The sequence below is a fragment of the Dromiciops gliroides genome, chromosome 1 (assembly GCF_019393635.1).
Source record: "Dromiciops gliroides isolate mDroGli1 chromosome 1, mDroGli1.pri, whole genome shotgun sequence".
Classification (NCBI taxonomy): Eukaryota; Metazoa; Chordata; class Mammalia; order Microbiotheria; family Microbiotheriidae; genus Dromiciops; species Dromiciops gliroides.
Window position 1 is genome coordinate 569,520,628 of NC_057861.1, and position 72,089 is coordinate 569,592,716.

The window sequence follows — 72,089 nt, forward strand, 5'->3', positions numbered from 1 at the left end:
TGTTTTAATTTTGTTTTTTTCTTTCTTGTGTTTTTTCCTTTTTGTTCTGATTTTTCTTTTGCAACATGAAATGTAGAAATGTTTAACATGATTTTACTGTATAACCTATATCCTATAGCTTGCTGTCTTGGGGAAGGGGAAGGAAAGGAAAGGAGGGTGAAATTTTTGGAATTCAGCAAATGTTGAAAACTAGCTTCACATAAAATTGGAAAAAAATAAAATAGTATTTTTTAAAGATCCCATTATAAGCAACCTACAGCCATGCCCTCTGTATATGCATACTCCTAACTACCCTCATAATAATAAAGTTCTTTGAAATTACAAATTACTCCCAAGTTTTTTCTCTTTCATGAGGTGGTTGGTAGATTCTTTTAATTTCTATTTTATTTTCTGGTTCTATGATATCAGAGAATTTTTCCTTGGCAGATAATATCTGGGATCTTTTTAAAATCATGGTTCTCAGGTAGTCCAATAATTTTAAAATTATTTCTCCTCATTGTTTTCCTGGTTAGTTGTTTTTTCAGTGATATGCTTCACATTTTCTTCTATTTCTTTAATCTTTTGACTTTGTTTTGTTTTTTTTTAGTGTCTCAGGGAGTCATTAGATTCCACTTGCGCAATTCTAATTAACCCTTTCACCTCTAGGTCCATGCTTTTTCAAATCCAAGAATTTTTTTCCTGTGGGGCAATGAGGGTTAAGTGACTTGCCCAGGGTCACACAGCTAGTAAGTGTCAAGTGTCTGAGGTCAGATTTGAACTCAGGTCCTCCTGAATCCAGGGCCAGTGCTTTATCCACTGCACCACCTAGCTGCCTCCCAATTCTAATGTTTTTTGGGTTTTTTTGTGGGGCAACGGGGGTTAAGTGACTTGCCCAGGGTCACACAGCTAGTAAGTGTCAAGTGTCTGAGGCCAGATTTGAACTCAGGTACTCCTGAATCCAGGGCCGGTGCTTTATCCACTGCGCCATTGAGCTGCCCCCAATTCTAATTTTTAAGGAATTATTTTTGTAAGTGAGTTTTTGTACTGCCTTTTCCATTTAGCCAATTCTACTTTTTAAGGAGTTCTTCTCTTTAGTGAATTTTTGTGTATCATCTTTTTTCTATTTTACCAATTCTGCTTTTTAAAGGGTTCTTTTCTTCAATGGTTTTTTTGTATTTCTTTTACCATTTGACCTATTCTATTTTTAAGGTGTTATTTTCTTCACTTTTTGTGTCTCCTTCACCAAACTGTGGACTGTGTTTTCCAGGATTATTTTTGCATCATTTTCACTTAATTTTCCAATTTTGCCTCTTATTTGATTTTAAACATCCTTTTTGAGCTCTTCCAGGAATCCTTTTTTCATCCTTGGGACAATTTAATTTTTCTTTGAGGCTTTAGATATAACTGTTTTGATTTTGTTGTCTCTGTCTGACTTTGTGTTTTGATCTTCCCTGCAATCATTGTAATTTTCTATCATCTGGTTCTTTGTTTGTTTGCTCATTTTTTTTTCAGCCTATTTTTTGACTTCCAACTTTAAGCTAAGGTTGGGCTCTTGTCCCAGGGTGGAGGGAGCACTGTTCCAAATTTCAGGTGTTTCATGCCACTATTTTCAGAGTTATTTGTGGAAATCTATAAATTTTCAGTTCTTCCAAGGTAGTATGATCTAAAGAAAGGTGTAGTCACTGCTCCCCTTGCCCATGCTCTTGTCTGAGAAAATGAAAGCACTCTTTTCCACACTAGAACTGTGATGGGAGTTCCCCACTCCATTGCAGTACATGTTCTAGTGTGCTAGTGTTCCTCCTTGCTCTGGGACTGTAATCCAGAACTGGATATGGGCAATGCAAAAGTGAACTATACCATTTGCTAGAAAAGGGTCCCCTATAATCTCCTACTGACCAATTGTTTGGCCCCCTTGCCTGAGAGTGGGCTGAGAGCTCCAGAAGCCACTGCTGCCAACTCGGTCAACTTCAAAGCCTGCTGCTGGCTTGCTAGTCTGCACTCCACTCTCATCTCAGTGAGAGTATTACTAGAATTGACAGATCAAATGAAAAAGAGTATGATTGTTTCTCTCCATCCTCAAAAAGTGCTTGGGGTAGGGAAGGTGCCAAAATTGTATTCTAAGTTTGGGATGAGGTCACCCTAACTAAGCTGAGAGCAGGAGCTTGGTACCTTCCACTGAAAAAGATGATTGGAGTCTTACCTGAGCCATTCAGGGAAGACTTGTGAAGCTAATAGCTAAGAATATGTTGGCTAGCCTTAAGGCATATTAGAAAGGGGTATCAGTTGGGTGGAGGAGCTTTGAAAGAAGGTAGTTAAGAAGCCAAATAGCAGCAGAAAATCAGCAATGACAGCATTAGAGGTGGAGAGGAGAGGCAGAAGACAGCTTTATAGACAAGAATTATGGAGATGGAGTCTTGAAATCAAAGGACATAAGATAATTTTGCCTGTTGCTATTGAAATGGATAATGGAGGTTAAAAATTGGAGTGTGAACTGGCTTTCCTCCATGATGGTGTCTACAGGGCATTTGGATAGGCTCCCAACTTGCTGACCATTTTGTTTTTTAAATTGCATCTGCCAACATGAGCATTTCCTGTAATGATTGTTCTGCAGCAGCTTCCATAGTGCTCATACTTCCCACTTGGATCTCAAAATCCATAAAATTAAATATGACCAAGCAGTCAGACTTTGTTGCTCAGCAAATATATTTATCTCTGGACCATGTAAGGTACTAGTCATATTATCTGATTTCTGATAATTACATTAGGTAACTAGTACTGATTTTATTTAGCTTTATCACTTGTTAATTGTTAAGAGCCTTGAAAAATGTAGTAAAGATTAGAAAGTCAAAGAGCAAAGGTAGAAACTCTGTGGTATTATGAAATACAAACTATAAAGTTACATGATTATTTTTTAGTTTGTCTCAAGGGTTGACACCATGAAGAAAACAAATCACTGGAATTCTATCTGAAAACTCAGCCTAATGAGACCTAGAGTGCAAATGTATCATTAGATACAATTATTTCTCTATAGTTTCAATTTTAGCCTCTATATCTCAAACACTATTTACTTTGTGAGAGAAGAAGAGCTTAAGTCAGAACTAAGTTGAATAATCATACTTCTTCCCTTCTCAATGGGTGGAGGAGAAAGAGGAATTTGAAACTGAAAATAAAAAATTTAAATAACTTCTTTTAAAAAAAAAAGAAGAACTAAGCTGCTCAAACTCCAGATCCTGGTCTGTGCAGATCACCTCCAGCACCTGAAACCAAGGAGAACAAACAACACAGAAGAGAAGCAAAGACCCCCAGCCCCATTTCTTGGAGCTGAAGTAATAGTTGGAGAGCAAAGGAAGGGCAGGTCCCTTCCCTCTTACCCATTCAGCAGCTAGAAGCACAGCTGAAAAGATGGACGAAAAAGTGACTAGCTTGGGTACACTACTATTAAAGAAGCAGATTGCCATTCAAGGAGGCTACCCCTATACACATGGTAAGGCCAGATTACACTTGTCAAAATTCTGATTCTCTTTTCTCTTCCTATCCCCCTCCCTCTCTCTCTCTTCTTACCCTGCTTTTCATCTCAAGGTTCTGAATTCCTCTTCTCTTTCTAATCAAGGCACCAAATTCTCTCCTTTTACCCTTGTTATGGTTCTGTATCCTCTCCTCTTATTCTCATCATCCATCTTGTCTAAGACTCTCTGAACTGTCTTTAAGACTATCTAGTTCCTTTTCCTCTCCCTGAGGTCCACCTGTTATCATGAAGCAGTTCCCTATGAACCAAGAGGAAGGGCCTTAGTTGCATGTCACTTCTTAGTCGATGGTCTTTTCCAATATTACCTTCCTAGGGAGGCATGTTTGCTCTTCAAGGTCAGAAGGACATTACTCCATTAATGACCTTACCACCATCCTGGAAGAAATATGATAACCAACAGTATCTAGCCCATTATATTTACAAATATTGTCAGAACTTTAGTGTAGAAAGATTTCAATTTATTACTTTTTAAATGTTCATGTTTAGGTAGGTGGTAGAGGATAAAGTGTTGGACTACTTGATTACTTCTAAGTCTAAATACTACGATTCTTTAAAGTAAATCCCATTTTTTCCCCATAAGTATATATAACAAAAACCATCCTAAATCCTGACAATGAGGGACATGTCTGAATTCTAGGGTCTATTTTAATTACCTTTCTATCCCTTTTTTAAATGAGTATCATAGAGTATCTTCACTCTTTTCACTAGCCTTTTGCTTGGACAACATTTGTTATGTTGTTAATAGTATAATTTTATACCATTAACATGCCAGGATTTTGCCACGTAAGAATTTTCAGTGAGCACTTTTGTTCTGGCAACTGGAAAAATATTAGAAATAGAGGTTGTTGGCATTCTCTAAGATTTGATCTGATCTGAGGCACCTGAAAGATTATACTGTCAGAAAATAATCCTTATGCCACAATTTCTGAAAATTTTACCATCAGATATTCTTTTTTTTTTTTGGAACTTTAAGGCTTTTTTTTTCTTTCATAGTCTTCTATATTTCTCAATAAGGAATGCCCTTGGGAGAGGCAAATCCTAGGTAAATCAGCTAACACTTTATTATGGATTGGTTGATAGCTGAAAATGATAAGGGAGACAAGGTAAGAAGGGACTTTGCAAAGGTAGTAGAAATTCCTCCTTTTCCCATCCCCACTCCCAGGAAAACTTTAAGCCTAATTCAGGTTTCTCCAAGGTGAATCTTAATAGAAGACAAAGTTTTGTTTACCTTAATTTCAATTTGTGAACAAAAAACTGATTTATGGCCAATTTGTCTTGAGTTGTGCAAATTTTTCCCACATTTCAAAGAGATTAGTTTGTCTTTTTATCATTTGAGCTATGCAGATACCATATACTTGGAGGTAAAGACCTTCTGAAATGGCTGTCCAAGAAATACATCAAATCCAAAGAGACCCCTCTGACTTAGTCCTATGGCCATGGCCTTACCCAACAAAACCAAGTTGAAAGAACAACCATTTCTTCATTTTTCCTGCAGTTTTTAAATAACCTGTCTTTCAGCATTTGACTGATGAATATAGAAACCAATCAACAGTCATGTTCCTTCTATATACCACAGTCTCCTGCTCTGGAGAGGAGAAGGGGTAGGAGGATAATAGAGGTGGTATTGTCATCAGCTAGTCTGGGCAGAAAAAGACACTTGTCTTCTGATTTGTACTGTTCAGAGAGCATTACGTTACCTCAAGGAGCACATTGGTAAAATGATCTCCTTCGAAGAGATAAAAGACTCTTGTATCTGAACCACAGGAAAGGTAGAGAATGTTTGGTGCCCAAGAATTCTCTGAACCACTGCCAAACACAGATGCCAACTAGAACCTTTTCTTAATATTTATCAAGAAAGTTAGGTCAAGACCTCAGGAAGAGTACTAAGTGAAAGAGGGATTCTAATTTGCACAACTGAGATTAGCTCACAAAGATTAGTGGTGCCCTAGAGAGACTATGCTGAAATTGAGCTCAGATATCCAGAGTTTTGTGTTCAGGGCTCACCTGAAAAGAGGGATAAGTTTCTGTCTTCAAATTTCTGTTACAAAGAGTTTGCTAAAACCACTGCCTGAAATCGTTAGACTCATTCCCAAGGAATGCAGACCCTTAATTTATTATGTTGTTGTCTTTTAATTAACTGAGCAGCAACATTCAATATGTTTTGAAAGAAGTCAAGTTAAATGATATAACAGAAGAGAATGAAAAAAGTTTGAATGGAGTCGGCCCAAGTTGGAAAAGTTTTCAAATGAGTTCCAAACTTCCAAATCTAAAATCCTTGTATGGGAAGAAATATGTTCATTCATTGTCATTTGCATTCTAGTCAACTACACGTGGTAGTTCAGCCTATAAGTACTTCAGGAATGACAAAACCTTCAGTTGCTTTAAGTCATGTGTGACTTAGCTGAAGGATACAAGTGCTTCTTGGGGCAGGGATTGGAGGGACAGGGGGTGACCAAGCATTCCCCTTATTGGCCACCAAGCAGGATGAACCAAAAGCTCATGAACTTTATTTTTTTGGCTGGGCAATGAGGGTTAAGTGACTTGCCCAGGGTCACACAGCTAGTAAGTGTCAAGTGTCTGAGACTGGATTTGAACTCAGGTCTTGCTGAATCCAGGATTGGTACTTTATCCACTGAGCCACGTAGCTGCCCCAATGAACCTTTTTTTTTTTGTTTTTTTGTTTTTGGGGTTTTTTTGCAGGGCAATGAGGGTTAAGTGACTTGCCCAGGGTCACACAGCTAGTTAAGTGTCAAGTGTCTGAGGCTGGATTTGAACTCAGGTCCTCCTGAATCCAAGGCCAGTGCTTTATCCACTGCACCACCTAGCTGCCCCTCCCATGAACCTTTAAAAGGAGTGACCCGGTCACAGCTGCTGTCTTCTCATCTAGGCTATAGATCAGGTCATTTCTATTCTAATCTATTTCTGAAGTGGTAAAAAAAAGAAGGTAAACATCCATCCTCTCTCCCCTCTCCTAACATTGGCAGAAATGGTTAGTGTTCCACCTTCTAAGATGATTAAAGTTAGAGGCTTAAACCAGCTGAGCTGAGTTGAGGTTTTCTTAGACTTTCATTTTTCTTTTAAGGTTCTGATGCTGGTTTTGGAATAAGTTCTTTTTGCTTATCTACTAAAAAAGCTCCATGGTATTTGACTCCATGCTAATGGATTTTAGACAATACAGAGATAAATACAAAATGTAAATATAAACTCGGCTGTCCAGCCTATTTTTGCACACTTCTTTCCTCCACTTCACACACCATATTTCAGCTTACTATGGGCCTGCTTACTATTCTTCACACACCACATTCCAACACCCATTCCTGGAATGCACTACCTCCTCACCTCTGCTTCATAGAACCCCTAGCTTCCATTAAGGCTGAACTCAAGTGCCATTTTGTAGAGGAGTTCTACTCTGTTCTCTTAGTTGCTAATACCATTTCTCCAGAAATTCCTATGTATCTGCTTTTTATATCTAGAAGCCCCTCTGGGACTACCTCCCCAAATCAGCATTCACAGGTTGTAGTTTGGGTCACCAGGAAGATGTCTATTCTCTCCAATTCAAAGGGACTCTGTGGGTCAACAATCCTAAAACTATAGCTTTGTAGTCCCCACAAGTGCATTTATCTTTAGCTCAAAGTAAAGGCATTTTGCTAATTTGGAAAAGTAAGACTAGTAACTATAAAATGTTCCTTCTATAAATCCAGGGAACACTCTCACACAAACACACACTGCATCAATGAGAAGAATAATCACAGGGTATACTAGTAGTGAGACATACATGTAGGGAACACCTCGGCAAAAAAAGACACCTACCTTTGGCAGCACAGGGCCTCGATGTCCTTTCCTTTCTTGTGGTAACCTCGTAATTCTCCCCTTGTGCAATGCCTGCTAGTTTATTATTCAACTGGGTTCTATGGGTCTGCTACTCTCCTCAGCTCAACTTTCAACTCTCAACTATTCTCAACTAGCTCCTTTTCTCTGCTAACAAAGGTTATGCTCCTTGAAGATGATTACTATTCCCTAATTTCTAAGTCTCTTTGTCTATCTCTCTGTCTCTGTCTCTGCCTCTGTCTCTCCAGCAGCCCCCCCCCCTTTGTCTCTCCTCAAAGAGGGTGTGGAGTCACACTTCACAAAGTTTCGCCCTCTTCCACTGTGCCTCAGCTGCTTCCAGGGCTGGCAAGCCTATTTTTAATAGTTTACCGGGGGATGGCCAACCTTTTGGCTAGCTAACTTGCCCTTCTAATTCCATCAGGTAAACTTCACACTTTATAAATGGACAAGAAGTAATAAACTAATCTTTGCATTTAGTCTTAACAAATTAACACCACCTCTATTTTATCTTTTTACTTTCTGTCATAACATCAACTGTACTGAGGAGACTACTCACATAGCTACCACTCTCCTCATCTTTTAATCCAGTCCGTCTTTCACACAAATACTTAAGCGATATCCCCAAAATGCTGGTGTGACCACATCATTTCCCTGCTCAAAAAGCTTCACAGGCTTACTATTGCCTGTAGGATAAAATTCAAACTCTTCCTTTGGACAAGATCTTACTCCAATCAATTTTCTCCAGGCTTAGTATACATTACTCCCCTTCATATAATCTGCAGTCTAGACAAAGTAGTATATTTCAGTCAATCAATAACTCAACAAGATTTATTAAGTGTTTACTATGTGTGAGGCACTATGAAAAGTTCTGGAAATAAGAATAACAGAGTAACAATCTCTACTCACATGTTCTAAAAGAGGAGAAAAAGAATAAATACATCAATACCACACTGCACAAATATAAAGTAAATCAATGCACATTAATAAAATAATTTAATTAGAAGGTAGATTGGGAAGGAGAGCAAGAGCACCAAGTAAGGCAGAAAATGGTGCCTAAACTACACTTTAATGGAAGAGAGGGTGCTCCATGAGGCAGAAGTGAAAAGGAAATGTATTTCATAGATGTGGGGTGGCCATCATAAAGGCTCAAAGATGGGAAATGGAGTGTCTGAAGAAAAGAGTCAGTTTTGTTGGATCACAGCATATAGGAGGAGGTACAATATTCATTGAACCTGGAAAGATGGGAGTAAGGTTATAAAGGGCTTTATAAGATATGCATAGAATGAATATTTTATCCTCAAGGCAATAGGGAGAGTTGAATGAATAGAATAGTCAAATGGTCAGATTTACATTTAAAGAACATTATTTTGATAGTGCTATATAGGATGGTTTTGAGTGGTAAGAAATTTGAGATAGGGAGGCTATTGAAGTAATCATGGTGAGAGTTAATAAAGACCTGAGCCAGAGTGGTAGGTAGCTATGTGAATGAAAAGAGGGCCTGGATGCAAAAGATGTTTTGCTAGTAGAAAAAACAAGATTTGACAACTGATTGGGCATGATTATACCAAAGTTCCAAAACTAGGATACTGGAAGAATGATGGTGCTTTCAATTTAATTAGGAATTTTAGAAGAGGGGAAGGTTTGAGGGAGAAGAATGTCTCTCTCTCTCTCTCTCTCTCTCTCACATGCACACGCGTGCACACATGCGCACACACACACACACCCATATACAGTATATGTGTGTGTATATTTGTATATATATAAAATCTGTGAGTCATCTGCATAGAGATGATAGTTAAGTTGTCAAGCCCATGGGAGCTGATGAGGTTACCCAGAGGAAATAGAAGAGAGTATAGGGTTTAGGGCAGAACAAATATTCTATCTCCTAATCCTATTTTTTTTTTTTTGCACAGACTGCCCCCTTGTGTTGTATGTACTTTCTCCTTATTTCTTAGAATTCCTAGCATCTTTCAAAGCTCAAAATGCCTCCTTGGTCTGATCTGCCCAGCTACTAGTATTCTCAAAGAAATTGCTTTGTAATTTGTATATATTTTTCATTCATTTTATGTGTATATGTTGCTTCTCCCTATAGAATGTCAAGTTTTTAAGGGTAGGGGCTGTTGTATTTTTATTTTTGTAATCCCAGAAGTTAACATAGTGCCTGACGTGTAATAGGATTAATACATGCTTGTTGATTAATAGTACATGTTCAATAAATGCTTGTTGAATGAATACTGAATCTCAGTGGTGTTATGTCGCCATCTACTGATGAAATTATGTCTTGCTCAGAGATTTTTTTTTTAATTAGTTTTTGAAAAATCTAAAATCAGAAAATAGATTTAGTACCTCAGAGGTCATTTAGTTGAACCTTCTAATTTTATATAGGAGCAAACTGAGCCACAAATAGTTGTGTTCCATTAGGAATTTTGTCATGGTAGAAATTTTCATTTTACATCTGAAAGCACCAGCCACCTTCCAAAAATTGGTGGGAAGTGAAATTAAGAAAACTGAATATGAAGGACAAAAAAAAAAGTCAGTCAAAATGTGAATTTATTCACATTAATAGTCATAGAAGTTAGATAATATGAAAATTTTAAATTATAAGATCTTAATTATACAATCTAATGTCCTCAAATGTCCTATGTGATGAGGGGGTTGTTAAATAACAAGGGAGTTGGTAAGAGTAATTCAAGGCTGAAGATTAGTAGGGCAAGATTGGAGATAAAATAAGGGGGCAACAGATCAATGGTATGACCTTCTCTGTATATATCTGAGGTAGAGTAGAGGAATAGGTAATGGGAAATAAGTAATTTGCTTATTAATGAGAAACTGGAAGGTTGGGTGGCTTGAGGGAATATCAATATACTTGGTGAATTCCCCTAGTGTAAAGACAAGAGTTGGAGAACAGAAACTATGAGCCAGGCACTGAAGTAATTGAGGAAAGGAGAGTGTCCTGAAGGTTGGCAAACAATATTTACCAGAATTTTGATTGAGTGGTAGATATGGATTGATTTAACCTCAAGGAGAAAAAGTTACTGAGTGATGGTGGCCAAGGGAGACCATGGAAGTGGCAATGAGGAGCAACCCTGATCTTGTCCAGTGGGTCAGGGGGATTAAGTGAAAGTACCAGAAATGGTGGCCAGAGAAGCTAAGTCATCAAGAGGGATCCAGGTCTCAATAAGAACCCAAAGACAGTAGGAGTAAGGAAGAAAAAGATTTAGGATAAAAGCAAGTTCATTGTCAATGGATGAGGCTTTCCAGAGAGCACAAGAGTAGGGGTACATAACTTTAGAGTGGTACATTGGGCAGGTTGGGTTGAAGGAGGTGGAAATAAAGGAGTGGTCAGTGAGGGGTAGAGAATAGGGTTTGAATAATGATAGCTGGCAGGGTTCAGACTCCCTGGGATGGCTTTCATCAGCTCCCTTGGATTTAAATATCATTTCTGTGCCAATTTCCAGACCTATTTATCCGACACCTAACCTTCAGATTTGTATATCCAACTGCTTATTGGAAACCTCAATTTGAATTTCTCATAGACATCTTTTAAACGCCCCAAACTTAATTCATTATTTTTTCCTAAAAACAAAACAAAATAACAATTTTTCTTCTTCTAGACTTCCTTATTACTTTCCAGATTGCCAGCATCCTCCCAGTAACCCACACTAACAACCATCTTTAACTCCATCTTCTGTCATCTCCACTCCCCACCCCCATCATATCTAATCTATTGCCAAATTCAGTTGGTTTTACCTTAATAACATATTTCATACATGCTCCTTTCTTTCTCCTGATATTGTACCACCCTTAGCAAGCCCTCATCACCTTACACTGAACTATTGAAACAGCTTTCTGGTTAGTCCCTATGCCTCAAGTTTGTCCCTATTTAATCTACTCTCTACTCAGCCATTAAAGTGATCTTAAAATACAGGTCTGGTTATGTCACCCCTGTATTAAATAAACTCCAATGGATCTCTTGTGCAGCTAGGTGGCACAGTGGATAGAGTACTGGACCTGAAGTCAGAAAGATTCATTTTCCTGATTTCAAATCCAGCTTCAGATACTAGCTGTGTGATCGTGGGGAAGTCATTTAATCCTGTTTGCATTAGTTTCCTCACCTGTAAAATGAACTTGAGAAGGAAATGGCAAACAATTGCAGTATCTCTACCAAGAAAACTCCAAAGACTCCATAAAGAATCAGGCATGACTGAAGTGACTAAATCACAACAAATGGATCCCCATCATCTCCAGGATTAAACATAAAATGTTCTGTTTTGTATTTAAAGTCCTTCGTAATTTGGTCCCTTCCTATTTTCTAGTCATCTTACACCTTATTCCATTACACATATTTTATAATCCAATGACACTAGCCTCCTTGCTGTTCTCTGAGCAAGGTACTACAACTTTTTACTTCTGGCATTTTCACTAATTTGTCTCATCTCTGAGTTTCTCTCCCTCCTCATCCCTGCCCTCTTTCAAGCCTAACTAAAATCCCATATTCTACAAGAATTTTTCCTGGCCTTCTTAAATGCTGTCTTCCCTCTGATTATCTTGTCTATATTGTGTTTAGATATAGATGTTTCCACATTGTCTCCCCCATTAGATTGTGATGACCTTGAGGTAAGACCCTGTTTTTGCTGTTCTTTGCATTCTTGTGCTTAGCACAAGTAATTGGCACAAAGCTGATGCTTAAATGATAATATAACTACTGTGATGTAACATTTTAAGACTTACTGATATGAAAATTTATTCACTTAAGTAAACTTTAAACTTGAAAAATGTTACTCTAAGGATGTATAGGATCACTTTCAAAAGTTTAACCTAAAAAAACCCTTATAATTAAATTACTACATATAAGAATTGATATTAATTTCCAAAATACATTACATACACTATCATAACAATGGTATCATGTGCCAAAATTATTTTTTCTCATCTCAAAGGAAGAATGTTAGAAAACAAAGACTCAAACCCCAAATGTCTGGTTGAAAATAAATAAAATGCCCCTGATCAAGTGAGGGGGGAGAAAAGCATAAATAAATGATAATGGTTTTCTTTAAGGCTATTGAAGGAGTGGTCATATCTAAGCCAAACTCCCCATTAAAATCTCAAAATAGCAAAAAACAGAAAACAAAAAACCACCAAGGCAAATCCACAATTTTAAAAAAGAAAGGGGAAAAAAGAAATCCTTAAAATGAATTATTATTAATATTTGCTTAAGCTTCTTTAAAAGACAATATTGGGGGCAGCTAGGTGGTGCAGTTGATAAAGCACCAACCCTGGATTCAGGAGGAACTGAGTTCAAATCTGGCCTCAGACACTTGACACTTACTAGCTGTGTGACCATGGGAAAGTCACAACCCTCATTGCCCAGCAAAGAGAGAGAGAGAGAGAGAGAGAGAGAGAGAGAGAGAATATTGGTTACATCATGACTAAATGCCTACTCATTGTTTTGCTTTGTTTTGAGTTTGACATTAAAGAGCAGACACAGGTTCCAGGTACTCTGTCTTTTAGTAGTCACTTATAATTTGGAAATAAATATTGAGGTTTTATCTAAAGTATTCACCTGAAAAAATGTGATTTTAGGCTTTGTCTCTTCCCCCATATATTCTAGATGTTGCTTAAAGTTGAGCCAAAAGGACCCTGGTACTGATGACACTGAAGTCTGGCACATATTTTAGCTGGCCATTCTCTCAGCATTCTGAGAGAAATGTAACATTTTGATCATGATTTAGATAATGAATAAATGACATTCTCCATTTACCAAAAAAAGTTCCACTGCCCTGATTCCTTTTCCTTTATTGGAAATGGGTTTCAATCATAAAGAGATGGTAGTAAAAGCAAATGAAGTTGACAATGGTCTATGATGGGGAAAGCACAACTTCTGGTTATATCCACCATTTTTAGAACAAATTAGTCATCCTTATGTTTTAGACCATTGTGCCCATGGTTGTGGTTTTTTTTGGAGGGGGTTGGTTTTTTGTTTTGGGGCAGGACAATGAGGGTTAAGTAAGTGTCAAGTGTCTGAGACCAGATTTGAACTCTGGCCCTCCTGAATCTAGGGCTGGTGCTTTATCCACTTCGACACCTAGCTGCCACCTAGCTGCCTCCTGTGTGTGTGTGTGTGTGTGTGTGTGTGTGTGTGTGTGTGTGTGTGTGTGTGTGTGTGTGTGTGATTTGTTTCTTAATGCAAGCAAGAGCAAAGACATGATTAAGGTATTTTATTTCTCTTTAACTCGTAAGCTGTCCCAAAGACCTGATCATGTGTGAGGGAAAAATCCATCCTATTCTCAATAATTCTCAGGAACTCAGCAGCGAGGTGACAAAGGCTTTATTTTCTTCTCATGAGAAGGAGGCACCCTAGTGTGCAGCTAGTGAGTGCCCCGAAAGGGGGCTCACAGGCCCTGTTTTATACCCTAGTCCCTAACACGAATGGACCTTCCCCTTTTTCATCACTGGTCGGGGTTACAATCTACGTGCAAAAACTAGCTAATCAGAACGCAGTATTCCCACCCCTCTTCCTTGTATGGGCATAACTCAGGAGTGGACCTTATACTTCCTTATATGGACAGAACTCTGGAGAGGACCTAATTGAGACCAGGGCTCCTTGAACCATGTGACTTTGCTAACCTGAAGGGGAGGAGGGGATCTGAGACCTTTGTCCTACAAACAGGTCAGGGGAGTATGACTGACTGTTATATCCACATTGAGAGGAGACAACTACCCATTTCTCACATCATGTTTGTTATGTACCACAGCTCCACCTTTATCATCATTCTCATTGCCATCAAAATGCTGAAGGCCTTGATCCTTTGCCTGTTGATGTTATTTGTACTTAAAGTATATCAGCCAGTCCAAAGATGAAGAGAACATAGTGGGTGATAAAGAAACCAAAGAATCCTTCCAATCAATGTAGTATTCAGCTAACGGCCCTTTTATTGTGAGAATTTATTGTGATTTGGGGGACCCCATCTTTTGCTAAAATTAGAAAGCCTCAGGCACACCTTGGTTTCCTCCGCCCAGTGGGGGTATGCACAGAAAACCCTAGCCCTAGCTCCCTCTGCCCAACAGGGGTATACATGGAGCGGGGCTATGCAAGGAAACCCCATGCCCCAGCCGGGCTTCGGCGCCGCCCCTAGGGGTGCCAACAAATTAGCTTGGGGTGTGTGGGTGGTGAGCCGGGGTTTCCCGTGAGAGAAGGGGTTTTTTATTCTGGGGGGGTAGAGAAGAGGGAGGGAGGAGACGAGAAGAAGAAGGAGGAGGAGGAGGAATTGAGAGAGAGAGAGGGAGAAGAATTCATGGCAGCAGGCAAGAAAGTTAAACGCAGATGTACAGGGGATAGGGAAAGTTAAATGGGAAGCAGCTGAGTCTGGTGGGTTAGTTTACAGGTCGTATTTCCTGCTTGTCTTTGTCCTTATTTCTAAATTTGTTCCCATCAATAAACCCTGGTGGGTTTTTTTGGGTTTTTTGAAGAGGCTTTTTAATCTCATTCCTTATCAGTCTGGGAGAAACAATTGGGGAGGGGGCAGTGTGGAGGAGAGGAGACTCAGGATCTAGACATCCCCTGTTGTTTTCTGAGTCCCAATATTGCAGCTAGCCTCCCAATTAACTCTTCTCATATTAAATTTGGCCCTTACAGATTGGTGGCCCCTACAGGGATTAACGAACCTGAGGGATCTTTTTAAAAACCCCTAACATTATGGAGAGAAATTCATGGTAACTTGAATATAAGTAGAAACAATTATCTAAATGCTTCTTACAAAATATTCATATTTATTGGTCATAAATCATGATAATCTCCTAAAGTGATCGAATATGTATTTAGGACTAAATTATTAAATGTTATTGTTCTGGATATAGATGGCACTTGTTTTCCAAACGTGATTTGTATCAAACATGAGCATTGCCTTCAATTGGTGCTCTTTTTCAGTGGAAATTTTTTTTTCCTTCAAAAGTTTCTCATTTTAAAGGTGAGAACTATATGACTTGAGGACATGTAAATCAATATAGGATTCACTAAAACTCAGAATTAATATAACTTTATTAGTCAAATCATTTCCAGATTCTAGAGATATTGTTCTTTCTTGGCTCCTGAGTTTTCCTGTGAGCTTAATAATGAAAGGAAAGAATCTCTTGATTTCAACTCAGGCCACCTCCCAGTCATTGCTATATTGCTTGTTGTTCTGATAGATAATGATTCTTTGGCAGTAGCTCTTCAGGCTTTGCTGGCCTCCTCATTTATCCAGGAGGACTCTTCCCATTCTGTCTCCCACCCTAAAAACCTCTCTAGTTGTTTCGACTGTGGATGAAGTCTATTGAAGAATGTACTGCTCTAAGTCCCATTCCAGCTATGGAGTCGTTTCACAGAGAATGTTTGTGGAATGTTCTTTCCAGAGCTGGGGGGCCATTAACAACCCTCCATAGGATTTTAAAGGTGGATTTAAATATGGAACCAAGGAAGGTGTTCTTATTTGGCCCAGGAGTTCTAAAATTGTAAATAGACTAGAAGAGCAAAGGAACATGAAAAGTCCCATTTTCAAATGGCATTTGTTGGTTGTGGTGAAGGATGATAGCTCTACTGAGCTGCATAAGTACAAGGCTTTAAGGACATCTCTCACTTTGATAGTGCACATAATGAGGGGGTCATCAAACCACCAGTTCAAGATAGTCAACCAGACTGTTTGCAAATTAGGGGAGAATAATCCAGATTTTCAATTTCTGGATGTGATTTTTTTTCTATTAAGAAAATATAGTCAATTCCACTTTGTGTTGTTATTCAGCAATACCATGTCTGGCCCTCTTAAACAACATTCATGATGTATTTATTCAAGGCCTCTGTGTAGTTTACAAGTTTTTGGTTCCTTTTTTCTTGATCTGAGGGCATACTTTCCCCACATTTTCCAAATTCTCCTATCCCTATGAAGTCACTTATTATTAAAATATTTGTTGATTTATTTTAATAGTATTATTGAAATTTTGTTGAATTTCTCTACCTTTTGTAACGATTGGAATGGCGCCACCTGCTGGAGACTTACTGTAGAAGAGTTCCACCCATGAAGTGAAGGTCTTTGAGGGCAAGACCAGGAGTCTTTTCTTTGGCGTCAGGAAGTGATGCGGGCTAGTGGGAGGAGGAAGGAAGAGACTGGCGCTCAGTCTCGCTCTCTTTCCTGAGGACTCTGGTGGAGAGCGGAGCTAGAAATGTGCTCTCCCTTTAATAGATAGGAATCTAGGCCTTTCTCTCTCTCTTTACCAAATTCTTATTCTCCTTAATAAATGCTTAAAAGTCTAACTCTTGCTAAGGCTTGTAATTTATTGGCGACCACTCATTAGATATTTTAGACAGACTAGCTAGAATTTTAGCCCTTAACACTTTTCACCATCTGAAAAATAAGTAGCAATTATTTTCATGCTTATTCTTTTGCTCATGATCATCATAAGCATTGCAAAGAAAGATGAATGTTTCTTATGAAATTATATTTCTATTTGCATTTATTTGTTTTTTATTGCATTTGTTTCTTTTTTTACTTTTTTCTGGGGCAATGAGGGTTAAATGACTTGCCCAAGGTCACACAGCTAGTAAGTGTCAAGTGTCTGAGGTCACATTTGAACTCAGGTCCTCCTGAATCCAGGGCAGGTGCTTTATCTACTGTATCACTTAGCTGCCCCCTCTATTTGCCTTTAGACACAAATAAAATTATCTTCTTTGTTTGCCACTCTAAGGAGTACTTCTGGGTGGTGTGTGTGTGTGTGTCTGTGTGTGTGTGTGTGTGTGTTTGGCAGTTCTTTTCATGGTAGTCAAAAATGCAAACTACAAGAGTTTCCTCCTATTGGAAAATGCCTAAACAAATTGTGGTGTCTGTATATAATGGAATGCTATTTTGCCATAAGAAATAATAATATAGACAATTTCAAAGGAAACTGGGAAGAGGTTTATGAATGAATAAGAACAAAATGAACAGAACTAAGACAATGATTTATACGATTACAATATTTAATACAAAGCAGAGATTCTCAAAGTGTGGTCCATTGATACCTGAAGATCCCTGAAACCCATTCACAGGAACCGAGAAGTCAACATTATTTACACAATGCTAAGAAACTATTTGCCTTTTTCACTCTGCTTCTTTCATGAGTTGACAGTGGAGCTTTCCAGAGGCTACATCACCTGAGAATTAAAGCTTATCTGCAAACTTGAAGACTGAGTTAATGTCATCTACAGAATTTTACTTTTGCCTTAAAAGTGGACAAATCAAGAGATGTGGCTGGGCTTGCTTTCCTTGTATTTGTCTAGTATCAGCATCAACTAACCATCAAAGATACTTTATATGAAGTCTTGGAAACAAACCTAAGTGGTGCCAAAATATTCGAAGTGTTGAATAAATTTTGAATCTCAGATTATCCTGGAAAAACTTTGCTGACATTTTATACTAATGGTGCAAAAGCATTGGTGGATAAAATTGCTAGTAACAGTGTGAATCAAAGCATTTGCATGATACTGTATTAGTAGTCATTGTATTTTTTGCCACCACAGATTTACAATGTAAAAAAAGAAAATCTAGCTTTGCTTAAGAATATGCTTGATGAACTAATAACAATTATGACCCTTGAATATACTTTTTAATATTCTGTGACAAAATGGGAAGTACATAGTAAGCACTTCTGCATGCTAATGTATAATAGTTGTTTAGTATTTACGTGATCATTTGAGTTGTAAGATGAATGAGCAGCTCTTTTTCATGGAGCATCATATTTACTTGCAATGACAAACTATGGTTATCCAGACATGGTACATTGGCAAGTACCTTCTCAAAAATAAATTAAGTGAGCCTATCACTTCAAGGGAAACATCTGACAGAATTTGTTTCCAATGATAAAATTTGAGCTTTCAAGTGAAAATTAGAAGTTTAGAAAACTGGTATCTGCAACCATGAATTTGATAGCTTCCCAATTCCTAAATAATTTTCTTTTGAGATTGGTGGTCATATTAATAAATGTGAATTTTTGGTATGATGAAATGTATCAACATTTGAAAGATCTGCATAATTCAGTGAATCTTTTCCAGATTACTAATTCATGATGTTACCAAGTTATGTGTGCATAAAAGATCCATTTAATGTGCAACATACAGGTTTATATCCCAAAGACAGCCCAAAAAGATAAAAAGACCTATTTGTACAAATATATTTATAGCAGCTCTTTTTGTAGTGGCTAAGAATTAGAAATCAAAGGAATGTCCATCAATTGGGGAATGGCTAAACAAGCTGTGGTACATGATTGTGATGAAATATTTTTGTGCTATAAGAAATGACAAACAGGATAATTTCAGAAAAGTCTGGAAAGACTTATATGAACTGATGTATAGTGAAGTGAACAGAACCAGAAGAACGTTGTGCATAGTGATAGCAATATTGTTTGATGAAGAACTGTGAATGACAACTATTCTCAGCAATACAGTGATCCAAGGCAATCCAAAAGGACCAATGATAAAGCATACTGTCCACTGCCAAAGAACTGATATTGATTGAACACAGACTGAATCATGCTAGTTTTACTTTGTTTCATTTTTTTCTTTTATTCAAGTTTTCTTGTACAAAATGACTAATATGGTAATGTTATACATAATTGCACATGTATAGCCTATATCTCATTGCTTGCCACCTCAGGGAGGGGGAGGGAGAGGAGGGAGAGAAGGAAGGATAGAACTTGGAACTCAAAACTTTAAATAAAAATGTTTATTATTGTTGAAGTAAATAAATAAACAAATGAAAGTATAGGTATAAATGGAAAAAAATAAAGTGCAAGATAGATTTTAATGTGATAGATTCCAATTCTATCTTAAGTAATAGAATATCCACAATTATTTTTAAAAAGTTATTAAAATACTCCTCCCTTTTCTAACCACATATCTGTGAGGCCAAATTTTTTTCATATACTTCAACAAAAACAACATATCACAACAGATTGAGTGCAGAGACAGATATGAGAATCTAGTTGTCTTCTATGAAGTCAGAAATTTAAAAGATTTGCAAAAATGTTGTTATAAAATAATGGAATTTGGCAGACACCCAGGGGCCCCACCTGATTGATATAGTATTGTTTGAAGTGGGTGAGAATGAGAAACTAAGTACCTACTTAAAGATGATTACCGGGCTGGCCCTGAGTGACTTGGTGTACTATTGATGTCAGCAAGAGACCACTCTAGACCAACCAGCTTGAAGGACCTTCCCTTTGGGGGAGGGAGAGAGGAACTAGGAAGTGGATGCTCGCTCATGGAAGAACTCTCTTTTTTGTGAGGAGTGTGGCAGCCAATGGAGAAGCGGGGTGGGGGAAGGGGGGGAAGGGGGGAGGAGGCACCCTCTTAGTCATTCAGACCCTGGCTTGGTGGTGAGAGATTTCACATGGGCTGCTAGGAAAGGAAATTGCTTTCTTTCTCTCTGGCTATACTGAATTAGATCTGAGCTAGGATTTCCATGCTATAAGGAATCTGTTCTCAATCTCTCTCTCTTCACTAACTTATAATATATATTTTAATAAATCTTTAAAAGCCTAAACTCTTGCTGAATTTATCAGTGATTTTAGCCAGCTTCCCCCCAAGACTGGGGGGGGGGCAGGCAGATTAGAACCCACAATTTAGATTTTAAACAACACAATGTGAAATAATGCTCTTCTTATATTTGCAGGGGAGGGGAGCTATAATTATTTTTCTTTTAAAATATTTATATTAACTTGAAATGGGTTTCTTATTATTTTAATAAATATCCTTAAATTTAATTTTTAATTTTAATATGATAAATATAGATAGATATAACCCACATAATCAAAACCTTTCTTAGGTCCTCCATAATTTTAAAGGGAACCAAAAAGTTTAATAACCATTGATAAAGAGAAAAACAACTGTGAAAGACTTTTAAGAACTCTGAGCAATGCATTAATGTATCACAAGTCCAAAGGAATGAAGATGAAACTCAACACTCACTTTTTGACAGAAGTGAAGAAATTAATGTATCAAAAGAGACATGCATTTTCAAATATAGAAAATGTGGAATTTTTATGTCTATGTAGATATGTATTGGGTTAGTTTAAAATTTTTATTCAGAGAGAAAAGTAGTAGAAAAAATTTTTTAATTTTTATTTTAAAAAATTAAAACAAATACCAGACCTTCAAAAATATTATTAATGGCAATTTCTACAGTATTTTGTTGTCTCATTGGCTTTTGGATAAAGGTGTTAAATTCATGTTTGCAGAAAATCTAAAAACTGTATGATTCTTGACAATCTCTCCCTCCTTTAATACCATTTAATCATTCTCATGTAGAGGCAGAAACAAGTTGTGCATCACTGATGGCTGTTTTGTGTTTTTCTTCATGCCATTAAATGTCATGACCAAGGAATTCAATACCTAATGACCAGTTTACCAGTTTCTATGTACTTGGTAGTCTTCTGACATTATAGAACTTGCAAGACTTTGACTTCTATTCACATTGCTCTTGAAAAAACAATACCAACTGCATTCCTAGCTTATGCATGTGATAAAATAATGGAATTTGGCAGATGCCCAGGGGTCCCACCTGAATGATCTAGTACTGTTTGGGAAACTGGCTAGGTACCTACTTGGAATGATTGGATATGGGCCACACCTGGCCTGCTCTGAGTGACGTATGCTGCTGATGTCATCAGGGGAACCACTCTTTGACATCCATGTTGAAGGACCTCCCTTTTGAGGGAGGGAGAGCAAAAGTAGAAAAGGGAACCCTCACTGAGGGGATCTTGTCTTTCCTGTCGGTGAGCTTCCCAGAGCAGACTGCAGAGGGGCTACACAGCTATTTCCTATTGAAACTATGGACCCCAAGTGGTGAGTTAATAAAAACAAGTCCAGTTCTTTGAATTAGCTGAGCTGGAAGCAAGTTTGGGGATTGTGTCAGTCTTTGCTAGAGCCAGGGAGCTTATCCATTTTTCTCTTTCCCTATTCCCTTGTCATTGGCTTAATTAATTTCACCTTTGTTGTGTATTTTCTTCCCATTAATAAAACCTGATTTGTCTGTGGAAAAGAGGTTGTTAATTTCCTTTCTTATTGGCCTTGGAGAAATAACTAAAAAGGCAGTTTGGAAAGGAGGAGACTTTGGACCTAGAGGTCCCTCATTATTTTCTGAACCCCAATATTGTGGTAAGCCACCCAATTAACTCTCCCCATATTAAATTTGGCCCTTACATGCAGCAGAATAGGAGCTCTATAAAGGAATAACAACAACAACAACAACAACAACACAATCAAAATTCCATTGTATACTTATATTTTCCCTTAGAAAGACTGTAGTAAGATAGAGATAGGAAAAGTATTCAAGATGAGAAGAGTAGGCCCCAAAAGAAAAGGAGAAAAGGCAGTGAGCTATATGGGACAGGGAATAAATTACCTTAATGTAAGAAAACCTGTTTTCAAATCCTGGTTCTGCCTCTTATTCCCTTTTTGCCTTGTATAACAGAAAAATGTGGATGGGGTGGAGATGTGAGATATGAAAGGAGTGCATTCAGTAATATCTAATCCAGTTCTCCTATGAAGAAAAAGTCAGAATTCATTATTTTTTGTTGTTTATTTTTACCTTTGAGAATTAAGGGTCAGTGAGAGAAAAAACAATTAAGAAACATTGAAATAGATGATAGAACTACTCTGGGGAAAATCATGATATCCTTTCTTTCTTAAAAATTTAAATAATAAACATTTTTATTTAAAGTTTTGAGTTCCAAATTTTGTAGCTCCCTCCTCTACCCCCTCCTGCTAGTGGTAAGTAATCAGATATAGGTCATACACATGCAATTATGTAAAACATTACCATATTAGTCATTTTGTATAAGAAAACAACTAAAAGAAAAAAATGAAAGAAGGTGAAAAATATGCTTTACTCTGTGTTCAATCAAATCAGTTCTTTCTTTAGAATTGGATAGTATGCTTCATCATTTGGGATTGTCTTGGATCATTGAATTGCTAAGAATAGGTAAGTCATTCACAGTTCTTCATCAAACAATATTGTTGTCACTGAGCACAACATTCTCTTGGTTCTGCATGTGATATCCTTTCAAGTGACCACCTATGATAGCTCTATCATCCCTTTTCAATTTTGATGTGAATGTCCCAGATGGGAAGTTCACTTCACTGGTGAAAGGGAGGGAAGAGGAAGTTAACAGAAAACAGTGAATTCTGCAGTTCAATCCTTTAATTGAAACTTTAAAAAAGAATTTCAGTAGTATTGATCCTACTCCTTCATTTTCCCTCCAGAGCTAAATCAAGCTGTTACCATGACAAGAAGTGGTTTATGATACTTGAATATAACCACTTTTCTTTTTCAGTGGTTACTCACAAATTGCACAGCTATATGTTTAGCCCCTAAAAACACTTTTCAGAAAATACCATTAAATTCTCATAAGTTATACAACAAACTCAGTTCCAGTCATCCATGGTGCTAAAGATGCCTAGGCCCTATCCCTAGGAGTGAGGGAAGGAAGAGCCATCTCTCCTAGAGGCAGTTGGTGGCACAGTGATAGGGCAGTGGTCCTGGAGCCAGGAAGACCTGAGTTCAAAGTCAGACTCAGAAACTTAGTAGCCATGTGACCTCAAGCAAGTCACTTATCTGTCTCAGTTTCCTCAACTGTAAAATGGGGATAAGAATAGCATCTACTATCCAGGGTCATTGTGAAGAACAAATAAAATAATAATTATAAAGTACTTAGTACAGTGCCTCACACAGAGTAAGCACTATGTAAATATATTAATATATCATTAATTTTATATTTCAATGGTTATATACTATTAATATATAATAATATGTAAATGCTATATTAATGTTATATTTTATACATAATACATATATAAATGTTATATATTATACTAACATTTATTTGGAACTTACATATTTATTATACATGAATAATAATAACCATATAACACATTATATATAATTATTCAATTAGTTAGACTTTAATCCTAGCTTACTCTGTTTTGCCTTTTGGGGCCTCTCAGTCAGAGGCAGGGTTACTGATAGAAAGTCAGACTTGAAGCTAGAAAGATCTGGGTTCAAGCTCTACCTCTGATACATACAGCCAGTGTGACCAGCAAGTCACTTAACCTCTTGATGCTCCAAGAAACTTTCTAAGACTATGTACAGCCATAGCTACTAATGACCCAGAAAAAAATATCCCCATCACCAAAGTCCTTGACACTGTCAAATATGCATCAGAAATGCATATGGTTTTATCAGTGGGAATTTTTTTTAAATATGCATTACCATTTTGCTGTGCCCTTATGCCCAAAGGATCAAGGAGCCTTTCCATCTGACTCACAGATGCAACTCTTTATATGTTGCCTCTTCATATTAGAATGTGAACTTTGTGAGAGTAGGGATTGTTTTACTTCTAGTTTTTTGTTTGTTTGGGGGTTTTTTTGTTTGTTTTTGGTGAGGCAATTGGGGTTAAGTGACTTGCCCAGGGTCACACAGCTAGTAAGAGTTAAGTGTCTGAGGCCGGATTTTAACTCAGATCCTCCTGAATCCAGAGCCTGTGCTCTATCCACTGTACCATCTAGCTGCCCCTGCTTCTAGTTTTTAACGCAGCGTTTTGCATATAGTAAGCCCTTAATAAATATTTTTCTCATTAATTCATTCACAATTTTCAGAGCAGGTGCTAAGTTTATTTGTGGTAGGGATTTCCTCATTGGGAGTTCTCTAAGCCAGGGGTGTGAGATTCAAATAGAAATATGGACCATTAACTCATACATCAGGGTCCCTGTAGCCACATATTGACTTAGAAAACTACATAGCAACACTATCTATGTTTTATTGTATATTTATTTTTGTCAAATATTTCCCAATTATATTTTAATGTTTCCAGATGCACATATTTGACATCTCTGTTCTATACTAATGAAAATACAAGTCCAGGCCAAAAAAATTATAATAGCTCATATTTACATAGTACTTTAAGGATTGCAAAGTGTTTTACATATAGTTTTTAGTTTGATCAGGTTGATTTATATTTCTTGTATGCTTATACTGCATTCTCAGGAACTTCCCTTGATGAATAGTACCTTCTTAGTTTAAATTATGTGATCCTATAAACACAACACCATCTGCACAGATGACTAGCTGCCTACATTCTTGGCAAAAGAAATATTGGCAAGCAATTCCTTTTCTTCCTTTTGCCATTTTCTGATTACGTTTTTGGAAGCTGCCTCTCTACTTCTCATTTGCCTTTTAATTGTGCAAACATCAGCTGTTTGTCCCCAGGGTATTTTCCATCTTTTCTCAACAAGAAGTAGTCATCTAATATGTGCCTACTATGTGCCCAGCATCAGGCTAGGTGCTGGTAATAGAAATGCAACACAAATTTTAAAATCTTGAAGACTTTTCAAATAAGAAGAAGTGAAAGATTTGAGAATAAAAATATAATGATGTTTTCTTCTGGTGTTTATAATATATCCAATTTTTACCCCTCCAATAAACATTCATAAAAATATAACAAGAGTCACTAGTACAAGACAGTCACATACACACATATTTTTAAAAAGAAACTAGAACTAGACACAATGAAAATGCAAGATGAATGTGTCACCTCTCTGGTGACATAACAAAAAAATAAGTCTAACTTTGGAGGGTTGGCTAAATCTGAGTATCAAGTAACCAGATTTCAAATCATTTGGGTAAACAGTTCTCCAATTATGCACACAATTCAGTTAAAATTCCTCAGTTTCACATCTAAGATCCTCTAAAAGTTGAGCCCAATCTACCTTTCTAGCCTTTCCTAAAATTGCTTGCCTTCCCAAATCTTCAAGAGTCAAACTGGTTTATACTTTGATGAAGAAGAGTTGTTTTTCATTCTTCTGAGCTTTTCTTTTTATCATTCTGGAATGTTTTTTCCTTTCCACCTTTCTCCAAGAGTTAACTTCCTCCTTTAAGTCTTCCCTCATTTCCCCCAATCTGAGGGTTTGCTACTTCATCTGAGCTTGTCACATAACTTCCTGTGACAGTTACTGCATGTAACATTTAATGAGAAATTAATTAAGCATACTTGTGACAGTTCTTCTAGTATTAGTTAAATATTATTTCCATGTTTTCTTGTTAGTTCAATTTTCCCATCTTTTTTTCTATCTCTATAGTAGACTGTAGACTCCATGAGGACTAGAATTCATACAGCCAATTCTGTAAGTCAGTGAACACTCATCCTTTATGTTCTGCTCTCCCCACAATCACTACCTCTCAGTTTTTATTGAGCTGGACATTTTTGGAATGGTATTTCCTCTCCCTCCACCCAAAGGCAATTTAATAGAAGGGAAAAGAGCTGATCAGGTGAACATTGACCTAAGTGATAGTCACTTTTAGCAGTCAGTTAATAGTGGACAAGTATCTGTTGAGCATTTACTATGTGCCAGTCACTAAGCTAATTGCTGGGCACACAAAGTAATGCAAAAATATAGTCCCTGCCCTCAAGGAACTCATATTTTAATGGGAAATTGTCTTCTAATAAATGCTGTTCCAATGTTCTAAAAGGTTTGGAGTAATGGGTACTACAGAATTCCAATCTATAGTTTGGCAATGTTCTGGGATCATAAAACCCTTAAATTTACAGCTCAAAGGGGTCTCAGAGGTCATCTCTTATTTTACAGATAAGGAAACTGAGACTCAAAGAGGTTAAGCAACTTGCCTGAGTCATAAAAGTCACCACTGGGATAGGATTTGAACCCTTTGACTTAAATCCATAGTTCTTTCCCCTCTACCATGTCAGTGCCTATGACAAAAACTGTGAGGATCTTTTGTGGAAGAGCACTAAGGATCATATATTTAAGAAATGTTTAAGAAAGAACAAGTTTGAACATGGATAGCAGGAAGAAGAAATTGTTATCTGGACTGTATTCATGTATCCTATACAGAAAACGGGTTCAATCAGTAAACATTTACATAGCAAGTTAGAGGCAGCTGGTGGACAAGTAGATAGAGCTGTGAACCTGGAGTCAGGAAAACCTAAGTTTAAATCAGGCCTAGGACATTTCTAACTGTGTAACCCTGAACAAGTCAGTTTAAAAACTTTTTGCCTCAGTTTCCTCAATTGTAAAATGGGTATAATAATAGCTTCTGGCTTGCAGGGCTATTTTGAGGATCAAGTGAGATAATGTTTAGTAAAAGCGCTTAACAACCTATTTTTACAAAAATATAGCAGCTCTTTTTGTGGTGGCTAAGAATTGGAAATCAAAGGAATGCCCATCAATTGGGGGATGGCTAAACAAGCTGTGATATATGATAGTGATGGAATATTATTGTGCTATAAGAAATGATAAACAGGATGATTTCAGAAAGGCCTGGAAAGACTTGTCTGAACTGATGTATACTGAAGTGAGCAGAACCAAGAGAACATTGTGCACAGAGACAGCAATATTGTTTGATGAAGAACTGTGAATAACAACTATTCTCAGCAATACAGTGATCCAAGACAATTCCCAAAGGACTATTGATGAGACATACGACCCACCTCCAAAGAAAGAACTGATATTGATTGAACACAGACTAAAGCATGCTATTTTCCACTTTCATTTTTTTTCAAGTTTTTTTTTGGTACAAATTGACTAATATGGTAATGTTTTACATAATTACAGGATTTGCCATGATACTAAGCATATAGACTTCCATAAAAAAATGTAAAAGCCCAACATCTCTGTTTAAACCAAATGGAGAAATTCAAGTAAATAGCTATAAGAAAGTTGAGGAGGTAAAAGAAGGATTCATGGAGAAGATACATCTGAGCTGGACCTCAAAGGAAGGGAGCAGCTTCAACATGGAGATAAAAGAGGGATAGGATAAAAGAAAAAGTCATTGAAGATATTGGAGATGGCATAAGAAAAAAAATAGAAATAAGAGAGGGTAGAAGAAAAGGGGACAGAATTCCACTTTGGCTAGAACATAAAGTATATGGAAAGAACTAAGGTAAACCTGAATGAGCAAGATGAATATAGACTAAAGAGGGTCCTGTTGATGCCATGAATTTATACTTTATTTGGTAAATAATAATAAAGTTTGCAATTTTCTTCATAGCACCTTGAAAACGTTAAAGCACTATGTAAACATAATTATAATTATATTATTATTATTATTAACTTCATGAGGTACATAGCATAAATATTATTAGGTCCATTTTAATAGAGAAAGAAACCCCGAGGCTATGAGAGATTAAGCAACTTGCTTTGGTTATAACTAATAATTAATGTGGGATTTGGACTCAAACCTTCTGGGTCTAAATCTAACATTCTATATGATATGCCACAGTGTCTCATATAATAAAAGCTTACAGTAAGCATATGTGGGCTGGTAAATGTTAACAATTGATTCTCAAAACCCCCCACATTTTTTTAAACTTTTAAGTTTAATCTGCATTATCCACATATCTTCCATCACTTTCTTAAATCTAGGCAGTCAACAAAGCAATAAAACAAGCCCTAATCTGTAGTACTTGCCAATTTCTGAAGCATACATACCCATGCTGAAAATTTAACAATTGACTGGCATAAGCTGGAATGAGCAGGCTACAGAGTATCCCTGGTTTAAATCCTCTTTGAGGTTTAAATATTTATTTTATTTACATTATTTAATACAGTCTTCAATTATCTGACTCAGAATGAGAGAGATCACATAGTAAATGCAAAAGGTGGGACATAAATCCAGGTGTTTCCCATCTTGAAGTCTAGTATTCTTTCCTCTCTACCAAGCTATTTTCCCAAGGTTGGCAATGAGTAGCCACCTGGAGTGTTTGAGTAAGAATGATATGATTATAGCAATGTAAGATTACCCAGGGGGGCAGCTAGGTGGTACAGTGGATAAAGCACCGGCCCTGGATTCAGGAGGACCTGGGTTCGGGTTCAGCCTCAGACACTTGATACTTCCTGGCTGTGTGACCCTGGGCAAGTCACTTAACCCCAATTGCCTCACAAAAAATAAAAAATAAAATAAAAAAATAAAAATAAATTTAAAAAAAAAGATTATCCAGGAAGTTTTATAATGGAGGGATTGGACAGAGGATAATCTGGAGTCAAGAAGAACAGTTAGGAGGTGATTAAAACAGCCTTACTGGAAGAGATAAGGGCCTGAATAGAATGTTCGTTATGGAAGTTGAGATAGGCACATTGCAGAGACTGACACAACAGAACTGAAAGTTAACTGCATGTAGAAAATGAAAGACAGAGGAATCATAAATGATTCCATAATGAACCAATGATACCGGTTATACCATTAACAAAAACAGCAAAAATAGAGCAAAATTGCAAGAGAGTAACAGATTTAAATGTGGTATAGAATTTCTGTTTGAAGTTCTTAAAGCACCAGAATTCCACTTTTTCCACATCAAAATTCCTCAAAGGTAAAAGTGATATGAGAAACCAACAGGAAACTAAATTCACATTAAACATACTGAAAATAGCAGTAGATAAAGTAGTTTACATTCTGGTCAAGTGAAGTAAATTTAGCTGAGGAGGCAGCTAGGTGGTGCAATGGATAAAATACCAGCCCTGGATTCAGGAGGACCTGAGTTCAAATATGACCTTGGACACTTGACACTTACTAGCTGTGTGACCCTGGGCAAGTCACTTAACTTTCATTGCCCCACCCCCCCCAAAAAAAATTTGGCTGAGGTAAACTCAATAACTCAAGGTACCAAAATTACAGGGCCAGGATGCAATGCCTGGAGCCCAGGCAAGCAAAAGGGCTGTTTTAGGGGCTAAATCAGATAATAGGGAGATTCTGTTGAGTTTGAAGGGTACAAATAATTAACACATACCTGCACAATCACTAAATAAGAAAATATCAAGATGGGCTATTTGTGTGAGTACCCCATAATACCAATAGAACCCTAAGTATCCTACATTTTAGCAAGTGTCAAAGCAGAATTCATGGGACAGAAAGTCTTTCCCTTACTTACCATGATGAGAGTAAGAACTGATCTCAATCCCATATTATTAAAAATTGTTATTGACTCCCTAGAGATGAAGTCTCATCAATCTTCTTCATAGGAAACTTGTGTCTCATTTGGGACTAGGCATAAATTACAGAGTAATAGAATGTTGGGGCAAGTAATCATTCCTGTTGAATCATTGAATCCTCAAAAAAGAATATTGTGATGTGTTAATAAATTCACTTCAATAAGCTCATGTAAATATCTTTGTTTCTTTTCTTTTCTTTTTTTTTTTGTGAGGCAATTGGGGTTAAGTGACTTGCCCAGGGTCACACAGCTAGTAAGTGTCTGAGCCTGGATTTGAACTCAGGTCCTCCTGAATCCAGGGCTGGTGCTCTATCCACTGTGCCACCTAGCTGCCCCAAATAATCTGGTGGGTTTTTTTTTGGGGGGGGGGGGTTGAGGCAATTGGGGTTAAGTGACTTGCCCAGGGTCACAAAGCCAGGAAGTGTCAAGTGTCTGAGGCTGGATTTGAACTCAGGTCCTCCTGAATCCAGGGCCAGTGCTCTATCCACTGCGCCACCTAGCTGCCCCTAATATCTTCGGGTTTTTGCAATTCAGTTAAATTTTCTTTATGAATTTTGAGGCTCTGCCATATAGTGCGTGCATAGATTAATTGGTTAATTTTTATGCTTCTGTTAAATACGGTATCTTTGATTTTCTCTAATGAAAATGAGAATTTTTATTTTTGTTTTGTCTTCTAGATGATTTTGCTTCTTCCCAATGACTCTGCAATTACTATGAGTACATGCAATGTGAGCACACACATGCATATGCTCATACCATCCTAAAAGCCAGAAGTCCTCAGGAACTCACATAACCCTTCCCACTGTAATGATTGGAATGATGCCACCTACTGGAGACTTACTATAGGAAAGCTCCACCATGAGGAGAATGCCTCAGAGGGCAAGGCCATGTGGCTTTTCCTTGGCCTCAGGAAGTGACGTTTGCTCATGGGTGCTGTCTATCAAGGCTACCAGCCAATCAACTTGAGGAGCCTCCTATTTTCTGGGAGGAGACAGGAAGGAGGGAAGAGGGCCTGCACGGAGAGCTCTCTCTCTTTTGGGTTCCTGACTTGATGGTGGTGGTGGCAGCAGAGGACTTCACAGGAAATTTGAGGAAAGATAGGAATGCCAGGCTGTTGGAATTCTGTTCTCAATCTTTCTCTTTCTATTTTTCAATAAATCCTTAAAAACCTAAACTCATTTTATCAGTGATTTTAGTCAGTTTCCCCCAAAACTGGGGGAACAGATTAGAATCCACATTTAGAATCTTAAATTACACACCATTGATCAAGATGGTGTGTTGGGAAGCATAGCACTCTCACAGAGATTACCCATTTGCACCAACTATTCCCCATATATACTCATTTCAAAGTCATTATTTCCCATTGCGAGCTGCAATTCCCTATTAGAATGCACTTTAATCACTATATGAGCCAGGGATTCCAATATGATCTAAGGCACAAGCACCCAATTTAATTTGTACATACTAGGCAAGAGCATGCAGGGTGGTGGTGAAGCATGGGCACTAAGGATTAGCAGTCTCGGGGGTGAGTTCATAAGGGTTTTACCTCGTCAGATTATGCTCCTGTTTTTTTTTGTTTTTTTTTTTTTAATTTTGTTTTTTTTTTTTTTTTTAGTGAGGCAATTGGGGTTAAGTGACTTGCCCAGGGTCACACAGCTAGTAAGTGTTAAGTGTCTGAGGCCGGATTTGAACTCAGGTACTCCTGACTCCAGGGCCGGTGCTCTATCCACTGTGCCACCTAGCTGCCCCTATGCTCCTGTTTTGTCTTGTGAATTCAACTATAATTGCTCTGTATCTAGTATCTATTCTTCTTGGAGGAGTTCATTGGGCCTCTAGAAAGTATCTTGTCCACATTGCTAATTGATCCTTTGATACTAATTTAGGATCTTATGTTCTAATAGTTGGAGACAATACATCTAGGGAAGTGGTGGACAGGGAAGGGTATTTTGTTATGAAAGGTTACAAATATGCTCAGGGAAACCATAAGGGAATAGACTGGATTACCCTTTCCAAGAATAGGGACAAAGGTAGTTTGATTATGCTCTCAGATTTGGAAAGAGTGAGGTGAGGGAAGGCTGGGCATAAAGATTACACACACACACACACACACACACACACACACACACACGCACGCATGCACACATATGATTAATGAGAAGGTAGCAGGAAAGTAAAGTTATGTATGACTGGAGGAAAGCTCAGATCTAGTGGATGATGTGAGGCAATTACTAATCAGGAGAGCTAGTTCACATGGTGGGAATTCTGGGAGTAAAAGGGTTAAGTTCAGTAGAATATGGCTTTTGAACTAAGTAAGTAGAGAACTGCTAAGTAGGAAGCCAGAGAATGGAGAAAAGAAAGGAATATCATTGAGATCAAAGGAAGACAAGAGTTGATAAAGGCGTAAATGCAGATGGTGGTAATGGAGGTAGTAGGGAGAGGACAGAAACAAGAAATATTTGGGAGATAAAATTAATTGCACTCAGCAAATAACTATATGTGCCCTCAAGATAGGGAGACAAAAAATTAAGTAAAAAAGGAAGGCTCACCACAAAGAGCTTAATCTGTAAACCTTCTTTAAGGGTAAATTAGGTTGCAGTTCTACAAATGTTTCAAAGATGAGGTTGTAATGATAGACCAATATAGAAAGTAAACAAAAGAAAGTGGAAAGTGAAGGTAGATCTCATGCTGCATAATAAAAATGACACAGCACTATTTAAGAGAAATGTCCTAGAAGCCAGATAATTAACCTTACTGAGACAAAGTCCCACTGCTCTCAGCTCAGCCAGCCCCAAACTATTCTCAGTGTCACCATGATCTTCTGGACCTTGTTGCCAGTTGCCTTTGGGGGGCTGTGCTATAGCAACCTCTGCTCCCTGGGCTGTTACCTGACTCAGAGCCCAAAGGAATACTTCTCACTTCTGAAAAAAATGAACACATTTTCCCTGGTACCCCAACTTCAACTTCTCAAAGGAAGCCACAGAGGAAGATGCTCATGAGATGCTCCAGAAGATCTTCACTCTCATCAGCCAGAATGTTTCTGCCACTTGGAATCAGAACCAGATCACACAACTGCTCAGTGGACTAAATCAGCAGCTGGAACAACTGAAAAGATGCCTCGGGCAAGATGTGGAGTAGGAAGAGCCTTCTTGGGGAGCAAAATGCCCAATTTTTCCCTGAAGAGCTACTTCAGAGAGATAAGGAAGTACCTGCAGGGCAAAGAGTACAGCTTGTGCCTGGGAGATCCTACATGTAGAGATCAGGAGGGTCTTCCCGTTTATGAGTAAACTGACAAGAAAACTTAGGGATTGAGGAAGAAAAAACAGACTTTCAGTTCTTTAAATAATTGTCTGCTTCCTAAAAATAAGCAATCATTATAAAGAATTGCTTTCACATAAACTGAAAATCATCTGTGTTAACTGAATTATTTTAAAATAATATAAGCTGCCAGTCCTATATTGCAAGGGGCTTTGAACACAGAGAAACATCAACTGTGTTCAATAACTGAACATTTTATAATTCACAGGTTTCTATTCATTTATCTATTTATACTGTTTATTCTTTCAACATTTATATTTATTGTTCATAGAAGGAACATGGTTGTTTTTGTAACATTTATGTTGAGTCTATTAATTGCTATATTTCTCACATAAAATGTATAATTTTAAAGAACTCTATTTTACTAATAAAACTATTTTATCAAATTAAAAGGCTGATTTAATAATCTATAAGAATTCAGAGAAAAGCCATTGTAAGAATGCAGTTCAATAAACACTTAAAATATCTAAGTTGAAGGCCCTGAGCTACTCAATGGATATATAAAGGTGCAAAATGATGGTTTATAGGGCCCTCAGATGAGTTACAATCTATTTTTTTTTGGTGGGACAATGAGGGTTAAGTGACCTGCCCAGGGTCACACAGCTAGTGTCAAGTGTCTGAGGCTGGATTTGAACTCAGGTCCTCCTGAATCCAGGACCAGTGCTTTATCCACTGTGCCACCTAGCTGCCCCATGAGTTACAATCTAAAGAAAAGATATAAGCTGTCCTCAAAAATATGTGTGTCCAAAGGCTGAATATATTAGAGACAAGGCTGTGGAGCTGTGAAATACGACAATTCTGGAAAGGAATTTGTAATTACGCAAATAAAGCAACTAAAATTTCTAAAAAAAGATTACAGCCACAGTGCATGGGAAGTCATCCGAGTGGAAATCAGGAGAAACTTTTTGTTCATGGGCAAACTTTCAAGAATACCAGTTTGGGGTAAGCATATTAATTTATATTATTATACCAGTAAAGGATTGACCACATGTCTTCCTAATTTCTCATGGTCCCAGGCCGAATGGTAGAGAAAATAGAGAAGGCAGAGGGAGAGCTTGGGCATGCCAATTAGTGGGAGCAGGAGAAAAGTGCCAAAAGACCCAAAAGATGACCCAGAAATATCTTCCAAGGGTTTTTATCTTCTTTTGATACAGGTGCCTCATTGATCAAAGCTAATTGGGTTATAATACATCAAACAAATCCAATTGGTTAGCATTATTCAAATCTATTGGTTGAGAAGACTTGAAGGCAGTCTATATAGGGATAATGTGAGGTCATTCAACTCTTTTTTTTTCTTTTCTTTCTTTCTTTCTTTCTTTCTTTCTTTCTTTCTTTCTTTCTTTCTTTCTTTCTTTCTTTCTTTCTTTCTTTTTTTAGGTGAGGCAATTGGGATGTAACTTGCCCAAGATCACACAGCTAGTAAGTATCAAGTGTCTGAGGCTGGATTTGAACTCAGGTCCTCCTGACTCCAGGGCCGATGATCTATCCACTGTACCACCTAACTGTGCCCAGTCATTCAACCCTTGATAGGGAAAGGAATATTAAGTCCGTTATTTAAGTAAGGTTTAATCCCATCAGTTCTTCAACAATCTAGACAAAGGATCTGTTAGTTTTGTTCCCTCTGGTTTGTCCCAGATGATATTTGATGAAAAAATCTCAAGGAGAGTCCCTGGGTCCCCTGAGAAATTGATTATTAATCATTATTTTCTCATTGACTAAGAGAAGAAATAGAATCTCAGTTCCTCAAAAGATTAACTATTTCTTAAATTTAAGCATTCAGTCATTAGATGTTTCCACATCAATTGAAGATTCACTGAATTTATTTTAAAACAGCACAAACTACCATTCATATATTGAAAGGAAGTGTTGATAAAGAGAACCACTACTTGTACTCGGTGGCTGAATATTTTATAATTTTATGCTTTTATTTATTTATACTATCTATTCTTCCCACAATATTTATAATATGTATTGCTTGTAGAGAGAATATGATTATTTTTATAATATTTATATTGAGGCTATTATTAATTTTTATATTTCCTACATAATATAATTTAAGTTATATTTTATTTTGTTTTCTTTTCTTTTCTTTTTGCAGGGCAATGAGGGTTAAATGACTTGCCCAGGGTCACACAGCTAGTGTCAAGTGTCTGAGGCAGGATTTGAACTCAGGTCCTCCTGAATCCAAGGCCAGTGCTTTATCCACTGTGCCACCTAGCTGTCCCCTAAACTATATTTTATTAATAAAACTATCCTTGAACAAACTTCATGTGAAAAGGCTGGTTCAATATTCCATAAAGATAAAGGTAGCTGATATGTAAATTTGGTTGCAGTTCCATAAGAATACCCAGAATCATCCAAATAGTACAATTCAATAGACACTTATTAAATTTATTCTATGTTCAAGACACAGTGCTACTCATTGGATATATAGAGATGCAAAGGGACATAGTCACTGCCCCCAGAGGTAACCAAACTCAAACTAAAGGAAAAATACAACTAGTACCTAAATATGTGTCTTCAAATCCAAGAAATATTAGAGACCAAGTTGCATTCTTGATGGAGTTATGAATCTGTGCAACCATTTTGGAGAGAAATTTGGAATTATGCAAATAAAGTTATTGAAGTGTCCATAATCTTTGACTCAGAGATTCCATTATTGTGCTTTTATCCCAAGGTGGCCATTGGAATGAAAATAGTACCCAATGGTAAGAAAAAAATGACCAAAATACTCATGGCATCACTTTTTGTGATAGCAAAGAATTGAAAACAATTGATAAATGGCTAAACAAATTATGATACATGTATGTAATGGGATATTACTATTTTTTAAGTAATAGTGGAGAAGAACAGAGAAGTGCTGCATGCACAATGGGAAATGAAGAGATGCAAGACCAGGATGCCCTCTTTAAATGGAAGTTCTGGTAGAAGCCATCTAATCAGAGGGAGTGTGACAGAAGGTAATTCTGAGGTGTGAATTACCTAGACCATAACATATAATTGGAAAAACAGCCCATTGAGCTAGTCTAACAGAACATGTATCTTGGAAAATGTAGCTCCTGAATTCAGCATTAAAAGAATATGGGGCAGAAGTAGCTCTTCGACCTTTTCTCTTCCACGGTGGCTCTGAGGTCAAAATGAAGTTCAATCCTTTTGTGACATCTGAATGGAACAAGAACTGCAAGAGGCATTTCGATGCCCCTTCCCACATATGGAGGAAGATTATGTCTTCTCCTCTTTCGAAGGAGCTGAGGCAGAAGTACAATGTCCACTCCATACCCATTTGAAAAGATGATGAAGTCCAGGTAATTCGAGGATACTACAAAGGACAGCAGATTGGCAAGGTAGTCCAGGTTTACAGAAAGTAGTATGTGATCTACATTGAGCATGTGCAGCAGGAAGAGGGTAATGGCACAACTGTCCACGTGGGCATTCATCCCAGCAAGGTGGTTATCACAAGGCTAAAACTGGACAAAGATCGCAGAAAGATCCTTGAACGGAAAGCCAAATCTCGCCAAGTAGGAAAGGAAAAAGGCAAATATAAGGAAGAAACAATTGAGAAAATGCAAGAGTAAAAATTACATGACCATAATTAAATTGCTAGAATGGACAAAAAAAAGAATATGAAAGATTCAACATAGAAAGATAAAGAGGGATCTAAGTTTTAAAGGTCTTTAAATGTTAAATTACTTTATATTTTAACCTGGAGATAATTTTATAATTGATCTTGGAGGTGATAAGGAACAACTAGAGTTCATTGTATATGGGGTAGTGACATGGCCAGACCTGCAATTTAAGAAAATTACTTTTATAGCAGAGTGAAGGAGGGACTGGAATGGGGAGTGGGGGGAACCAACTAGAATGTTACTGAAAGAGAGGAATAGGGAGGTGGTGACAATGTAAGGGAAAAGAAAGGGACCCAAATGAGAGAGTTTCTGAACACAGAAATGACAAAATAACAACAGATTGGAAATGTGAGGTGAGTGAAAGTAAGGAGTCAAAGATGACATCTAAATTGCAAGTGTGGGTGACTCTGAGGATGGTGGTACCTTTGACAGTAATAGCAAAGTTCAGAAAGAGGGAGGGTTCTTTTTGGATATGTTGAGTTTGAGATATCTATAGGACATCCAGTTGGCAGCTGGTCATTTCAGATTCCTGTCAAATTAAATAAGTGGATGCTGAAGTAAACTGGGTCCAGTAGAAGACACAAGAAAAAATTATCAATCCATTCATTTCTTCCTCTGGATACAATGTACAATCCATTTCCACTGTTATCACATCTAACCCCTTGAATGAGGATTAGTACATACTTCTGCATCCATAAAATAACAATGCCTAGTCACAGTCTCAAGCTCAGTGACCCACAAGATTACCTGGTTCTGTGGCTTACTTTACATGAATAGAAAGAAGACAGAAAATCATCTTAAAGAATGAGATGTTTTTAGTGATGATAGGGGGTTGTCGCTATCAAATAAGGACAAAAAAGACTGTAAAAACTTTTCTCTTTAGACTTCCTTTGACTAACTTGGCATCTAGACAAACCCAGATCCTTTGGGAAAAGTATGAATAAGCCAAAGTACTCCCCTTGGATCCACCACATGCCAGTGACATAATTGGGACAGCTGGCTATAAAGATTTCAAGCCAGAAAAACCTTCATAAGACTTAAGCTGCAAATTTTGGACATTTATAGGCCAGTGGTAGAAGGAAAGAATTCAGGTCCCCTCCAAGCAGCTATGCCATCAAGATTGATCTAATAGTCTCAACTTTCCCTGTGTTTGTTATGTGTAGCCCCATCTACTGGTCCTCTGGTCTGGACAGTATGAAGCTTATATGAAGTAACTCTATTTAATCTTTTGGGGAGGAGAGTTCAATGCAGTTCCTGAATTCAATGAATAAGCAACGGTGAAGGACCTTTATGGGTAGAGTTACCTGAACCCCCTTGACTGAGTTCAGTCACTACATCCCAGTGAAAAGGTACCTGCAATAGCTATCAGGACATGGTAAAGGTAGCTTTTTGAGGATTTTTTTTTCTTCTGTGGGAGTCAAGCCAGAAAGGAAAAGATTGTTTAGGTAATAGGCACTGGAACTAGGGAAAATAATTTCAAAATGGCAGAACTAGGAGGAGCTTATGTCAGCATGGCCATGTGGTTGTGCTCCTTCTAAGTCCCCTCAAGATCTGTGAGGCAGTAAACTCTTAAGAGGGATTAATAAGGATCTTGTATTCTGTCTTATTTTTCTAAGAATCCATTTATTTATAAGGGAAGGCCAAAGGTTCTGCTAAGCTGGAAAAAACAAACAAACAACAACACCAAAAAAAAAACCTTGTACCTCCAGCCTAGCTCTTAACTAGTCAGTAAGTGATGGGTTTTATCTGGCATAACAACTTACAAAGATTATTTATTATACAACAGAAGGTTTGTGGTCTGAGATGACCATGCCAACAAAATCATGAATCCTTAATATTCAAATACATGTCCAGAAAAAAGCAACCATGATGGTGAGGAGACTCAAAACCATGTCGTATGAAGATCAAGAAGGAATGAGCAATGTTCAGTTATTAAAAGAGAAGGGGAAAAGAACAAGTTTGCTAGAGAGATTAGACATGTTCTGCTATTTCATTGGCCCTAATAGGTCCCTTCCTTTCCCTTCCCTTCCCTTCTCTTTCTTTGAATACTGCTAGACCATGATAGTTAAGTTCTTGGGCATTTCCCCAAACTCACACACCAGATACCTCAGGGACAGCTATACAAGATTCAAGATATTCTATGAATCTCAAACCATAGCTAATCAATTCCCATCAATACATTCACCTTTAATTGTTGGTTGGATTTATACCAGGGATGCATGAATTTTTTAACATTGGGGAAATTATTAGGATAATTAATCACATTAAAAACATATAAACCCCATGGTTATAATAATAGATTCAGGAAAGATCCTTTTCAAAGTATAATACTCAGACTTTAAAAATAGACTACAAAGGGGGCAGCTAGGTGGCACAGTGGATAAAGCACCGGCCCTGGAGTCAGGAGCACCTGACTTCAAATCCAGCCTCAGACACTTGACACTTACTAGCTGTGTGACCCTGGGCAAGTCACTTAACCCCCATTGCCCCACAAAAAAAAAAATACACTGCAAAACATGGAAATAAAAGGTCCTTTAAAATATGACAAAAAGCTTCTATCTAAGTCAAATGTTAGTATTATATGCAACTGGGGAAGTGCTAGAAAATTTTACCAAAAATAGAGGAGTAAAGCAAGGATGCTCTCTTTCCTTGATATTACTCAATATAGTTCTAGAAATGCTAGCTATAAGACCAAAGGAAGAAAGTGAAGAAAAAAGAAAAAATTTACAAGATAATTTTACTGTATTTTTGTTTTTGTTTTTTGTGAGGCAATTGGGGTTAAGTGACTTGCCCAGGGTCACACAGCTAGTAAGTGTTAAGTATCTGAGACTGGATTTGAACTCAGGTGCTCCCGACTCCAGGGCCGGTGCTCTATCCAGTGCACCACCTAGCTGTCCCATTTTTGCTGTATTTTTTAAAGGAATACCAAGTTGTGCATAGTAGAGTTGTAGTTTCATGTACAATCATCTTTTTGCTGTACTATGTTATGGAAATGCTGGTTTTATTCCATAAATTAAAAATAATTTTTAAATTTAAAAAATTGAAGGCATAAAAAGCAAATAAAACACAAAAAACCTATTTGCTCATGACATGATGGTTTACGCTTCTTGTCTTTCTCCGTCTCTCTTCCTCCTTATCCTCACCTATTATTTCATTGTTGTTGCTCAATCATTTCATTCATAGCTGATTCTTCATGACCCCATTTTTGAGGTTTTCTTGGCAAAGATACTGGAGTGGTTTGCTGGTTCCTTCTCCAGCTCATTTTCCATATGAGGAATTGAAGCAAACAGAGTTGATTAACTTGCCCACAGCTAGTAAATGTCTGAGGCCCGATCTGAACTCATGAAAATTGGTATTCCTGACTCTAGGTTTGGCAGTCTATCTGTTGCACCACCTAGTTTCCTTTATGTATTACATTTTGAAGTGATTTTTTTTTGAGGGGGGTGAGGCAATTGGGGTTAAGTGACTTGCCTAGGGTCACACAGCTAGTAAGTGTGTAAAGTGTCTGAGGCCAGATTTGAACTCAGGTCCTCCTGAATCCAGGGCCGGTGCTCTATACACTGTGCCACCTAGCTGCCCCACCTTTATGTATTACAATGCCCTCCTGGATAATCCTTTACTTTGAGACCTTGCCTTCCTGATTAGTGGTCACCCTCCTGGTGACCATTATTTTAGGAAAAACCTCAGTTATGCTTTACCTCACTCATGTCTGGCCTCTTCTTTCTCCTTCTCTTCACTTACTATCCTTCCTCCTATCCCTCTCTGACTCACCTACCTCAATTTTTTTGTTTTACTTTCTGTCAGTCATGCGGGCTTGTGGAAAATTATGTCAAAATTTGGTTGTCCAGAGAAGTTCATCAGTATTGTATATCAGTTTCAAGATGACATGATTACTTGGTTTTTGGATAATGGGTTATGCTCTCACATTTTTCCAGGCACCAATGGACTGAACCAGGGCTTTGTGCTTGCTCCCATACTTTTTAGCATGTTGTTTTTAGCAATACCATCAGAAGCCTTCAAAAAGGATGAAAATAGCAGCAAGGTCAGTTACCAGACTGATACTAAATCATTTAACTTGAAAAGGCTACAAGCCAAGACTAAAATGGAAGGACAGTTGGTGCATGATTTTTTTGTTCACAAATGATAGTGCACTCAATGTAGCCTCTGAAGCAGAGATGCAACAAAGTATGTATTGATTCACTGCTGCTTGTGCTAATTTTGGCCTAACAATTAAAACCAAGAAAACACAGGTTCTCCACCAACCAGCACCACACCATCCATATATGGAACCATTGGTTACAGCAAATGCAGAAATTTTGAATACTATGAATAACTTCACTTACCTTGGCAGTATACTTTCCAGGGATATCCATGCAAATGAATACATATTGCCAAAGCAAACTCAGTGCTTGAGAGATTCCAAAGGAAAATGTTGGAGAGAAGAGGTATTAGACTGCCTACAGAACTGTTGTGCTGACCTCATATGAAACCTGGACAGTCTACCAGTGCCATGCCAGGAAACTGAATTGCTTCCATTTGAATTGTCTTAGGAATATTTTGAAGATCACCTGACAAGATAAGGTACTGGACACTGAAGTCCTTTCCTAAGCTAAACTGCCAAGCATTAAAACTCTACACAAAGAATACAACTCTGATGGACTGACTACATTTGAATGCCAAATGTACATTTACTTAAAAGACTGTTTTATGGAGAATTCACATAAATCAAGTGCTCACATTGTGGTCATAAGTGATACAAGGACACTCTCAAAGTCTCTCTGGAAGACCTTTGGAATCAATAGTGAGACATGGGAGATGCTGGCACAGCACTGTCCAGCATGGATGCCTGCATCAAAGAAGGTGCTGTGCTCAAGCACAAAGCAGAATTGCAATAATTCAGAACTGGGAGATGTGCAAATTTAGCGAATCCCTATTCCAAATGTTAATATAAACTCTTTGTACCCTGCCTGTGGTAGAACCTTTTGAGCTCAAATTTGTCTGATCAGCCACAGTTGGACACACTATGACTTGACTCCATCAGAGTGTTATCATTTTGGTCTTCTTGCAGAACGAAGGACAACAACCAATCTCCACTGGAATGTAAGCTCCTTGAGGTTAGAGAGAGTCTTGCTTGATTTTATTTGTATCCCCAACACTTAACAGTGCCTGACACATACTATATGCTAAGTACATTCCCTTTTTTTCTCTCACTCTTGCTCTCTCAATCCCTGTCACTATCACCCATGACTATGACCTTCAAGGGCAAAGAAAAATAATTCTAATCTATCTTCCACATGACAATCTCTCAAATACAGGGAGACAGGTACCAGGTCACCTCCTAAATCATTTTTTAAAATTTATTTTTATTTATTTAGAATTTTCCCCCAAGTTGCATGTAAAAACAAATTTTAACATTGATTTTGAAAACTTTGTGTTCCAGGAGGCAGTTAGGTGGTACAGTGGATACTTGGATTCAGGAGGACCTGAGTTCAAATCCAGACTCAGACACCTGACACTTAACTAGCTGTGTGACCCTAGGCAAGTCACTTAACCCTCATTGCCTTGAAAAAAAAAACAACTTTGTGTTCCAAATTCTCTTCCTCCCTCCCTTCCTCCCTCTTAAGAACTCAAGAAATTCAATATACATGTGCAGCCATGTAAAACATTTCCACATTAGTCAATTTGTGAAAGAAAGCAGGCAAAAAAAATCAGAAAAAGTAACTAACAAAAAAATTATACTTCAATCTGCATTCAGATACCATCAGTTCTTTCTCTGTAGATGGATTGCATTTTTCATAAATCCTTCAGAGTTGCCTTGGATCATTGCATTGTTGAAAATAACTAAGTCATTCACAGCAGATCATCTTACAATATTGCTGTTATTTTGTATACAGTACATTTCACTTTGCATCAGCTCATGTATGTCTCTCCAGGCTTTTCTGATAGCATCCTGCTTATCATTTCTTACAGCACAATAGTGTTCCATCCTAATCTCATCCCACAATTTGTTCAGCCATTCCCCAATTGATGAGCATCACTCCAATTTCAAATTCAACTTTTTGTTTGTTGTCTGTTTTTGGATAGTAATGGTATTACTAGGTCAGAGAGTATGCATGGTTTTATAGCCCTTTGGCCATAGTTCCAAATTGCTCTACAGAATGTTTGAATCAGTTTACAACTTTACCAAGAGTGTATTAATGTCTCATTTTCCCCATATCCCCACAACATTTGTCATTTTCCTCTGCTGTCCTATTATCCAATCCAATAGATAAGAAGTAGTACCCAGAATTATTTTGACCTGAATCTCTCCAATAAATATTGAGTTAGAGCGATTTTTTCATATAGGCTTTGATTATTTCTTCTGAAAATTTCATGTCTTTTGATCATCTATTAATTGGAGAATGGCTCTCATTTTAATAAATTTGACTTAGTTCTCTATGTGTTTGAGAACTGAGGCCTATCAGACAAACTTGCTTCAAATTTTTTTCACAGTTACTATTTCTAACTGTATTACCCTCCATCCTATCCCCCTTGATATTTACTCTATTTTCTATCTTCTTTCACCCTATCCTTCCTCAAAAGTGTTTTGCCTTTGACTGTCCCCTCCCCCAATCTGCCCTCCTTTCCTTCATCCCTTCCCCCTTATCCCCTTCCCCTCCCACTTTCCTACAGGGTAAGATATATTACTATACCCAATTGAGTGTGTATGTTATTCCCTCTTTGAGCCAATTCTGATGAGAATAAGGCCCACTCACTCCCCCACACCTCCCCCATCTTCCCCTCCACTCCATAAGCATTTTCTTGCTTCTTTTATGTGAGATACTTTATCCCATTCCACCTCTCCCTTTCCCTTTCTCCCAGTTCATTTCTCTCACCCCTTAATTTTTTTAAAGATATCATCCCTTCATATTCAATTCACACCTGTACCCTCTGTCTAAATATACTCCATTCAGCTGCCCTAATAATGAGAAAGTTCTTATGAGTTACAAGTATCATCTTACCATGTAGAAATGTAAACAGTTTAACCTTTTAATATCCTTCATGATTTCTTTTTCCTATTTTACCTGTTTATGCTTCTCTAGGGTCTTGTATTTGAAAGTCAAATTTTCTATTCAGTTCAGGTCTTTTCATTACAAATGCCTGAAAGTCCTCTCTTTCATTGAATTCCTATTTTCCCCCTGAAAGATTATACTCAGTTTTGCTGGGTAGGTGATTCTTGGTTGTAATCCCAGTTCCTTTGCTCTTTGGAAGATCATATTACATGCTCTCCAATCCTTTGATGTAGAAGCTGTTAGATCTTGTGTTATCCTGACTCTGTCTCCACAGTACTTGAATTGTTTCTTTCTGGTTTCTTACACTATTTTCTCCTTGACCTGGGAACTCTGGAATTTGACTGTAATATTCCCAGATGTTTTCATTTTGGGATCTCTTTCAGAAGGTTGTCAGAGGATTCTTTCAATTTCTATTTTACCTTCTGCTTCTAGAATATCAGGGAAATTTCCCCTGACTATTTCTTGGAAGATGATGTCTAATCTCTTTTTTTGATCATGGCTTTCAGGTAATCTAATAATTTTCAAATTATCCCTCCTGGATCTATTTTCTAGGTCAGTTGTTTTTCCAAGTTGATATTTCACATTGTCTCCTATTTTAAACATTCTTTTGGTTGTGTTTTATTGTGTCTTGATTTCTCATAAAATCATTAGCTTCCATTTGCAATTATTTTCTCCAGAAAGCTTCTGTATCTCCTTTTCCATTTGACCAATTTGGCTTTTTAAGCTGTTGACTTTTTTTTTCATGTCTTTCCTGCATTTCTCTCATTTCTCTTTCCATTTTTCCCTCTACCTCTCTTACTTTATTTTCAAAGTCCTTTTTAAGTGCTTCTACGGCCTGAGAGCAATTCATATTTTTCTTAGAAGCTTTAGATGCAGGAGCTTTGACCTTGCCATCCTCCTTTGAGGGTATATTTTGATCTTCCTTGTTACCATAGAAACTTTCCAGGGACAGCATTCTCCTCTGTTTGCTCATTTTCCTAGCCTATTCCTTGAGTTTTATTTCCTTCTTAAAGTGGGGCACTGGTTCCAGTTTGCACTTCAGGGGGTCCCAGGCATTATGATTCAAGGAGAGTCATGTTCACCACTTTCATGGCCTGTGCTCTGGTCTGCAAGAAACCACAGGCCTGCTTGCCCTTTAACTCAAAACAGAATTCTGTTTCACTGTGGCTGAAAGCTCTGGTGTGCCTGTGCCCCTCCCCAGCCTAGTCTGCCACCCAAGACTGCTTCCCAGACCTGAGCATGGGCAAAACAACAGTCCCACCTTAGCACCAGCATAGATCCCTGTAATCTCCTCCTGGCCAACTGCTCAACCCCCTCACTGACCATGAGCCGAGTTCCAGAAGCAGACTACCACTGCTGATTCAGAGGCTCCTGTCTGGGGCTGGATCTGTGTTGGCCCAGTCTGTACAGGTCTGGGCTGTATGACAGACCTTTCCTGCTGACTTTCTGAGCCATTTTTGGCTAGAAAATGATCTCACTCCATCCTTTTGTGAGTTTTGCTGCTCCAGGAATTGTCTTATGACATTATTTGAAGGTATTTGGAGGGGTCTTAGGGAGAGCTCAGGGAAGTCACTGACTTTCCTCTGCCATCTTAACTTCACCCCTAAATCTTTTTTTCTTAAGATTAGGTAACCTTTGTTTCTTCACCTGATCCTCATATGGCATCATCTCATGGTCCTTTAAGATCACTAAGTTCAGTTTCTAATTCATCCATGTCCTTCCTAAAATGTAAAGCCCCAAGTAAAATACAATATTCCAGATGTGGCCTAATTAGGGATGTAGTATTGTAAAAACATTAGTGTTTAATATTTTCTAAAATATAATTTTGGGCCATTTTGACAAAGTATTTGCATTGAAAAACAGAGCTATTTCACGTCCAAGCCATCTGTACAGGTTGGTCTGCCTATACCTAAAACAAAGTCCCTCAAGATTTTTAACTTTTGAAATCCTGAACTTTCTTAGAGAATTATGGCATGTCAAAAAAAATCCATCCATATTAAGCACCTACTTAGTGCCAGGCACCTTGGTAAGCACTGGGGATTCAAGGAGAGGAAAAAGACAGTCCCTGCGCTCAAGAAACTTACAATCTAATCGGGGAGATAACGTGCAAATAGATACAAAACAAGCTATATGCAATACAAAAAGGAATAATCAACACTTCCTTCATGCAGCCTTCTCTAATCATCTTAACTAGAAACTTGTCCTTACATCCCTGAGTATCAGATATGTCTCTATGTGTCATATGCACTTGCTGTATTCCACTGTCAGAATTTTTTATACATATGTATTATCTCACAGTTCTAGATTATAAACTCTTTTTTTTTTTAGTGAGGCAATTGGGGTTAAGTGACTTGCCCAGGGTCACACAGCTAGTAAGTGTTAAGTGTCTGAGGCCAGATTTGAACTCAGGTCCTCCTGACTCCAGGGCCAGTGCTCTATCCACTGCACCACCTAGCTGCCCCTGGATTATAAACTCTTAGAGGGCAGAGACCATAATGCTTTTCTTCTTGGTATGCCTAGCATAGTGTACTACCTTTAAATTTAATTATTGTTGTTGTTTGTCCTTCTGTCTTGAAGACTGTGACATCAGGAAGTGATGTCATGATTTGCTGTGAATTGGATTTAAGTGAGGGAGGGCTGTACAAAGTCACCAGCCTCACTCTCTCCTCCACAGCCATTTGGCTCCAGTGGCAAAATATTCCTCAGGATGACTGGAGATGAACTGAGATTCAGTGGGAGACCTTGGCTTTTTTAAGCTAAGGTCTTTTACGGGTCTCAACAATAAATAAATAAACAAATGAAAAGCCATATTTCTGTAGCTCATTAAAGCATTTTCCTCACAATGACCCTGTGAGATAAATCACATTGCTATTATGCCCATTTTACTGAGGAAGAAATTAGTTCAGGAAAGTGAAGCAAGGAATTCCAAGAAATTTCATTGTTGTTCAGTCTTTTCGGTTGGGCCTGAGTCTTCATGACCTCATTTGGGATTTTCTTGGCAAAGATCCTGGAGTGGTTTGCCATTTCCTTCTCCAGCTCACTTTACAGATGAGGAAACTGAGACAAACAGGGTTAAGCTAGTGAGAGTCTGAGGTCAGATTTGAACTTATGAAGATAAGTCTTCCTGACTTCAGAACTAGCACTAGATCCATTGTGTCACCTAGCTACCCATGCCCATTTTCAGAGAAAATGGTTAGACTTATATTAGCAAGCAGAGTGAAGAAAACAGAACCAGTCAGAACAATGTACACGATGGCTTCAATAACATAAATTTTTAAATGACACTAACAGGCAGCAAAAATCCAATTGTAAGCACCAAAAAATTTAAGAGGGATATGAGTTCTTAGCCACCAATTATGTTTTAAGTTTCTAAAAGGTAAAGCCTGTATTACCCTTTAGCATAGGGTAAAGCAGATATTAAGTGCTTAATGAATGTGTGTTTTAAATCTTTTGGATTTGAACTGTAGTTTCATACACACTTAACTTCATGTCTTTAAGACCAAAAGTGAATTAGATTGGTGATCTTTTACCCCATCTAGTGGCAGTACACTCATGATGATGATGATGATATACTTACAAGCAGGGGGTATCATAAAGCTTAAATGAGATAATGGATGTAAACCACTGTGCAAATTTTAAAGGGCTACATAAATTTGAGTTATTATTATTGTTAGCCTAAAGTCATGAGGCATCCAGTTTGGTGATGACTTCATTTGTTGAGTATTCTACTATACTCTTGCTGAGCTCAAGCAAGGTTTATAGAACCATACAGGTGGTATGGTAATAATGTTTTACAACCACACTCTGGGGGGAGTGCAGGGAGGGGAAATGAAAGTACATAGACTTTTAAGTTTAATCTGCATTATTGGCACTTTCTTAAGTATAGGACAATCAACAAAAAACAGTGTATCATGCAATGATTTGTAACAATTACTGATTTCTGAGGTATAAATGCTCACACTGAAAATTTAACAATAGGCTCTCAATGGCAGGGTTTGAGGTGGCTCTAACATAACCCTGCTCCAAACTTTATACAATAACAAGTGATTTTTAAAGATATTTCAAATTTATTTTTAACATTTAAAAAAGAATTGAGTTCTAAATTTTTCTCCCTCCTCATCCTCCTTCACCCACTGAGAAGGCAAGCAATATGATATCAATTTTGCATGTGAAATCATGTAAAATATATTTCAATATTAGTCATATCACAAAAAAAGCAAGAAAAATGAAGTAGCTTGGAAGGGAAAACCAGAAGGTGATACCCTGTCCACATAGCTGCTCATCATTTCTTATAGCACCATGATACTCCATCACAATCATATATTGCAACTTGTTCATCCATTCCCCAATTGATGGACAACCCCTCAATTTCCAAATCTTTGTCACCACACCAAAAAAAAAAAAGAGTTACTATAAATATTTTTGTTTATATAGGTACCATTCCTTTTTCTTGATCTCTCTGGGACACAGAGCTACTAGTGGCATTGCTGGATCAAAAGGTATGTACAGTTTATAGCCCTTTGAGCATAGTTTAAAATCATTTTCCAGAATGGACCAGATCACAACATTGCATTAGTGTACCTATTTTCCATTTTACCTTGAAGGATTCCACTCAGTTTTGCTGGGTAGGTTATTTTGGATGTAATTCTAGCTTCTTTACCTTCTAGCAGTGGTTATTTCTCATATGTGTGAGGTACTACCTCAGAAGTGTTTTGATTTTTATTTCTCCAATAAATAGTAATTTAGAGCATTTTTCCCATTGGACCATAAATAACTTTCATTTCTTCTTCTGAAAACTGCCTGTTCATATCCCTGAACTATTTAACAATTGTGGAATGGTTTTTATTTTTATATATTTGACTCAGTTTCCTATATATTTGAAAAATGAGACCTTTATTAGAGAAATTTGTAAAATTTTTTGATATTTCATTACTTATGGTACCTTTTATCAAAAGGTAATTTCCATGATTATCTCTTTTAATTACATCTATTTTGCTTTTGCTTTGTCTGAGATCATGATTGGTACCCCTGCCCTTTTTACTTCAACTGAAGCATAACAGATTATGCTCTATGTGTTGGGGCAGCTAGGTGGCACAGTGGATAAAGCACTGGATTCAGGAGGACCTGAGTTCAAATCCAGCCTCAGACACTTGACATTTACTAGCTGTGTGACCCTGGGCAAGTCACTTAACCCTAATTGTCTCACCAAAAACAAAACAACTCTGTGTGTTTTTTTGTTTCAAGTGTATCTTTTGTAAGCAACATGCTGTTGAGTTCTAGTTTCTAATTCATTCTGCTATTTGCTTCTGTTTTATGGGTGGTTTATCCTATTCACATTCACACTTATGATTAATGTGTGCTTCACTCCATCCTATTGTCTTCTGTTTATCCTTCTCTCCCTTTACCCTGTTCATCCTCACCATTGCAACTCTTTAATCACTCTGCCTTCTATCAGCCCCCACTTTCGCTTATCCCTTTCCCCTCCTACTACCCTGTTGGATAAAATAGATGTGTAGACCCAACTGAATGTGTGTGTTATTCCCTTTTTGAAACAGTCTTGATGAGAGTGATGTTCAAGCGTTGCTTGTCACCATGCCCATTTCCTCCTATACTGTAGAAGGTCTGCCTTACATACATCCTTTATGTGATATATTTTTCCTCATTCTTCCTCTCCCTTCCCCCTTCTCCCAGTACACCTTCTCTCTCACCACTTCATTTTTTTTAGATCTTTTCATAATAGTCACCTCACAACCATGCTCTTGTCTCTGTGTACTCCAATAGCCCTAATAATGATCATTTTTAGGAGTTACAAGTATCATCTTCCCATGTAAGAATGTAAACAGTTTGACCTTATTTAGTTCCTTATAATTTCTCCTTCATGTTTACTTTTTTATTCTTTTCTAGAGTCTTGTATTTAAAAGTTAAATTTTATTATCAAGCCTATTTTTTTTATTAGGAATGCTTGAAAGTCCTGTATTTCATTAAATATCCATTTTCCTTTGAAGGATTCCACTCAGTTTTGCTGGGTAGGTTATTTTGGATGTAATTCTAGCTCCTTTACCTTTCAGAAAATCATATTCCACTTTTTAATGTGGAAGCTGCTAAATCTTGTTGGTTCACAATATTTGAATTGCTTCTCTGGTTGCTTGCAATATTTTCTCTTTGACTTGGGGCCTTTGGAATTTGACTATATTTGGAATTTTCATTTTGGGATATCCTTCGAAATTGATCAGTGAATTATTTCAACTTCTATTTTACCCTCTGGATCTAAGATATCAGGACAGTTTTCCTTGACAATTTCTTGAAATGATGTCAGTTATTTCTTTATGATTTTCAGGATGTCTAATAATTCTTAAACTATTTCTCTTCAATCTGTTTTTATGTCAGTTGTTTTTCTGATGAGATATTTTACATTTTCTTCTACTTCTTCTTTCATTTGGCCTTTTTTATTTGTTTGCTTCTTACTATCTGATTGAGTCATTGTTTTCCACTCAACCAATTCTAAGTTTTAAGGAATTGTTTTCTTTAGTGAGCTTTTGTACCTCTTTTTACATTTGGTCCAATTCTGCTTAGGAGTTCTTTTCTTCAGTGAATTTTTAGACCTCCTTTTCCATTTGGCCTATTCTGTTTGTTAAGTTCTTTGCTTCAGTGCATTTTTGTGCCTTTTTTTAACCATTAGGGCAATTTTGTATTTTAAGGTATCATTTTCTTTAGTATTTTTGTGCTTTTTACCAAGCCATTAATTTTTTTCATATTTTTTTGCAACACTCTCGTTTCTTTTCTCAATTTTTCCTCTACCACTCTTATCTCTTTCTTTAACTTCCAGGAATTCTTATTCATCTTGTGTTTAATTGACATTTTTCTTTCTTTCTTTTTTTTTTATATATATAGTGAGATTTAAAATTGGATATAAGAGCATTAAACTCCCCTTTAAACTTTCCCTTATATATCTCCCAGACCAGTAAGAGAAAGAAACCTCTGAGCTTTAGTTAGAAATGGATTACTTAGCTTTTATTGTTTGGGAATTAATTAGCCAACAAATGAGGTGATGCTGATTAGATAAATAGGAAAGTAGAAATACAAATAGAAATACAAATAAATAGTCTTAGATCTAAGCTTAGTCTATATTTTGTATAGAACTCACCAAATCCCAAAGCCACCTCTGAGGCTGAGAACCGTGTCAAACATGTGCTATTATGGAGGACCAGGCCGATCATCAAGGACCACGCGTCAAACCTGAGTCAGCGTATGTGTGCAGAGCGAATGAGGAGAGAAAAGGGAAAAAAGGCACCACTTCCGTTCTCTCCTTGCCTTTAAGCTCGCACCCCAAAAGTGGAGTGCTTAGCAGACGCACAGCTGTTCGTCACGGTCTCCTCCCCAAAAGGGCGGTCCTTCAAAAACTGGCGTCCTTCAGTTATGGCTAACCTACTCTAAAACCTTTCACTTTTTACCAATACATATATATATATATATATATATATATATATATATATATATATACACACACACAAATATATACATATATATATATATACACATAATAACATTAAACATATATCTGCATTAGTCATGCCATAAGAGAAAAATCAGAGCAATGACAAAAAACCTCATAATAGAAAAATATCAGCACCAAAAACAAAAGAAATAGTATGGTTCATTCAGCATCTATACTCCACAGTTCTTTTTTTTTTTTTGGCCAGATTTGAACTCAGGTACTCCTGACTCCAGGGCCGGTGCTCTATCCACTGCACCACCTAGCTGCCCCTCTTTTTTTTTTTTTTCCTGGATTTGGAGATCCTCTTCTATCATGACTTCCCTGGAACTCTTCTGTACCATTGCATTGGTGAGAAGAATACAGTCCATCACAGTAGATCAACACACAATGTCGATGATACTGTGTACAATGTTCCTCTGGTTCTGCTCATTTCACTCACCATCAGCTTACTCAAGATCCTCCAGGTTTCTCTGATCTCCTGCCCATCGTTTCTTACAGCACAATAGCATTCCATTGTATTCATATACCACAACTTGTCCAGCCATTCCCCAATTGATGGGCATCCCTTCAACTTCCAATTCCTTGCCACCACATAAAGAGCAGCTATAAATATTTTTATACATGTGGGTCCCTTTCCCTGTTCCATGATTCCTCTGGAAAAAAGACCCAAAAGTGGTATTGCTGGATCAAAGGGCACGCACAGCTTTATCGCCCTTTGGGCATAATTCCAAATTGCTCTCCAGAATGGTTGGATCACTTCACAGCTCCACCAACAATGCATTAGTGTTCCAATTTTTCCACAGTTTCTCCAACATTTATTGTTTTCCTTTTTTTGTAATTTTAGCCAATCTGATAGGTGTCAGGTGGTACCTCAGAGTTGTTTTAATTTGCATCTCTCTAATTATTAGAGATTTAGAGCATTTTTTCATATGGGAATAGATAGCTTTGGTTTCTTCATCAGAAAACTGCCTCTTCATATCCTTTGACCATTTCTCAATTGGGGAATGACTTGGATTCTTATCAATTTGATTTAGTTCCCTCTATATTTTAGAAATGAGGCATTTATCAGAAGTACTGGCCATAAAAATTGTTTCCTAGCTTTCTGCCTCCCTTCTAATTTTGGATGCATTGCTTCTGTTTGTACAAAATTTTTTTTATTTTAATGTAATCAAAATCATCTATTTTGCACTTTATAATATACTCTATCTCTTGTTTGGTCATAAACTGTTTTCCTTTTCAAAGATCTGATAGGTAAACTATTCCTTTCTCTCCTACTTTACCTATGGTATCACCTCTTAGGTCTAAATCATGTACCCATTTTGAACTTATTTTAGTATAAGGTGTAAGATGTTGGTCTATGCCTAATTTCTGTCATACTATCTTCCAGTTTTCCCAGCAGTTTTTGTCAAATACTGAGTTCCTATCCCAGAAGCTGAAGTCTTTGGGTTTATCAAACACTACATTACTAGAGTCATTTACTACTGCATTTCCTGTGCCTAGCCTATTCCATTGATCCTCCACTCTATTTCTTAGCCAGTACCAGATAGTTTTGATGACTGCCACTTTATAGTAAAGCTCCAGGTTTGGTACCACTAACCCACCTTCCTGTGAATTTTTTTTTTTCATTATTTCCCTGGATATTCTTGATTTTTTGTTTTTCCAGATGAATTTTGTTATTATTTTTTCTAGCTGTATAAAATAATTTTTAGGTAGTCTGATTGGTATGGCACTGAATAAGTAAATTAATTCAGGCAGTATTGTCATTTTTACTATATTAGCTCTGCCTATCCATGAGCAATTGATATCTTTCCAATTATTTAGATCTGATTTGATTTGTGTGAAGAGTGTTTGGTAGTTGTGTTCATAGAGTTCCTGGGTTTGTCTTGGCAAGTAGACTCCCAAGTATTTTATATTATCTACCATTACTTTAAATGGAATTTCTCTTTCTATTTCTTGCTGCTGGACTTTGTTGGTCATGTATAGAAATGCTGATGATTTATGTGGATTTATTTTATATCCTGCTACTTTGCTAAAGTTGTTAATTGTTTCAAGTAATTTTTGAGTTGATTCTCTAGGATTCTTTAAGTATACCATCATATCATCTGCAAAGAGTGATAGTTTTGTTTCCTCCTTGCCTATTCTAATTCCTTTAATTCCTTTCTCTTCTCTGATTGTTAAAGCTAACATTTCTAGTACAATATTAAATAATAGGGGTGATAATGGACATCCCTGTTTCACCCCTGATCTTATTGGGAAGGCCTCTAATTTATCTCCATTGCATATAATACTTGCTGATGGCTTTAGGTAGATACTGTTTATTATTTTAAGGAAAGCTCCACCTATTCCTAAACTCTCTAGTGTTTTGTTTTTTTGTTTTGTTTTGTTTTGTTTTAGTGAGACAATTGGGGTTAAGTGACTTGCCCAGGGTCACACAGCTAGTAAGTGTTAAGTGTCTGAGGCCGGATCCGAACCCAGGTACTCCTGACTCCAGGGCTGGTGCTCTATCCACTGTGCCACCTAGCTGCCCCTCTAGTGTTTTTATAAAGAATGGGTGCTGTATTTTGTCAAAAGCTTTCTCTGCATCTATTGAGATAATCATATGATTTTGGTTGGTTTTCTTATTGATGTGGTTCATTATGTTAATGGTTTTCCTAATGTTAAACCAGCTCTGCATTCCTGGTATAAATCCCACCTGGTCATAGTGTATTATCCTGGTGATCACATGCTGTAGTCTCCTTTCTAATATCTTATTTAAGATTTTAGCATCAATATTCATTATGGAAATTGGTCTATAATTTTCTTTCTCTGTTTTTGCTTTGCCTGGTTTTCTTATCACCACCATATTTGTGTCATAAAACAAATTTGGTAGAACTCCTTCTTTACCTATTTTTCCAAATAATTTGTATAATATTGGAATTAATTGTTCTTTAAATGTTTGGTAAAATTCACCTGTGAACCCATTTGGCCCTGGGGATTTTTTCTTAGGGAGTTCATTAATAGCTTGTTCAATTTCTTTTTCTAATATGGGTTTATTTAAGGATTTTATTTCCTCTTCAGTTAACCTGGGCAGTTTGTATTTTTGTAAATATTCATCCATTTCATTTAGGTTGTCAAATTTATTGGCATACAGTTGGGCAAAATAATTCCTAATTATTGATTTAATTTCCACTTCATTGGTGGTAACATCACCCTTTTCATTTTTGATACTGGTAATTTGGTTTTCTTCTTTCTTTTTTTTAATCAATTTAAACAATATTTTATCTATTTTATTGGGTTTTTCATAAAACCAGCTCTTAGTTTTATTGATTAATTCTATAGGGTTTTTTTGCTTTCAATCTTATTAATTTCTCTTTTAATTTTCAGGATCTCTACTTTAGTATCTAATTGGGGATTTCTAATTTTTTTTTCTAGCTTTTTAAGTTGCATGCCCAATTCATTAATCTCCTCTTTCTATTTTTTATTCATGTAAGCATTTAGAGCTATAAATTTTCCCCTAAGCACTGCTTTGGCTGCATCCCATAGATTTTGGTATGTTGTCTCATTATTGTCATTCTCTTAGATATAGTTATTGATTGTTTCTATGATTTGTTGTTTGGCCCATTCTTTCTTTTCTCTTTTTTTTGTTTTGTTTTGTGGTACAATGAGGGTTAAGTGACTTGCCCAGGGTCACAAAGGTAGTGAGTGTCAAGTGTCTGAGGTCAGATTTGAACTCAGGTCCCCCTCAATCCAGGGCTGGTGCTTTATCCACTGCACCACCTAGCTGCCCCCTCCCTCCATTCATTCTTTAGAATGAAATTATTTAGTTTCCTATTGATTTTCATTCTACTTCTCCCTGGCTCTTTCTTACATGTAATTTTTATTGCATCATGATCTGAGAAGGATGCATTTACTATTTCTGCCTTTCTACATTTGACTATGATGTTTTTGTGCCCTAATACATGGTCAATTTTTGAAAATGTGCCATGTACTGCTGAGAAAAAGGTATATTCCTTTCTATCCCCATTCAATATTCTCCAGACATCTATCATGTCTAACTTTTCCAGTAATCTATTCACCTCTTTCACTTCTTTCTTATTTATTTTTCAGCTAGATTTATCTAATTCAGATCCCCCACTAGTATAGTATTACTGTCTAATTCCTCTTGTAACTCATTTAACTTCTCTAAGAATTTGGATGTTATACCACTTGGCACATACATATTTAATATTGATATTACTTCATTATCTATAGTACCTTTTAGCAAGATGTAATTTCCTTCCTGAGATAAGGATTGCTACCCCTGTTTTTTTTTACTTTAGCTGAAGCATTATATATTCTGCTCCAGCCTTTTACCTTTACTCCATGCGTATCTCTCTGCTTCAAATGTGTTTCTTGTAAACAGCATATTGTAGGATTCTGGTTTTTAATCCACTCTGCAATTTGCTTCTGTTTTATAGCAGAGTTCATCCCATTCACATTCACAGTTATTATTACTGACTGTCTATTCCCCTCCATTCTGTTTACCCCCTTTGTACTTTTACCCCCTTCTTTCACCCTATTCCTCCTCACCAACGTTTTACTTCTTACCCCTGTCTCCCCCAATCTGCCCTCCCTTTTATCACCCCCCCTCTCTTTTCTTTATCCTTTTCTCCCTTGCTTTTGTCCTCCCTTCTATCAGTCCCCCCCTTTCCCTTCCCCTTTTGCTTCCCTAAAGAATGAACTAAGTTTCTTTATCCCAATGAATGTATATGTTATTCCCTCTTTGAATCAAATCCAATGAGAGTAGGGTTGAAACAATGTTCACCCCTCCTTTCTTTCCCTCTATTGTAATAGGTTTTTTTTCACCTCTTCATATGATATAATTCACCCCATTCCACCTCCTCTTTCCTCTCCTCCCCATGGACTCCCTTTTTAACCCCTTAATTTTCTTTGTATCATCACATCAAAGACAATTTATATTTATACCCTCTGTGTAAAGTCCTTCTCTCTGCCCAAATACATTTACAGTTCTTAAGAGTTATGAGTATTATCTTCCCGTGTAGGGATATAAGCAGTTTAACCTAATTGAGTAACCTTTTTTTTTCCCCTCTGTTTACCTTTTTAAACTTCTCTTGAGTCTTATATGTTAAGATCGAATTTTCTATTCAGTTCTGGTCTTTTCACCAGGAAAGATTGAAAGTCTCCAATGTCATTAAATGTCCATCTTTTCCCCTGAAAGAGAATGCTCAGTTTTGCTGGTTAATAGATTCTTGGCTGCAATCCAAGCTCCTTTGCCTTCTGGAATATCATATTCCAAGCCTTGCAGTCCTTTAATGTTGAAGCTGCCAGGTCCTGAGAAATCCTGACTGTGGCTCCATGGTATTTAAATTGCTTCTTTCTGGCTGCTTGGAGTATTTTCTCCTTCACCTGATAATTCTGGAATTTGGCTACAATATTCCTTGGAGTTTTCCTTTTGGGGTGGATTCTTTCAATGATGATTTTATCCTCTGATTCTATGATATCAGGGCAGTTCTCCTTAATAATTTCCTGGAATATGGTGTCTAGATTCTTTTTCTGGTCATGGCTTTCAGGCAGTCCAGTGATTCTTAAATTGTCTCTCCTGGATGGATCTGTTTTCCAGATCAGTTGTCTTTCCAATGAGGTATTTCGCATTTTCTTCTATTTTTTCATTCTTTTGATTCTGCTTGACTGATTCCCGGTGTCTCATGGATTCCTTATCTTCCAACTGTCCAATTTTAATTTTTAAGGCATTGTTTTCTTCAGTGAGATTATGCACCTTTTTTTCCATTTGGCCAAATGAATTTTTTAAGGCATTGTTTTCTTCAGTGAGATTATGCACTTTTTTTCCCTTTTGGCGAAATAAATTTTTTAAGGTATTGTTTTCTTCAGTGAAATTGTGCACTTTTTTTTCCATTTGGCCAGTTGAATTTTTTAAGGAATTGTTTTCTGCAGTCAATCTTTGCTTCCTTTTCCAAGCTACTGATTCTTTTTTCATAGTTTTCTTGTTTTACTTTCATTTCTCTTCCCATTTTTTCTTCTACCTCTCTCAATTGATTTTTAAAACCCTTTTTGAGCTCTTCCAGGAAGGCTTTTTGTTCTTGAGACCAATTCACCTTCCCTCATGAGGCTTCACATGTAGGCAATTTGAGGGTATTGTCCTCATCTGAGTTTGTGTTGGCTTCTTCCCCATTGATACAGAAGCTCTCAATGGAGAGGGCTCTTTTTTGCTTCTTACTCATTATTGCAGCTTATTTATTTATTTTTTAAGTTGAGCTCTGCTCTGGGGGCACCAGGGTCCTTGTTTTGGGCTTGTTATGTAAGGATATAGGTGTTGTGTGACCAGCTTTTTACTCTGAGGCCTTTATAGTGTGTGCAGTTCACCGCCCCCTGCACTTCCTGTCTGAGCACACTCGGTCAGGCGCCTGATCCCGTTTGTCCTGTTCGTGGCCCTACAGCTGGCAACTTGCCCTCTCGGCTGGTGCACGTAGGTTTTTCCACTGTCCTTCTTGGCCACCAGATTTTTGAGCCAGGTTCCAGGGGCCTCAGTTGTTCGACTGTGGCCCGCAGCTCCTACTGACTTGCCCCGACCCTCTCGGCGCTGGGCTGCTGCCCTGCACTGGGCCTCCCTTTTGCCTGAGTCAGACTAACATTTTCCTGAAGTCTTCTAAATTATCTCTGGTAGGAAGACTGTGTCTCTCTGTCTCTTTGCAGGTTCCATAGTTTCAGAATCCATCCAGAGGCTTGATTTAATGTTCTTTTTGAGGGAACAGAAGGAGAGCTCAGGCAGCTTGCTGATTCCTCTCCGCCATCTTCTAGCTAGTAAGTATTAAGTGTCTGAGGCCGGATTTGAACTCAGGTACTCTTGAATCCAGGGCCGGTGCTCTATCCACTGTGCCATCTAGCTGCCCTGACATTTTTCTTTAAGGCTTTGGTTGTAGGTGTTTTCACATTTGTTTTCCCTGCCAACATAGTAGCTTTTTATGATAAAGGGTTTTTTGTTTGTTTTCTCATTTTGCCAGCCTATTTCTTGACTTTGACTTGAATTTTATATTAAAATTGGGATCTGCTCTCCTAGGGTTGGAGAGACACTGTCCCAAGCTTCAGGTTTTTTTTAGAGTTAGTTTTAGGGGTCTGCAAGAGGTGTGGTGACTACTCTCCTAATCTGCACTCTGGAATGGCCTCAGCTTCTCTGTAGTTACAATTTCTGGTGCTCTTTTCTCCCCCAGAATTGTGACCCAGAACTATGTATGGGCAGTTGTTGTTGTTTTTTTCATTCTGTTTTGTCTTTTTTGTTGTTGTTGTTTTGTGGGGCAATGAGGGTTAAGTGACTTGCCCAGGGTCACACAGCTAGTAAATATTAAGTGTCTGAGGCTAGGTTTGAACTCAGGTTCTCCTGAATCCAAGGCCAATGCTTTATTCACTGCACCACCTCACTGCCCCCTTTTTGTTTTTTGTTTTGTGGGGCAATTCGAATTAAATGACTTGCCCAGAGTCACACAGTGTCTGAGGTTAGGTTTGAACTCAGGTCTCCTTGACTACAGGGCCAGTGCTCTAATCCAATGTGCCACCTAGCTGCCCCTGTATAGGTAGTAGAGTTGCCAGTTAGCACCAGCTGCACCCAGTGCTAATAATGGGTTCCCTGTAATCTCTTTCTGAACATAAGTCTAACTCTTTTACCATCTCTTGGCTGAGAACTCCTGAGCTCCAGAAGGTCCTGCTGCCACTGTCACAACTACCTCCACAGCCTTCTGCTGGTGTTGTCACTACCTTTGTTCTGGGTCACTCTAGGCTGTCCCCAACTTAGTGTCACAGATCTCTCCTGTTAACCTCCTACGTTGCCTTGGGATAGAAAACTGTTTCACCCCAACCTTTTAATGGTTGTGCCACCACAGAATTTTATTTGGGGCATTATTTTAAAGTTAATGTTTCACAGGGAATATTAGGAGAAATTAGTTGAGTAGCTGCCTCTACTTCTTCCCTTTGTCTTAAATGTTCCTGATGAGACCTTCAGCAAACTAACACTCTAGTATCAAATACTTTTATAATTTATATTCTCAGCATTTAGCACAGTGCCTATCACATATTAAGTCCTAAGTAAATGCTTGTTAACTGGCTGACATTTTTTGAAATTCTTTTTTCTCCAAGTATAGCAGACTAGGCTAATCTCTTTTGAGTAAACTTGGTTTTCCCTAAGAAGAATTCCTCTAGGGTTTGGGGGCCTGATTCAATCAGCATAATGTCATAAATGCACAGGAGTATCTGAAAAGTTTTGTCATTGACAAAGAATTCCTCCTCTTTAGACTGTGTGACAAAATCCTTCATGACAGTGGTAAACACTTTCTGGTGAATATATATCACCTTGTTATATACCTCACTTTATATTGACATAAAGAGAATCATTGTACAAAGTTGTATGGATGTGGTCTAGCTTCTCTTCCTTGACTTTTATACCTTCTTTTCTACCAGGAAATTTTCTCACATGCTATATTGGAGACTGAGGTGATAGGTTGTAATCCCAGTTCCTTTGCTCTTTGGAATATCATATTCCATGCCCTCCGATCCTTTAATGTGGAAGCTGCTAGATCTTGTGTTATCCTGACTGTGGCTCCATAATACTTGAATTGTTTCTTTCTGGCTGCTTGCAATATTTTCTCCTCGACCTGGGAGCTCTGGAATTTGGCTATAGTATTCCCAGAAGTTTTCATTTTGGGATCTCTTTCAGAACGTTATCAGAGGATTCTTTCAATTTCTATTTTACCTTCTGCTTCTAAAATATCAGGGAAATTCCCCCTGACTATTTCTTGGAGGATGATGTCTAAAATCTTTTTTTTTGATCGTGGCTTTCAGGTAGTCCAATAATTTTCAAATTATCCCTCCTGGATCTATTTTCTAGGTCAGTTGTTTTTCCAAGGAGATATTTCACATTTTCTTCTATTTTAAAAATTCTTTTGATTGTGCTTTATTGTGTCTTGATTTCTCATAAAATTATTAGCTTCCATTTGCTCAATCCTAGTTTTTAAGCAATTATTTTCTCCAGAGAGCTTCTGTACCTCCTTTTCCATTTGACCAGTTTGGCTTTTCAAGCTGTTGACTTTTTTTTTATGACTTTCCTGCATCTCTCTGTTTGCTCATTTTCCTAGCCTATTCCTTGACTCTTATCTCCTTCTTAAAGTGGGGCACTGGTTCCAGTTTGCACTGTCCCAAGCTGCAGGGAGTCCCAGGAGGTCTGAGTTAAGGAGAGGTACGTTCACCACTACCCTGGCCTGTACTCTGGTCTGTAAGTAACCATAGGCCTTCTCGCTCTTTAACCAGGGAATAGAATTCTGGGGCTAGATTTGTGCTGGACCCGGGTCTGGGCTCCCCTCTCACCCAGTATAACAGACTTTTTCTGCTGACATTCTAAGCTGTCTTTGGCTAGAAAATGATCTCACCCCATCCTTTTGTGAATTCTGCTGCTCCAGGAATTGTCTTATGGCATTATTTGAAGGTATTTTGAGGGATTGTGGGGAGACCTCCAGGAAGTCACTGCCTTTCCTCTGCCATCTAGAGACTGAGGTGAAAGGGACCACTTGTCTTCCATTTTCAACACCAGTCAGAATAGATTAAACAAGAAAGGTCAGTCCATCTTTTTTCATTTTATTTTTTAAAAAGATTTTATTGGGGCAGCTAGATGGCACAGTGGATAAAGCACTGGCCCTGGATTCAGGAGTACCTAAGTTCAAATCCAGCCTCAGACACTTACCATTTACTAGCTGTGTGACCCTGGGCAAGTCACTTAACCCCAATTGCCTCACCAAAAAAAAAATATTTTATTGATCTCTTTCATTTTAAAAATATATCTAGTAAGTAGCACACTGAACATAGCAAATTGAATTTAGTGTGTTTAATGTTTGTTAAATTGCATTCTTAGAAATTATAACATCTCTCAGTATCCCTCTATCTCAGTAACAATACTATAAAACAAAGAGATTTTAAAGAAAAAAGCAAAAAAGAAGGAAACTCCCCACCATGTGATCAATGCATTGAAAAAATCTGAAAACATTTGCAAAGTACACTTGTAGACCTCCAAATTCTGCAGAGGGATGGGTTGAGCATGTTCTTCTCCTGTCTCTTCATTTGAATTATGCTTATTCTTTATAATTTTGAAACATCACTTTTCATATTTGTGAAGTCATGGGGGTGGGAGGATAGAGTGTAGGCATGTGTATGGCCTTTCTGTTTATTTTGTTTTTGTCATTGTGTTTATTGTTTTCTTGGCTCTGCTTACTTCATTCTTTATCAGTTCATGTAGATCTCTCCATATTTCTCTGTATTTATCATATTTATCTTTTCTTACAGCACATTTTCCAATCCTTTGCTATCTCAAAAAATTATGCTATAAATATTTTGGTTTATATGCACACTTTTTCTTACTAATTGGTAATGGCTCACAGGGTTTAGATAGTTTATATACTTTATATGCATAATTCCAAAAGGCTTTCCAAAGTGGTTGTTCCACCAACAATGAACCTTTGTCTCTAAGACATCCCACCTTTGAGCACACTTATTATATCTTGCCTCTATAATGAAAATCTTCTGAAGGCAGTGACTATGTCATTTTACATTTATATCTACCCAGTAAAAAATGCAGTGAGTTGAACTCAGCATGTGTTTAATCTATGATTATTGAATTGCATTCTTGGAAATAAGTTTCTTTGAATTATTTTGGGGTATTAAATCAGCCTTTTCACATGAGGTTTATTAGCAAAATAGTTGTATTAGTAATATACAGGGTTTTTAAGTGCATTTTATATGGGAAATATAACAATGAGTAGTAGGCTCCATATAAATAGCACAAAACAACCTTGTCCCCCTCCATGAACAATAAATATCTTAAGATATGTTGGTTAAATAATATAAATATGAATTTTTAAATGTTCAGGTATTAAAGACAAGTGAGAATTCTGTGGACTAAAACCAGCAGCTTATATTTTTAAATAATTCAGTAAATACAATTTTTTTAGTTGCCATGGAAACAATTCTTTCTAATGATTGAATTCCTAGTGTTAAGGTATGTGAGCAAATAATGAGGTTTTGGGACTCCCCAGAGGCTGCTGAGAGAGCTAGGCCTGACCTTTCTTAAGATCAGCCCAGGGCAGCTAGGTGGCACAGTGAGTGGAGCACCAGCCCTGGAGTCAGGAGTACCTGAGTTCAAATCCAGCCTCAGACACTTTACACTTACTAGCTGTGTGACCCTGGGCAAGTCACTTAACCCCAATTGCCTCACTAAAAAAAAAAAAAAAAGATCAGCCCAGAATCAGGAAGTTACCTCATTCAAAACCACACCTATCTGAAAGCCTTGTTCTTACCAGAGGATCTATTCTCTGATTGCAGCACAACTGTGCATCCAGTGAACCAATGGATTTGGGTGATGCTAGCCAATTAGCTTTGAACAATGTTTATGGGTAGGATTTGCTCTTGCCCTCAGCAAGCTTGCAGAGACACTCTCACTCTCTTTTGGCATGGGAACTGAATGAGTGTAGATGCAGCCCTCTTGGGTTCCCCATTTTCTCCCTTCTCTAGGCTTTCCTATCTTTCAGAGTCATGCATGCTCTCTTTAGTAATATTTCATATACTTAAATAAATGCTTAATGCCCCAAAACTGGTGCAGTAGCCTCTAATTTCTAAGTAACAAATATATGATAAACCCCAGCTAAAATTCCCTACATATAGTTTTACTCATCACAGGTAGCAATCAATTATTTGAGAAACCCTGACAATTTCTTGGAAGATGATGTCTAGGCTATTTTTTGATCATGGTTTTCAGATAATCCAATAATTTTCAAATCATCTCTCCTGGATCCATTTTCCATGTTACTTGTTTTTTCCATCGAGCTATTTCACATTTCCTTCTATTTTTTTTATTCTTTTGGTTTTGTTTTATTATTTCTTGATTTCTCATAAAGTCATTAGCTTCCATTTACTCAATATTAATTTTTAAGGAGTTATTTTCTTCAGTGAGCTTTTGTACATCCTTTTCCATTTGGCCAATTTGGCTTTTCAAGGCATTCTTTTTCTCATTGTTTTTTGTACCTCTTTTACCACTTGGCCTAGTCTGTTTTTTAAGGTGTTATTTTCTTCAGAATTTACCAAGCTGTTGACTTTTTTTTCATGATTTTCTTAAATCACTCTCATTTCTCTTCCCATTTTTTCCTTTTCCTTACTTTGATGCAGCAATGCCACTGCTAGGTTTCTATCCCAAAGACATCTCCAAAAAGAGAAAAAGACCTATTTGTACAAAAATATTTATAACAGCTCTTTTTGTGGTGGCTAAGAACTGGAAACCAAAGGAATGCCCATCAATTGGGGAATGGCTAAACAAGATGTGGCATATGATAGTGATGGAATATTATTGTGCTAAAAGAAATGATGAGCGGGATGATTTCAGAAAGGACTGGAAAGACTTGTATCAACTGATATATAATGAAGTCAGCAGAACCAGGAGAATGTTGTGCACAGTGACAACAATATTGTTTGATGAAGAACTGTGAATGACAACTACAAAATGAGTCTGGAAGAAATTAATCAAAATGTAGAAATGAATGAAATTAAAATTCCAGGGGAGACTTAACTATTCTCAGCAATATAATGATCCAAGACAATGGCAAAGGATTAATGAAGACGTATACTATCCACTTTAATATTGATTGAACATAGACTTAAGCATGCTATTTTTTCCTTTAATTTTTTCCTTTTATTCAAGTTTTCGAAAATGACTAATATGGTAATTTTTGCATAATTTACATATTCTATTTTTTAAAATCTTCATCTTAATATTTCTTATTGTCTCAATAAATCATTGAGTTTTAAGCATTTTTTTTTTTAGTGAGGCAATTGGGATTAAGTGACTTGCCAAGGGTCACACAGCTAGTAAGTGTTAAGTGTCCGAGGCCAGATTTGAACTCAGGTACTCCTGACTCCAGGGCTGGTGCTCTATCCACTGTGCCACCTAGCTGCCCCAATCATTGAGTTTTGATTGCTTCATTCTGTTTTTGAAGAACACTTCATTTTTTTGAGTACACTTTCTGTTCTCTGCTCTGTTTTTCACTTTCTTATTCTCCTTCTAATTTCCCCCCAGAATTTTAATCTCTTTCATTTCTACATTTTGATTAATTTCTTCCAGACTCATTTTGTAGTTTTTTTTAGGCTAAATCATTTTTCTCTCTCTCAGACTTTATATATAGAGTTACTCTCTTCCTCTAAGTTTGTTTCATGAACTTCTCTGTAATCCATATTATATCTTCAGTATATTTGGTGTTTTCTTCGATTTACTCATATTTCTATACTCAATTCCATAATTGGGAATTTCTCTCAGGCCCAGATCTCTCAGGCTAACTTTCACAGGTTAGGCAGAACCTATCTCCTCTGTTTTATCATGTCACTGACATCCCAGATGAAGTAGCTGTTACTAGGTTATACTGCGTGCCTCAATTTATGGCTTTTATTACATTTTATAACTCTCTAATATGGATGCTGCAGAAGTATGGCAGAGCCCAAACCTAACACCAAGTCAGGAAGCAGGTTGAAAGAATGGTCAAACAATAAAAGAATCCCAACATAAATGCATTATCATGATTGCAAGAACACTCAAGATACAAATGCCAAAGAGAATGACTCCAAGACATTTACAAAGAGTGCCTTGGACAAAAAACACAGCTTGAGCACAATCTCAAATAGGATTCCTGGAAAAGATGAAGCAAGCATTTATTTTTTAAAGGGTTAAAAATCTTTGAGAATGCTTCATGGAAAAAAAATTTAAATAAATGAGATGTATAGAGGAAAGAAGTTGAAAGGGAATTATCAACTTGGCCAAGAGGTACAAAACCTTGCCAAAATAACAGACCCCCTGAAAATTTGAATCAATAAAATAGAAGCCAATAACTTCTTAAGTCAAGACTGAAAAAAATGGAAGAAAATATAAAGTATCACATACCAAAAATCACTGACCTCAAAAACTGATCAAGGAAAAAAAACATAAGAATAACTGGACTATCTGAACACCATGTCCAAAAAAAGAGCCTAATTATCATATGTAAAGAAATCTTAAAACTTCTCAGATCTCTTAGAACCACAAAACAAAGTAAAAACAGAAAGGATTCATTGGTACTTCCTGAAAGCAATTCCCAAAAGGTAACTTGCAGGAGCATCAAAATCAAATGCTTTCAGGTCAAAGAAAAAAGACCACAAGCAGCCAGAAAGAAAGAATCCAACTATGTAGGAACCAGAGTTAAGGTTACATATGGAATACAATATTTCAAAAGGCAAAGGAAGGCAGCTAGGTGGCACAGTGGATAGAGCACCGGTTCTGGATTTAGGAGGACCTGAATTCAAATCTGGCCTCAGAAACTTGACACTTACTAGCTGTGTGACCCTGGGCAAGTCACTTAATCCTCATTGCCCCACCAAAAAAAAAAAAAAAAAGGCAAAACATATGGGCTTACAGTCAAGATAACTTACCCAGAAAAACTGAGTATAATACTACTGGGGGTGGGGCCGCTAGGTGGTGCAGTGGATAAAGCACTGGCCCTGGATTCAGGAGGATCTGAGTTCAAATCCGACCTCAGACACCTGACACTTACTAGCTGTGTGACACTGGGCAAGTCACTTAACCCTCACTGCCCCACCAAAAGAAAAAAAGATAAGAAAAGAAAAGAAAAAGAAAAAGAAAAAAAAATACTGCTGGGGAACTTTAATGAAAAAAAAAAGATATCAAAGCAATTCTGATGAAAACACCAGAGTAGAAGAGAAATTTTGAACTTTAAATATGGGAATTAAGAGAAACATAAAAAGGTAAACATAAATGAACAATGATAAAGAACTAAACTTAGAAATAATTACTTTCAAATATGGGAACATGATATATGTGTCATCTCTGATTCATAACATCATGGTTCACAGGGTAATTCCAATTAGACAAGACCTAGAAGTGATCTTAAGAAAGGAATAGAAAGAAGGGAAGAGGAATACACTGGGAGAGTGGGGGGAGAAGGTAAAGGAAAGTCAGGGAAAATTATCTCACATAATGAAGGCACACAAGTAGACAGGTATAAAAACAAAAAAGAGGCAGCACTTCAAATTCACACTCATTAGAACTGTTCAAAAAAGGAACATGTATGTACACACAAAAAGTTAGGTACAAAAATACATTTACTCAACAAGAAAGTAAGGGAGAAAGGAAAGAATGAGGCAGGGGGGATTAGAGGAAGGACAACTTGGCGGGGATTAGTTCTAAACAAAACAAACTCTAGGGATGTACAAAAATATTTATACCTCTTTTCAAGATGGGGCTGAATGGGTATCTAGGAAGATATCCATAAATTGGGGGATAAATGGGATATAAATACAATGGAATATGTGCAAGTAAGATGAAAAATGTGTCCTAAACTCTTATCAGTCTAATGACCAACCTGGATTCCATGATATAACATGCTTGCTACTCATCTCCTGATACAGACCTCTGTATCAGACTCAGAATGCAGAATAAGACAAAATGTTTTTGGTCATGGCCAATGTGGAAATTTATATTGATTGACTATAGATATTTGTAATGGGTTTTGTTTTTCTTGTAATCTCAGTTTGGAGGGGAATGGTGCGGGGAGTAGGGGAGGGATGGTGAGAAGATGGATCTTAGTTGATTAAAACCAAAACAACTAAAAACAAAAACAGATCTTTTGGACTTCAAGTCCAGTGTTTCATCTACTATAACATGTAAATGCTGATATTGTTTTTTCCCTGTGGACTATTTCCATGTTCAACTCCTCTTTCTGTTATCTGTCCCAATATTCTATCCATATTTTCTTGTCATTGCAAAGGGAGAAACTGAAATCTTGTCCTGACCAATAATTACTTGGAGGGCCCTTTGTCTTACCCTTTCCTCTCTCTATCCAAGTTGAATCACTTTGACCCCCCCCCCCCCCCCCCCCCCGCCCAGAGCCTCCCAGCAAACTAATAATAGTGGAATCCAGCAGCAATCTACTAAAACTCCCAACCAAAGACAAGCCAAAAAATTCAAACTTGGGTAAAGAATTTGAAGAGCTCAGACCAGGAGGGCAGTTAACATACTTTGTCTTGGATCATATCATTTTGAAAACTTGCAGGCCTCCAACCTGAGCAATGAAGGAAAAGAAATCTTTCTATGGATATAAGAGGACAGAAGCTCAGGCCAGACACCCTAGAAATACACAGAACCCAGCACTAACATAAAGTAGAAAAAAAATTGGGGCCCTAAATTCAGGAGGACCTGAGCTCAAATTCAGCCTCAGACACTTGACACTTACTAGCTGTGTGACCCTGGGCAAGTCACTTAACCCTCATTTCCCTGCAACAAAAGAAAAAGAAAAAAAACCAATAATTAGGCTGGAAGAAGCAAACAAACAAAGAAATATACCATAAAGAGATTCCATGGAGACAGGGAAGCTCAAGACACAAACACAGAAGATAATGACTTGAAATTATCTACAACAAAGCCTCAGGGGAAAATGCAGTTTGGGCACTAGTGCAACAAAAATTCTAAGCAAGAGTTTAAAAAAGAGAGAAAAAATTATTGTAAAAACTAAATGAATCCTTTGACCCAGGAATACCACTACTAGGTCTGTATACCAAAGAGATCATAGAAGAGGAAAAAGGACCCACATGTACAAAAATATTTATAGCAGCTCTCTTTGTGGTGGTAAAGAATTGGAAATTGAGGGAATGCCCATCAATTGGGGAATGGCTAAACAAGTTGTGGTCTATGAATGTAATAGAATACTATTGCGCTGTAAGAAATGATGAGCAGGGGGTGGCTAGGTGGTGCAGTGGATAAAGCACTAGCCCTGGATTCAGGAGTTCCTGAGTTCAAATCTGGCCTCAGACACTTGATACTTACTGGCTGTGTGACCCTAGGCAAGTCACTTAACCCCCATTGCCCTGAAAAAAAGAAAAAAGAAATGATAAGCAGGCAGATTTCAGAAAAACCTGGAAAGACTTGCATGAATTGATGCTGAATAAAATGAGCAGAACCAGGAGAACATTGTACACAGTAACAGCAACATTATGTGATGATCAGCTGTCTTCTCAGCAGTGCAATGATCCAAAACAATTTCAAAGAATTCATGATAGAAAATGTTCTCCACAGCCAGAAAAAAGAACTGTGGATTCTGAATGCAGATTGAACCATACTATTTCTACTTTTTGGCTGTTTATTTTTCTCTTTTTTGAGGGTTTTCCCTTGTGTTCTGCTTCTTCTTTCACAATATGACTAATGTAGAAATATATTTAATGTGATTGTACATATATGACCTATATCAGATTGCTTTCCATCTTGGGGGAGGGGGAGAAGGAAGGTGGGAGAAAAATCTGGAACCAAAAATCCTATGAAAACAAATGTTGAAAACTATATTGGCACATAACTGGAAAATAATAAAATACTTTTATGATTAAAAATTAATTAAAAATCTAGATGAGAATGATAGAGGAAAAAGTTGGAAAAGAAATAAGCACTAGGGAAGAAAGACATAAAAATGGAATAAACAGCTTTGAAAAATAGGTATGAAGAAAATAATTCTTTGAAAATTATAATTGGCCAAATAACTCCATTGGTTTATCAAGAAATTATAAAACAGGAGTTGAACCAAGATGGTAGAGAATAGGCAGCAACCCAGCTTCATTCTCCCAATGTTTCCCTCCAAACAACTTTAAAATAACTCCTCAAGTCAAATTCTGGAGTGGCAGAGTCAACAAAAGTTCAAAGTAAAACATTTTTCCAGCCTAAAACAACTTAGGAGGTCAAGAGGAGAGTTCTGTGTCATCAAGATGGGTGCCCGCCCCAAGTACATGGGGCAGCAGCACCAGTGGTGGGCCTAGGAGTCTGCCTTAACAGTGGTGGGGTGATGGTAGTGGTGGCTGCACCAGCAGCTTCTGGAGCACTCAGCTCAGAGACAGTAAAAGAGTTGGATAACACATCAGAAAAAGATTACAGTGGACCCTGTGCTGGCACTGGGTGCAGCTGGTGCTGATTGGCAACTGTATTGTTCATAAGCAGCTTTGGTTAGCAATTCCAAGTTGGAGGCCCTAGTCACAGTTCCAAGGCGTCTGCACTTTAGGAGAACTAAGGCTTGTGGCTTACAAGTGAACAGGGTGGGGCGGCTAGGTGGCGCAGTGGATACAGCACCGGCCCTGGATTCAGGAGTATCTGAGTTCAAATCCGGCCTCAGACACTTGACACTAGCTGTGTGACCCTGGGCAAGTCACTTAACCCCCATTGCCCCTCAAAAAAAACACACCAAAAAACCAAAAAAACAAGTGAACAGGGGACCTGGTCAGAGTTCCAGGGCCAGGAGAAAAACAAGTGCTGGCTACCAGGGAACAGGGGTGCTTGCTGAGTAAAGACCATAGTGCAGACCAGTAGAACAGAAACCATATCTCTCCTTGGATCACACTACCTTGGAAGCACTGGAAATTTGCATGCCCTCAGATCTAGCTCTCAAAATAGAGGGAGAAAAGAAACAGTAGAAAATAAGATGAAGGGAAAAAACACAGATAGTAATCATTACTGTGAATGTCAATGGGATGAGTTCACCCATAAATGTAAGCAGATAACAGAATGGATTAGAAACTAGAATCCAACAACATATTTTTTTTTTTCAAAAAGACTTAAAGGGGGCAGCTAGGTGGTGCACTGGCCCTAGATTCAGGAGGACCTGAGTTCAAATCCAGCATCAGGCACTTGACATTTACTAGCTGTGTGACCCTGGGCAGGTCACTTAACCCCCATTGCCCTGCCAAGGGCATTTATAGTCCTATGAAAGAATGCTTTAAATCACTATTGATTAGAGAAACACAAATTAAAATAACTCTGAGGTACTTATTAGAAATGACAAATGCTGGAGGGATGAGAGAAGCATACTTTTTTCTTCATTTTTATTATTTTATTTTGTTTGTGTTGTATAACAGGCTAACATAAATGTTTCTCATTGGGCCAAATTTGTAATCTGATTTCCAAATTTCCTATTTTCTTCTTTTGGTCCAGGTGGTCTGTAACAATATTTCATTGACAAAGTCATTTCTGTGTCTCCCTCCTTTACTCTCCATTATGCTCCTCCACTTTTGTTCCTGTATTTCTTCATATGCATGTACATTCTTCTTCCCCACCCCACCCCCACCCCGGGGCAATGAGGGTTAAGTGACTTGTCCAGGGGTCCAGGGTCACACAGCTAGTAAGTGTCAATTGTCTAAGGTTGGATTTGAATTCAGATCCTCCTAAACCCAGGGCTGGTGCTTTATCCAATGCACCACCTAGCTGCCCCCATGTACATTCTTTTTTTTTTTTTTTTGGTGGGGCAATGGGGGTTAAGTGACTTGCCTGAGGTCACACAGCTAGTGAGTGTCAAGTGTCTGAGGTTGGATTTGAACTCAGGTCCTCCTGAATCCAGGGCCGGTGCTTTATCCACTGCACCACCTAGCTGCCCCCCCCCCACCATGTACATTCTTAATGTACAATGCTACCCCGCTCCTCTTTTTACTTCCACTAGTCATGGGTTTCATCTCACTGTGAGTGATAGATACCTACAAGTCAAATTTATCTTCCAGCTTTAGAACCTATTGTTTGTGCCTAAACTTTGAGCATATGTATATAGACATTTGAGGCCATGGGCTTTTGGGCCCCTTTCTTGTATTTTGTTTCCTATGAAACTCAGGGTATCTTGACTACTATTGTTCTTCTACTAAACTCTATGGTATATAACTTCAAAGATATTCAATGGTGTTATTATTTTTTTAAATCCATTTCAATTAGGTTTGCAAGACAAATGGAAAAAACATTCTTTCCAAACTCTGTTAGATGTATTCCATCTCTGGTCAGGAATCTACAAAATCCATGTTATAAACTATGATCCAGAAATCCAATCCCATTCTCAGATATCACTTTCTTAGCTCAGCTTTCACTCCCTAAATTAACATTTCTTGTTCTTGTTCTTGTTCACTAAAGAATAATTCCTTAAAAATTAGAATTGGGCAACTGGAAGCTAATAACTCCAAGAGACACCAAGAAATAATAAAATAAGTCAAAAGAATGAAAAAAATAGAAGAAAATGTAACAATACAATAATGATGCCAATAAAAATGTTTTAAGGATATAGAAGCATGTCATGGCATTAGTATGAAGGTAGATTGGGAAATTTTTGCAGGCAAATAGAGTTAATTGAATTTATTTCTTAACTCCCTTTCCCATTTCTCTTTGTAATAAGGATTTTATAATTTGCAATTTAATATTTGATCTTTTGAGAGGTGTTAATAATTGCTAACATTAATATTTTCTTACAGAGCCCTTACTCAAATGGCATGGAGCACCGGGATCCCATTGAAAACAGTTTAGAAAAAGCTGATCGAAACTTCTGTCACAACTACAGGCCTCAAACACTGTCAAAATTGAAGGCTACTGTCTTAACTATTGTCCTCAAACACTCAAAACTGAAAATTAACTGAACAAGTGTTGAGTCACTCTCTGCCAGCAGGGGTCTCCACATGCACATGAGTGAATGTATTTCTTTGAGGACTAGTCATAAGGATCACAAGTTTGAGCTTCAGTGGACTTTCCAAAGGCATTAAAGCTTTCTGAAGACCTGACATTTTAAATCTGCAAAGATAATGACAAGAAATTAATCAACTAAAGCATTACTTTTCACTGTTTCTGGTGAAAAGAAATTTACTAGCTTGACATTTTACTAACTTTGCCAGATGCCTGTAAATTACATTAAAAAAAATAATAACAGGGAGCAGCTAGGTGGCGCAGTGGATAGAGCACCGGCCCTGGAGTGAGGAGTACCTGAGTTCAAATCCGGCCTCAGATGCTAGACACTTACTAGCTGTGTGACCCTGGGCAAGTCATTTAACCCCAATTGCCTCACTAAAAAAAATAAATAAATAAAAATAACAGCAAAGTCACAAAATATATGCAGCCTTTTCTTATAGAGGATTATTTCTCCTTCTGTGTTCACTTTGCTGCTGGTATTCTTTTAGTAGGCTGTAGAGAAAGTTACTGTTGCACTATTTTATGCCAGCATGCCAAAAAAATGAAAACAGTCAGATAGCAACTAAAAATAGACTGACCTTTGAATCTTACACTCTTGCCAAAAGGGGCCCACATTCCAAGAAATATAGACAAGATATTCTAAGAAGTAATGTATTTTAGCAACACTAACTCTACTCAGTGTGCTAAGTGGGGCCTGTTTATGAGGAAAGTGCTGTATAAACCCTAAAATGCAATAAAT

General features: G+C 37.5%; 2 pseudogenes; both read left to right on the forward strand.

Moving 5' to 3' along the window:
- Window positions 1-32,145: 32,145 nt before the first annotated feature.
- Window positions 32,146-32,644, forward strand: LOC122735612 (annotated as a pseudogene).
- Window positions 32,645-35,772: 3,128 nt separating this feature from the next.
- On the forward strand, window positions 35,773-36,227 carry LOC122735719 (annotated as a pseudogene).
- The last annotated feature ends 35,862 nt before the right edge of the window (window positions 36,228-72,089 follow it).